Source organism: Tasmannia lanceolata, unplaced genomic scaffold (genome assembly GCF_043159265.1).
Source record: "Tasmannia lanceolata isolate RefF3 unplaced genomic scaffold, GAP_Taslan_0.1 ptg000013l, whole genome shotgun sequence".
Classification (NCBI taxonomy): Eukaryota; Viridiplantae; Streptophyta; class Magnoliopsida; order Canellales; family Winteraceae; genus Tasmannia; species Tasmannia lanceolata.
The window spans coordinates 24,784,669-24,856,757 of NW_027518690.1; the positions used below are offsets into that span (position 1 = coordinate 24,784,669).

The window sequence follows — 72,089 nt, forward strand, 5'->3', positions numbered from 1 at the left end:
TCTCCACTTTGCAGTTGTTTTCGTAGCATCGTCAACCTCCAATTTAACACGGTAGAAGAGGAAGAAGAGGAAGAAAAATAAAAAGATATGTGGAAGTATGAGAGAAGAAGAGGATTGATGCAGGCGCATCTTTTGGAGATTTGCAAATAATTTTGCCGAATTTCCAGTCTAATAGGAATAATAGGACACTTGGCTATCTTTGATACTTACGCTTCTAAAGATTTTATCTTTATCTTTTTGTTAACAACCAATTTAGAGATTTTAGGATCTATTTTAAGAATTTTACTTATGTTAGGAAATAGATAAAGAAGATTGATACTTATTAGTTCCTATATTTTAGTGATTGTAAGTGGGTGAGTTTATGATACTTTTTGAAAGAGGACACTTTGTAGTTGGGGGATATATGGATGATTGGCATGTGAAAGAGGGGAACCATTTTGGAATATACAATCTTTGTGGGCCTTCTGTTCTTCTTCTTGTGTTACGTGTTCGGAAAGTCGTACGTTGAAGTAGTTGATAGAAAAGTTGTCTTAGGATTTGTGTTTTTTCTTCCGCTCCACTAAGGATGACGAATAATTAGTAAAAAAGAGGGAATTGATTTAAATTACAAAATCAAGAAAAAAACGACAATATTGGATCAAGTGAGCAAACATTGGGTCAAATTGGCAAAAAAAAAGTTAAATCAGTAAAAGATCATGTCCAATAAGCAAGAATCAAGTCAAATCAAGAAAAACTGGGACAAATGACAAAACTCAAGTCAAATTGACAAAAAAATTGAGTCAAATCGATAAAATTAGGTCACATCAGTAATAAATCGAGTAAAAATATTTTGCCGGTCTGACTCATTTTTTGTCAATTTGATTTGATTTTTTGTCAATTTGATTTGATTTTTTGTCGATTTTAATTGATTTTTTATCGATTTGACTAATTTTTTTTGCCAATTTGACTTTTTCCGATTTGATTTGATTTTTTCAGTTTGACCCATATTTTGACGACAATTCATTTTTTGTAAATTAGATCTTTTTTTATGATTTAACCTGTTTTCGGTCTATTTGATATGATTTTTTGCCGATTTGATTTGATTTTTTTGTTGATTTAACTTGATTTTTGCCAATTTGACACATTTTTTATTTTCTAATTTTAAGTCAATTTTTCTCCAATTTTTTCGACAATTCTTCTTCTTCCTCTCTTCTTTTGTCCACATTAAATTGGCAGTAGGTGGTTGAAGAAATACAGTTGTAGGTAATTGTCATTTTCTCCAATTTTGTGGAAGTGTGAAACGTGAAAGGGAGAGGTTATGGGTAATTTTGTCATTTTAAAAAGGCAGTGATAAATTGACCCCCATATATCTTAAATCTACCCCTTTTAACGTAAAACGTTAGGGCATGTGAATAAAGTTTTCAGATGCGGTTAAACACCGTACAAAGTGTACATCTCACACGCCCTAACACTTTTTAGGCCGTTTCATATGCGTCGCGACATAGCTAAAATTGATTTGTCACCCACTTTTCTACCGCACGATAAAATAGGTGGTCAAGATTAAATTACCGTGACAACCTGTTAAAAAGGTATTCGGTAACCTTCTTCTCACTTTTCCTATTTTTACAGTAAAATTTGCAAATTGGTTTCCATTTTTGCCACATTCCTTCTTTTGGAGTTTCTTCCGTTTTGGGGATTTTCTTCAACCATGTCTACCCATCTCATCTCCACCTCCATTAAAATATCTTAGAGAAAAGCAAGATCACCCACATCAATTTTGAAGCCAAATCCATCCCTTTCCCACTTTTCTTGCTCTTCCCTCAACCAAATCCATCATTTTTCCATTCGAGAAATGGAAATCTCCTCCAAACTGTGATATTCTTTCGGATGGTAATAGACCTATGAAACATATCATCTACACCAATTTCTTCTTCTCCATTTCTTGAATTGTATACGTCTACAATACAGAACTGGGTCTCTGTGAAAATCTAATTGGTTTTGAATTATGGAGCTCATCAATGGTGGAGGCTGCAATACCCTCTAAATTCTTATCAGATCAAGCCCTTGAAACCTCTTCAAACTACACCGTTCTCTCAATCGAAGTTGCACATCCCAACGATGGAGTGAGATATGGGTGAGAAATTCAAGGAGAAGGAATGAAAATTGGCTTGGTTAAGAATGTTTGGGGAAAGAAGGGATCGAGTAGATGATAAAGAGCTTCTCTGCAACATCTTTTAGAGGAAGAAGCTAAACTACCAAAGTTAGAAACAATTTAACTGGGCTTCCGATAGTTTTGTCCTAAAAAAATAAGAAAATAGGTTACCGAATACCTTTTTAACGAGTTGTCATGGTAATTTAATCTTGACGGCCTATTTTATCTTGCGGTGGAAAAGTGGGCGACAAATCGATTTTAGCTAGGTCGCGACAAATGTGAAACGGCCTCAACGTTTTTTGTTAGAAGGGGTCGATTTAAAATATAGGGAAAATGACCTAAAAAAGTTCTTTTTGGACTATTGACGCTAAAGCAGTTGAGAGTTTTAAACGACCAAAAAGCAGTGCTTTTCACCGTTCATAAATTTTTGAGGACCCTTTTGCCGTTCTCCCCTTTCGAATAAATAAAGAAGTGAGTTTTCATTTTTTTTAACTTCTTTACTTTGAAAATTACAATTCTCTCTCCTTCTCTTCCCTCCCTCCGACGGATTGTAAAAGCCCCATCACCATTCTTGTTCCCTCCCTCCGACGGAAACCGAAATCGCACGCCGATGAACCCCCTTCGACGGAGAAGAAAAGGCCGTTTTCTAATGCCGGCGACCACGCCGTTATTTCCATGCCGTTGAATCCTTTACTTCGTCGTTTATTGACACTGTTGGATCCTTCGTCCGGCCATTTTTGCACGCCGGTGAACCCCCATCACGTCTTCTCATACTTGAAGGAAGTTGAAGTAGGTATTCTCATCTTCTCATAGTTTTTCTTTCTTTAAATATTTAAGAAACGCAAAACACATTTCTTCAATGGGTTTTAGAAATCTGAGAGATTGAAAACCCATTGCTTCTTTTCTATTGTCATCTTCCATTGGTTTTTAGTTTTGCAATTTGTTAGGATTTTGGCAAACCAATTTGAACTATTATTTAAGGTTTTGTTAGGTTTTTTCTAAACCAATTTCAACCCCTATTCTTTTAGGGTTTTGCTAAACCAATTTCCAGCACTTTTTTTAGGGTTTTGTTAGGGTTTTGCAAAAGCAATTTGGAGTTATTGTGGTTTTGAAATCCAATTTCGAGTACTATTCCTTTAGGGGTTTTGTCTGTGGAGATTGAGTTTAATTAGTGGTTTGTGGTGAGGAATTACTGGTTGAAATCTATTGTAGAAGTTGAAATTTGTTGAAATAGTGGTTGAATTTTATTTTATTAGTTGAAATACTGGTTGAATTGTTATTTAGGGGTTGACATTTGTTGAAATAGTGGTTGAAATATCTTTTACTGGTTGAAATAGGTTGAATTAGTGGTTGAATTCTTATTAGTGGTTGGCATTGGTTGGAATAGTGGTTGAATTTTGTTTTATTGGTTGAAATACTGGTTGAATTCTTATTTAGTGGTTGACATTTGTTTTAGTAGTTGAAATGGATTGAATTAGTGGTTGAAATAGTGGTTGGAACAGTGGTTGGAATGTGTTGAAATAGTAGTTGAAATCTGTTTTAAAAGTTGAAATGGTTTGAGTTAGTGGTTGAAGAGTATTGTAGTAGTTGAAATGTGTTGAAATATTGGTTGAAATCTGTTTTAGTGTTTGATATAGTGGTTGATATAGTTGTTGAAAGCTATTTTAGTTGTTGAAATTAGTGTGAAATGTGTTTTATTGGTTCAAATGGGATAAAATAGTGTTTGAAATCTGTAGTTATTGTTTGAAATGTGTTTGAAATTTTTGTCGAATTTTTTGTTGAACTTGGTTGAAATCTATTTTAGTGGTTGAAATGGGTTGAAATAGTGGTTGAACTATGTACTTATTGTGCGAAATTGGCTTCAATTTGGTTGAATTGTTGTTGAATTTGGTTGAAATCTGTTTTAGTTGTTGATAATATCTTTTTTAGTTATTGAAAGTGTCTATGATTCAAAGTTCCCACTGTTCAAAGTATGATTTGAATTAGTGCTTGAAATCTGTTTTATTGGCTGAAATTGGTTGAAATAGTAGTTGAACTCTGTACTTATTATCTGATAGTGGTTTAATTTTAGTAGTGGTTTAAAAATATATGTGGTTGAAATTTAATATTTATTTACATACTGCAATGGTTTCGTTTCTGCAGACAAGGGTGGAGTAAGTAAGCCTAGGCTGACATCATGGTGAGTGAATGTGACTTCTACCCGTATATTTATTCACTCATTACCATTGTTTTTTAAGTGTGTACGCTTTTACGATAATGCATTTATGTGTGCAGGCACCCTATATTTGGTCTAGATGTTGTCCTTCCCGTTTTCACGATTGCATGCAGTCCTTAATACTTAGGGAAGAGCATAAAGATTTAATAAATAGAAGCCCATTTGGACATCTAGTAAATCTAAAAGGGGTCGAACTACACAAAAAACTTATGACCATTTTGGTAGGTTCTTGGCAAAAAGAACGTAGGGCCTTTACAATATGTGGTGTGATAGTGCCGTTCGAAGTAAGGGATGTAGCACAGATTTTAGGGTTAAGTATGGTAGGGGAAAGAATCCAAATTGATTGGGGTAGCAAGGATCCTGTGCAAGGTTTGAGGTTTAGTGGTCAGTCAGCTACATTGGATGAGATTTTGGACGTAATCAATCCGGAGTTAGATAGGGAGGAGAAAGAATCGGTGGAGGCTACTATGAAGCATGTCTTCTTGCTACTGTTTAGCACTTTCTTATTCCCCCAGACAACGCATAAGGCCTCTTCTTGCCTCTTCCCCTTAATAGATATGGATACCATAGGAAATGTTACATGGGCATATGTCGTGTATGACTACTTGGTAAAGTCTTAGATGCATATACTGAGAAGGGAAAGGGCAACATACTCGGATGCTCGATTCTATTACAGGTGAATTTGACAAACTCTGCAAATTTCAAATATTTTGTAACTGATTTCTTATCTAATAAATAAGTATGTCATCGTTTCAGGTATGGTTATTTGAGCATACGGATCTGTGGGAACCTGCGCATCCCGATGCGAGTCCCCGTTTATTCAAGTGGAGCTGTAACATGGATACAGTGAGGAAGGAACATAGTAATTTGATTGACATTATCAGTGGGGGAGAGCTGAAAAAGAAGCAGGTGAGGTGCAAGTAATTTGTTTCTGTATTCACATATTGTGGTCATTCTGCTAAATGTAAAAACAAAATGGATTTCATGTGGTGAGGAGGCTAAAGCCTCTTCCAATAGAATTACGTCTACGAGAAGGCAGGGAAGCAGTATGCAGAGGCAAGGAAGCAGTATCCAGAGGCAAGGAAGTAGTATCTGGAGGCAATAAAGCAGTGGCTAGCTCCCTTGATGTGATGGTTGATGTCTCCTTTACAGAGACAGAGACGATGGCCAAATCTGAGCTCTATTGGTAATCAATTATCCTTTTTAGTGAATTTTCAGTTTATATACTCCATCCTAATCTAATATGCTATGGAATTCTCATTCAATTTTCTTCAGAAGAGAGGAAAGTTTGAATGAAAGGCATGTAGGAAAGAGAAGAAAGATGAGGGAGACTCCTCAGATACTGAGGAAGACGAAAAGGAGGGTGAGGTCCCAACTGTAGAGAAGGCTGTGTATTCCGATACGTATCAGCGAAGAACTATTCATGGCAATACTGATATGGGTCCAAATGGTTCATCCCCATGGCTGCTATGGCATGCCCGCACGGCATTCCCATCTGATCCCCATTAGTTATTGACTTCACTTCAAATTCTGTCCAACTACACGCATAAGGTGTATACCTACGGGCACTATCACATGTCGATGCGAACCACTCTTCTGCCTTAGTTGTCAAACGTGTATTCCATGAATGCCCCAACTTCTGACATGATTGAAAGAAGTCTGAAACCTTCCATCTAATGTGATCCATGAGTGATGGAATCGGTAACTCCCTTGCCTCCTTCAGTATGGCATTGAAGCATTCAGCAACATTAGTCGTTAGCACATTATATCTAGACCCTTAGAAATATATGCTGGCCCAATTTTCCTTCGGAACCTCTTCTATCCATTTGTATGCCTCTATATTCATCTCTTTGATTCTGTCCATCGCATATTTGAACACAGTCTCTTTGAAGGCGTAAGCAGCTCTCACAAACTATCTACGAAGAACTTGACTCTTAAAGGTTGAGTAAAAATTAGCACTCATATGACGAACGCAATAGCTATGGTATGAACCTGGTAATGCCTCAGCTACTGCTCTAGGCAACCCCTTCATCCGATCAGACGCAACCGTAATAATGTTTCTTTCTGCTGACATCATCGTATGACGGAATAGAAGTAGAAATCATAGCCAACTTTCATATGATTCACCCTCAACCACAGCAAATGCTAATGGAAATAATCCACCATTACCATCTATGCCAGTTGCGGCTAGGAGAATTCCTCTATACTTTCCTCGAAGATGTGTCCCATCGACAAGGACCAGGGGTCTAATGGTATTGAAGGCACGAATGCTAGGGGCAAATGAGAAGAATAGACAACCAAATTTATCATCCCCATTTGGCCATATGTCTCGAGATCGGCATACACGCATAATACTTCCGGGATTAGTTCTTACCATCTCATGAGTATATGCAGGAAGGATCGGATAAGATGCCTCAGCATTTCCACACTTAATTTCGTGGATAATGACCTTCGCCATGTGCCCTTTCCGGTAGGATATAGTTATGCCCCAACGATCCTTGATGAATTCTCTTATCAAACTAGGGTTGATGTCTCCTAGACGGGGGAATAAGCCTAAGCAGGTTTCAGCAGCCCAGGACGCTGTGATGAGGGGATGATCATTTCCTTTCAATGAATTTGAGCATGTATGATGTGGTATAAACCTTTTTACCTTAACATAATTCAAGTAGGTGGTCCCTGTCAGACGCCATGGGCACTTCGATCCTTGCATCTAAGGTCATACTTCTTGGGTGTTGACTAGATCGGGACATATACAAACCAGTGTTCAATTGCGTATTCTCTTACCATCTTCATAAAGACTCAAATTTAGGAAGAGTGCCCCGACCTTCAAATCCTCAACTCCCAAATTCCCCTCATTAAATTCATCATCTCCAACAACCATATCATCCACTACCATCAGATTCCTTGTCACAGTATTGCCTAACATATCACCCAGATTGGCAAATATGTCATCCCCTTCACCCACATTCTTATGTACATCATCTCCTTCACCCACATTCTCATCTACATCATCCTCTTCTACATCGAAGTCTTCATCATTGGCGTCTTCCGTGCTACAACCATCGTTGCCTTCCTGCACATCATTGACATGAACATCTCCTTCGAAATCCCTACTACAGCCCGCATCGCTCCTGAATTTACTACTCATAGTTAGGCTAGTACATAGGATGGATACTTCATAACAGAAATAAACAACTTCCCAATTAGAGAAATGGTTACTTTACATGGCGTTGGTCGTATGACCAGTCATGTCGTACTATGTTTCAGTCGGGTCCATGGCATTAAAATACCCATCTTCATAATCTTCATTCAAGTCTACTTCATATATGTGCCAGGTATGAGTTAGAACGAAAAAATGGATGTATGGCAACAATTCCACCCATTAGTGGAATAGTTTTGTACCTTTGGGTGGGATGTCGTTCGCCGCTTTCTGGGAGCAACGTTGGGGCTCAAAGCCGGTGACAATGGAAGAGAATATCATACAGTACGATTTCCATAACAATTAGGATCATCATATTCTCCATTAAATCTAGTTCGTACCTGTGCAACGGTGTATTAGAATAATAGAATTAAAACTTGAATAAGAGAAGTGTAAAAGACCCCTTAATTTGAATCACTTTTAGCTATGGATTGTATGTCCTTCTCTTTGGCCTTGATCATTTGCATCTCGTTCAGGTGGAATCGATGATGCATTCTATCCTTCTGCATTTCGAGTACAGAGCGGTAGAGGAACATTTATTGGGTGTTAACAATTCAATCCTGTAACTCTATACTCTTTCGTTATATACAAGCTCAAAGAATTGAAGCAGCTATTGTCAAAGAGCCTCATCATAAGCTGTAGGTCACTATCATTCCAAATTTCATATAAACGATCTGATATGGATCTACAACATATCAACATTTTAAAGATAACGAAACTTCGGCTGCCTTCGTCCCAATTCTTTGGTGTAATACCGACTGTAATTGTAAGAAATTTAATTTGCGATTCATAATTAAACACATCTTCGTTCCCCCAATATATTCGAATGACACGGCATCCTTCAAGTACCCATCAACATATAAGATAAAGGAAGCCTCTGCCCCCACCATTTGCGCAGTCCCTGCGGAATGAAAATCCACTTTAAACCACCACTTTAGAACTACGGAACAACTACTAACACACTAACCACTACTGATAGTGTTGCAACCACTATTGATACCATTTCAACCACTGATTACATAGCTTTCAACCACTGATTACACTATTCACAGTGTTGCAACAACTATTGATACCATTTCAACCACTGATTACACAGCTTCAACCACTATTTCATCAATCCTCAACCACTACTAGAGTAGATGCAATCAAATCTGATCACTCAATATGAAGTAGATGAAATCCAATCCTGAACAAAATTTGGACAACCCTGGACCAGTGTGGGAAGAGTTTGGACAACTCCTTATGCACACTAACCACTACTCACAGTGTTGCAACTACTATTAATACCATTTCAACCAGTAATTACACTGCTTCAACAACTATTCCAACAATCCTCAACCATTAGTAGAGTAGATGAAATCCAATCCAATCACTCTATATGAACTAGATGGAATCCAATCCAATGACCAAAGTTTGGACAACCATGGACAGTGTTACTGTAAGTTTGTACAACTACTTACACACATTAACCACTATTGGACAATAATTACACGGCTTCAACCACTATTTCAACAATCCTCAACCACTAGTAGAGTAGATGGATCCAATCCGATCACTCAATATGAACTAGATGCAGTCCAATGAACAAAATTTGGACAACCTTGGACGAGTGTGGGAAGAGTTTGGACAACTCCTTATGCACACTAACCACTACTCACAGTGTTGCAACCACTATTGATACCATTTCAGCCAGTAATTACACAGCTTCAACCATTATTCCAACAATCCTCAACCACTAGTAGATGAGATGAAATCCAATTCTATCACTCTATATGAACTAGATGGAATCCAATCCAATGAACAAAATTTGGACAACCCTGGACCAGTGTTACTATAAGTTTGAACAACTACTTACACGCATTAACCACTATTTGACAGTAATTACACAGCTTCAACCACTATTCCAATAATCCTCAACCACTAGTAGAGTAGATGAAATCCAATCCGATCAATCAATATGAACTAGATGCAGTCCAATAAACAAAATTTGGACAACCCTTGACCCGTGTGGGAAGAGTTTGGATAACTTCTTATGCACACTAACCACTACTCACAGTATTGCAACTATTATTGATACCATTTTAACCAGTAATTACACAGCTTCAACCACTATTCCAACAATCCTCAACCACTAGTAGAGTAGATGAAATCCAATCCAATCACTTTATATGAACTAGATGGAATCCAATCCAATGAACAAAATTTGGACAACCCTGGACCAGTGTTACTGTAAGTTTGAATAACTACTTATACACATTAACCACTATTGGAGTAATTACACAGCTTCAACCACTATTCCAACAATCCTCAACTACTAGTAGAGTAGATGGAATCCAATCCGATCACTTAATATGAACTAGATGGAATCCAACCTAATGAACAAAATTTGGACAACCTTGGACCAGTGTGGGAAGAGTTTGGACAACTCCTTATGCACACTAACTACTACTCAAAGTGTTGCAACCACTATTTATACAATTTCAACCAGTAATTACATAGCTTCAACCACTATTTCAACAATTCTAGATAAAATCCAATCCAACCACTCTATATGAACTAGATGGAATCCAATCCAATCCAATGAACAAAGTTTGGATAACCATGGACCAGTGTTACTGTAAATTTGAACAACTAATTACACACATTAACTACTATTGGACAGTAATTACACAGCTTCAACTTCTATTCCAACAATTCTTAACCACTAGTAGAGTAGATGGAATCCAATCCGATCGCTCAATATGAACTAGATGGAATGCAATCCAATGAACAAAATTTGGACAACCCTAGACCAGTGTGGGAAGAATTTGGACAACTCCTTATGCACACTAATTACACAGCTTTCAACCACTAATTACACTATTCACGGTGTTGCAACCACTATTGATACCATTTCAACCACTGATTACACAGCTTCAAACACTATTCCATCAATCCTCAACCACTAGTAGAGTAGATGAAATCCAATCTAATCACTCTATATGAACTAGATGGAAGCCAATCCAATGAACAAAATTTGGACAACCCTGGACTAGTGTTACTGTAAGTTTGAACAACTACTTACACACATTATCCACTATTGACCGTGTTGCAACCTCTATTAATACCCTCAACACACAGTTTCATCGTCACTATTCCAACAATCCTCAACCACTATTAAAGTAGCTCAAATCCAATCTAATGACACAATCCAATCTAATTCAATCCAACAATCCTCAACCACTATTAAAGTAACTGAAGTACATGGAAACCAATCCAATCAACAACATTGAACAACCCCGAACCAGTGTGGGAAGGGTTTGAACTATTTACACACATTAACCACTGTTGACAGTGTTGCAACCACTATATATACATTGTCTACCAGTAATTACACACTTATCAACCACTATTCCAACAATCCTCAAACACTATTAAAGGATGGAATCCAATCCAATGAGACAATATCTACTTCATGGAATCCAATCCAATGAACAACATTTGAACAACTTTAATAGTGTTTAAGGATTGACTTTAACACATGTTTGAGGATTGAGTATAACACAAATCAATAGGTTTTCATAAAACACTCTACAAAACTACATACACTCTACAAAACTACATACACTCAACAAACATGTTTACCTCAACCAGAAACACTCTACAAAGCACAAAATAAACAGGCTTACCTCAACCACAAACACTCTACAAAGCACAAAATAAACAGGTTCACCTCAACCACAACCACAAACAGATTTACCTACACAGATTTACCTACGTTGCAATCTCCAACTACAGCTCTAATGTAGGTAAAAGAAAAAAGTGTAGAGGTTGAAGAAGAAAGCTTTGGGTGGTAGGTGAAAGTGACGTCTGAGGAAGGCAAAAAAGGAATAAAATAAACCTTTTCTATTATCTGAAATGATGTCTGTCAGATGAACGGGTGGGAGGGGCAATTTTGTCCTAAAAAAACCGTGAACAGTGAAAAACACTTCACTTTGGTCGTTTTCAACTCTCGACTGCTTTTGGAATAATAGTCCAAAAAAGAGATTTTTAGGTCACTTTCCCTAAAATATATAGGGGTCGATTTATCGCTCACTTTGAAAATTTTAAATGAGAAAAGTGATTGAGGGTCGATTTAAAATATATGGGGGTTGATTTATCGCTCACCTTTGAAAGTTTTAAATGAGAAAAACTGACTGGGGTTGTTTTGGGATTCGGTGGAAGTTATATTCTAAAAGCAAGGACTAATCCATAAATATAAAATTCTTAAGGATGATTTAGCAATAATTTTGGCAGAAATCCTAAAAAAAAATAAGAATAAAATGCATATGAATAGGGCAAAATAATCTTTGGGACGCCACGCCCTTCTAAGTAAATACAGTAGAAACTGCTTGGTATTCGTAAATTCATACTCCTTTTTTAAGGTTTGGTATGTTGCCCTATTTTCATTTTTGAGAGGTTTGTGGACTGCTAGCAGCCGAGGCGGTGGCAATGGCTTTGGGAGGGAAGAGCCCCGGCATAAAGATTCTTTGGTTATGGACCATCGGAACAGCTGCAGGTACTCTCTCTCTCTCTCTCTCTAAAAAAAATCAAAACCCCTCATTCTATTTTAGTCCTTTCTTGTTTCCCACCAGTTCTAGTTACCTTTGTGGGGAGGACGCGAATGAGAGACATGGAAAAACTGCTCAACAACGAAGAACCATCATCCACCCCAACCGATTCATCCCCATCCCGAGTCGACACACTTCTCCGTGACGAGGAATCATAGGTAAGATTTCAGAAAATCATCTACTCTTTCTCTCACTCATACTTGTAAACCTCTTTTAAGCTGACGGGTTTTTCTGACATGCTAATTTAATCATTAGGGAGCATCCTATTGATCGTTGTAGTATTTTTAATTGTTATAATTTTACATGTGATCTTGTTTGGAATTACTGATTATTGCAGGGAATCACGATCCATTATGTGTTGTATGTATATGCTTTTTTTGTATGTCGCGAGAGGATATATTTGCAAATTGAAAATTTGAGAATCTCTTGGTTAGCTGCATTGTTTTTTTTTTTTTTTTTTCTTTTATCAATTGAAAGAAATGAGTTATTAAGAATAAAATGATTGCATTATCCAGCTGCGTCTAGTTTCTATCTGATGCAAATTGTATCACGTGCGTAGCTTGCTTCATATGCTATCATGGCTTTTTTTTTTTTTTTTGCATTTAATTTCAAAATTTCAGCAATAAATGAGAGAGAGAGAGAGAGAGAGAGAGAGAGAGAGAGAGAGAGAGAGAGAGAGAGTTTGGGATTTAGGGTTTAGTAGGACTAGATGTAATTTCCTAACAAGTTTTCGGCCAGTTTCAGCCATTTTTTATGACAGGTTTTGCCAATGGCAAAACATTGAAAATTTATCCTTGAAATAAAGCCTTCTGTTCAAACTCTAATATCTCTTTCACCTGCTCTTTGGATTTCGACATCTAGTCCAGTGGTTGCTGGCATAGTTTTAAAACTCGTCTGCGTCCATCCCTTTTACCTTTGCGGCGTTCTGAGTTGCGCCACATCCGGGTTCCTTGTTTTGCCCTACAGAGTCAATAAATACTCCTTTGACTCTCCCAGATTATAACCGCATCAACTAAGTACTCGACCGGTCGTGCCGAGTCAACCAGGATTTTGTTCATCCGCGTTCCCTGCCGCATCCTCGTTTTTAAACTCTAGTTATTGGCAGTCATTGGGTTTGGTTGGCCTTTTACCCCTCTCTCTCTAATGGCATAGAAGACGATTGCACATGGACGGAGGGGTGGTCTGATGTAGAAGCGGATGCGACAATCAATGATTAGCTCGGTGGGTACCCTTCTTGATGTGCTTTGATAGCACGAATGACACAGTCTTGATTGACGGAATTACCTTTATTGGGCAAGGAATGGAGAAGGTGAGTGGAATTCTGCAACATTCTAGAAATCTCTGTGTTAGAAGAGGCTATAATCGCTTACAACGTAATTAAGATGCAGGTTTATGTTGTTCGGTTCAAATCAGCACCCCATTCCTTGAGATAATAATTTAGGGCTACAGGTCAGACAGCTCAATGTCCAATCGACTCTCTTATGACCAAAATTTGGGCTCAAATCAATGAAATAGTAGATCCATGGATGTAAAGTTCAAACATACTCCAAATCGTTGTGCAACATTATGGATAATAGGGCACCCAAAGAAATCATAAAATTCTATTGAAATGTAGGAGATCGATATATCAGTAAACAAAATTTGATTAAGCTCTATCGAGTGTCGATTAGAGGCTAACATTCAATTGACATTGCTTTGCTCACAGCAAAGTGATGCAAGTGGTGCTACGCGGAAGCGGCAAAATTAATGAGATGGTCGAGTAGCGGGCTGATCGTGGGGACTATCAGTTAATGGTGGTAAATCCTTGTATTCAACAAGGGAAAGTGGGTTGGGGAGGAGGATGCGAAGCAAGAAATTTATTCATGCTTGCAGCTACAATCCAAGGCAAGAGATGAAAATAAACGAGAAAACACAAATATTTTTCATTCCATAATCCAAAACCGCTGGCTTCGTTTCATTCCATCCTTTGAAATATATAGAGGAAGTCTCCTCATACAATGGATAAAGGAAAATAGCAATTAAAGACCTAAAAGGAAATTACATAAAATTCAGCAATTAAAATAAAGAGAATAGAAACATTGACTTTCCTTCATGCTTGTGAGACAAAATTTATGGTATATGCTAGTTGTCGCAAATAGTAGGCATGTCCTTCTTTAGCATGTCGAAAGATCTTAAAAGGAATCAACATGTCTACTGATTACAACACATGCCATTTTTAATGATGTATGTACATCCAAGTTGTCTTCTCAAAAGAAACTTCCATCTTCAAGAACAATAGTTGTTGACACATGCAACAATGCCATTTTAGCATCTCTCCAGAATAGAAATACCCACTAAATAATGGTAATTGTAATCCTCCTTTTACCCGATCAATTAGCTGTCGTTTCTAAGAGGGCAAGGTCACTCCAGCTTCTCTTGGTATTTGCTATATTGAATGATAGTTATTACCTACACTCATATTAGAGGATAAAAATGGCATTCATGGGCAGCAGTGGACAAGCTTCAATTCTAGCAACTCTGGAGAAGAACTTTCAATGTAGGGAATAGTGAAATCAGCTAGCAACATCTTGGTCTTTGGAAACAGCTTGAAATTCCAAAAATTTTTGCTAAATGAGAACTTGCTTTTCTTCCACTCTTTAACCGATCCAAATGGAAAGTGGTTTGCATTTTCATTTAGTTTTTCTTTCCAGGCCTTGTTCTCCATGGCTCTTGAGTCGCGTTGATGTAATTCTAACGGACGGATAACCGATTTGGGGGTCGGGGGGGGGGGGATCATCGAGTTGTGGAATTTCGACGTCTCGATTGTGGATCCGATGTTTCTGACCGTTGATTTGCATGTGTTGGCGAGATGCTCCTGCATCATTCCTCCCTTCTTTGAAAGAACTCGACCTCGAGTCCTCATCAGCGAACCTCTTGTAGGCAAACTCCGCCGGGATAAAAAATAAAGATGATCCAGACTCGATTTTTGTTATGCCTCCCTTTACAATCGTCCTCCTTTACTCTTCCACATCTTTCATCATCTTCTTGACAATAGACATGATTTAAGAAAGACCTGTTCGCCAGAAAATCAGTACCAATGTATAGTGCATATGAGGTAAAAGGCTTGTGGTGCTTTCCAATCGGGTATACCTCATAGAATTGCTCTTGAGGTGTGCGGAAATCTGTGGGCAGCAAGTTTAGAGCTTCATGCCTTGTTATTTCATCCCCATTGTTAAGAAAACCATGACAAAAAATTTCATCTTGCCGTCCCATGGTGGCCTCCATAACATTTTCCTCTTTTACACAAGTAGAATCAACTTCCTGATCATCAAAGTCATCATTAACATCATCTAGCTCGATGCCATCATAGTCCGGTCCCAAAACGATGAGCTCTTCGTCCTCCTCTTCGATTTCAATTTGGAAAGGAGTGTCATACTCAATTTCCTCATCAATTTCATCTTCTTTCTCTTCCCTAGGTGGCAGTGGTGGAGACGGAGGTGGAGGTGGAGGTGGAGGTGATGGTTTAGCAATCCTTGGCCTTGATTTCAACTTATGGTGATATCCATACGGAAGAAATTGACGTGCCACCTCCTTCTTCAGTTCCTCCCGAGTCTGAATTGGAAGTTCGTCTAGCTCCTGTCGCCGGTAATCCAATGATTGCCACCAAGTCTTGACCCGGTCTCTAAATCTTGCCACAACGTTTGGCACTTGATCCCTTACTGGTACTCTCTTAGAATCAAACTCTTCTTCGACTTCATGAACCCAACTCACAATCTCCATAGCCTCCATTCCCCAATAAAGCTCGGGAATGTTAGCCTCAATGTCGACCATAGGATGACGATATAGGACTTTGCATCTCGATCCACTCATCCTCTTGAAAAATTTGTCTCCTTATAGAAGGTAGTTGGTGGTGTTGGGAAGACATCCGATCCCATCTCCAATTGATGCTATGGATCTTTTCCAACATGGCATACTATCTTTCCGTACCTCCAAAAGATGATCAAACAATCCACAATGAAAGTTCCTATCACAATTCGTATATCAATTGTACCAAATGATGAGAAATGGTGTACGATAGATAGCAGAGTGCTCTATAGGTATAGGAAAGGCACTTGGGCACTTAGAAACTGATGCAAATTCAATTGGAAGGATTGTTTAGGTAAAGGAAGGGGAATTTTTTGGGTGGTTAATGGAGGGTTTTGATTGTGGGTGTCGACAGAAAGAAAGGAGACTGCAGGGCGGGATTTTAAAGGGGCTTTGGGTGTAGAAGGGCTGACAGATAATTGGAAGGGTGTTGGGGCTGAGATTGGAGGGCTTGACCGCTTGACTTAAAGAGGCTTCGGGTGTAGAAGGGCAGTTAGAGAAATGGGAGGGGTGTTGGGGCTGAGATTAGATGGATGTATTTTAAAAGGGCTTTGGGCATAGAAGGGATGTTTGAGAATTGGAAGGGTGTTGGGGTTGTTCGGGTTGCTAAAGCTAGGATAAGGGAAATAAACCTCAACTTAAGAAAAGAACAGGTTATGGTGGCACAAACATAAACCACTAAACATGGTTTTCTATGGGTATTTTGGGGACTAGTTGTCGAGGGTTTCAAGGAGCTAAAAGGTCGACTAGATGGGCTGAAAAAAAAAAACAAAAAAAAAACAGGGTGTTGGGATCATTTGGGCCTACAAGCTAAGGAGGTTTGGGGACTGATTTATGATCAAAACAGACAGCTTGAACTGTCAAAAGTGGTGTGTGTAGTTGTTTTGAGAAGGTTTTTGTTTTTTTTTTGGGCTTTTCACAGGGGCTGGTTGGGATGAGAAGCATGGAAGAAAAGGGTGAGAGAAAGTGTAGAATTCTGCACGTTTCTGGGCAGCAACTAGGCGGCGTAAAAGACCAAGGTTGCCAGGGCGGGATTTGAAAACGGGATTCGATTCGGGATTCGAAAGCGGGATTCGAAGGTTCCAGGGATGGTTGGGAGCGGGATTCAATTTTTCGCCGGAGAGTCGCCGGGGATTCGCCGGAGATTCGTCAGAGAGCGATACAAAATTAATAAAAGATAAAATTTAAGGAAAAATACCTGAAAATCAAAATCTAAGCATTCAACTGTATACCATTAAATATAAACATGATTTTCCAAATACCGAAATTAATCAAATTATAACAGGTTTTCATTCAGGAGCCAGGAGGCTCAGGACTCCACCATTAAACAAAAAATTCAGTTTCCAAAAAGCGAAATATCAAAATTATTACAGAATTTTTCCAGTATTTTCAAATAAAAAGAAATAAAGTTAGGCTTTTCTCTTTCCCTTCGAATAAATATGATGAGTTCGTCCTCTTCCTTCTCCTCTTCCTTCTACATTTTCTGTAAAGGAAAAGTTTAAATAAATGAATTAATATTTATAAGACTAATATCTTCACTGGGAAATTGAAAGTGTTAAAGATTTTGTACCTCCCCTTGTACGTTCTCCATGACCCAGGAAACTAGTAATACGACCTTGAGTGTTGGATGGTCGTCCAATTTCAAGTTCCGAGCTACTGACCACTCTTGGAGTCCCAGATCCTGCAGCTTCGTCATTGTCGTCTAAATCACGAATAGTGAGTGAAGGACTTGAAGGTAATGACTGAGATGACGCACGAAATGTAGAAGGTCTAAGGAAATCATCATCAAGATCCTGCCATCGCATATCCTCAATTCTGATTGAGGAATCATCCATAACTGGGAGCTCTGGGTTGATGTCCCATTTTCTATTTGGTCCTTCTTTGTATGCAGCCGCATTATATCTAAATAATAGATTCCAAATTAAATAAATAATCTGACATAAGTAATGAAAAACAATTATTACATGCAAAAACGAAACAAACTTAAACCTGGATAGGAGTCGAAGATTTGAGTGGATGTACACAAGGGTAGACCTGGCAAAACCGACCCATGCCCGCGGGTTGACCCGGCCCACCCGCAAATTTGCGGGCACGGGTCTGGGTTTTAGTGACCCGCCAAAATTTGACCCGCGGGCAACCCAACCCGCAAAAACATGGGTTGGGCCGGGTCAACCCGCGGGTACCCGCGGGCACCCGCATTTAAAAGTAATTTTTAAGAATTTATTGGAGAATGTTATCAGCTCTTGGAAAATCATCAGATGTAAATGATTTTTGGAGTATAACCTATTTTGCCTATGGCCCATCTAATGGACGGTTTGGATCATCCGATGGTGTGGGCCATACCATACCTTTAAAAAAGTGAGAGTGCCCTCAGCAGTGTTGGTAACATTTCGTTTTTTTTTTTTTTAATGCTGTGCAAAGATGCGGACAGAGGGCGAAGGTTTCTAGCAAAAGAAAAAGTAAAAAAAACGTAATCATTACACAAAAGAAAAGTAAATAAGTGAGTTATAAAGTTTTTGATGAAAAATTACGGATAAATGGTTATGTAATTATAAAATAACGAGAAAAATACGACAAACATGTGTAGAGTTATTACAATTACGGGAAAAACTTGGGTGCGGTCAAATCACGTCAAATCAGGAGAATTTAAATCCCATATTATATTTGCTTATAATTGCGGGTGACCCGCGGGTTAACCCGGCCCACCCGCGGGCCGCGCGGGTCATCAAATTTCTGACCCGCAAAAATGCGGGTCACCAAAATTCTGACCCGTGTGACCCGCACCTGCACCACCCGCGGGTTGACCCGGCCCGACCCACCCGTTTGCCAGGTCTACACAAGGGTATCAGCACGATGTGAATTTAAGCGGTTACGCTTTACATTGTGAATGAAGCTCTACGTGCTCCATACTCTCTCTGCAGAAGATGTGCTGATAGGCTGTGAGAGAATTTTGATGGCCACTGACTGTAACTCTGGTACATGACTTCCATGAAAGTTCCACCATTTGGTCACACACACATTGGGATCTTTCGCATCCTCCCTGGCAAATTTACTGGAAAACCTTCCAACCCTTCCTATGAAATCATATAACTGACGTCTAATCGTACCACTCATCTCATCATTAGGGGAGAGATCCTTAATGGCTTCATATACAACATCCATGATTTCAGGGTCTTTATCTGAAAATAAAATTGAATAATCGATCAGTTGGTAACATAAATGAAGATAAATACAATTACATTATGAAAATTCACAATATGAGAAGCAATTACATACCTGGGGTGACTTGTTTACCATCGCCTGGTGCTGGAATATTGAGATATGCAGGGTCATAATATTTTGGAGTGAGTACATCAGCCAAGTCATGCATTCGAATATTCATCTTCCCCCATCGTCCCACCACAATACCATGAATATGCTTATACATGTCAGGCACCTCTTTCAAGTTATCTTTTATTTGTCCTAACATATTGTCCATGCCTTCGTACACTTCTGATATCAGACAACCTTCCTGGTCAGTGAACTTAATCATTTTATAGATGGGCTTCGTAATTAATAATGCCAATTTTATGTTCGTCCAAAATTCATCAGAGACTACACAAGTAGTTGTCATCTCGCCCCTCTCTATCATCACTTTGTCGGGGCAAGCATTCAACCAATCTTTCCAAGAATCTGTTAATACTGTCATCTGCAACGCCTCCCTTACATCGAGAAGTCTCTTAAGTGTAGTATAATGAGTTGCAAATCTAGTCTTCGCAACTTTCAGCAACTCAAACTTCGAATTGCTTCTAAATATAGCAAGAGCCTGCGAATGATTGGTAATATGTTTGACGACATCCTTGCAGGAACGGTAAGTCTCTCCAATCCAACCTAGGTGGTTATGCTTGGTCAAGTCTTTGAATATCAAATTTAATGTGTGAACCACACAAGGAGACCAAAATATATGGGGAAAAACTTTATTAACTTCTGTCCCAGCAAGCTTGCAATTGGCTGCATTATCTGTCAGCACTTGCACAACATTAAAAGGGCCTACTTCTTGAATGGCATCCAATAAAAACTTTGCAATGTTTTTCCCTGATTTCTCGACGGTAGAGAAGTCGTGCGCATAGAGAAACATTGAACCGAACATATTCGATGCCAGTACATTAATCAGGGCTTTGTTCTTCACGTTTGTCCATCCATCAGAGACAATAGAAAGCCCATGTTCAGGCCATTTTTCTCTTGTTACATTCTCTTTCTCATGGTCCAATAAAGTTGTTCTTGCTTTCTCATAAGAAGGCAACTTGTATCCAAGCACAAAATTGGCGGCAGTTATCATCTCTTGAAAATATAGAGATCGGAGGACGTTAAAGGGAATCCCATTGGCGGCCAAAAATCGCAGCATTTTATGGTCAACATCGTCTCTATCCTTTGCTCTAAAAGACTTGCCAATTGGTGATTCACCAACCTTACTTGAAGAAGTCGCAGCAGAGCTGTAAGACTTGGCAAGCATGTCTAACCGTGATTTCTTCAGTGGCAGTCTCCCTGGTAAATTCTATGCTCTTTGGACTTGGCTTTTGATGTGCTCTTGTAATTGTCTGTCTTTTGCAACTGCACTGCAATATGCTATTCCTTGACCTTGACCTCTTGGTGCTTTCACAAGGTGTGCGTGCACCCTTGTATAAGTCCTAGTGTAAACCTTCTTACAGTGCTTACATTTTCACTTTTTGGTTCCCCCATGTCCTTCGCCATCTTTCATTCCTTTGACTACGTGTGACCATAAAACTGTCGCTGACCTTGTGTTCGGACCCAACACTATGTCCTCGTCATAATCTTCTTCCACATATTCTTCATCATAGTTGTATTCTAGGTCCCCTTCAAAAACTATGTCATCATCACCTACACCTTGGCCTTGAAATTCTTGGTCGACAATCTCGTCCATCTTTCCTCAATTGCCTCTGACAAAATGAAATTGTAAAATATTTGAATAGTATGATAGATATTTTCTACTGTGAGTGTCTTACATGCATGCATGCAAGGGTATGCAGCGGTAGGGTCAGGGTTGGGTTTCCATGGGAATTCCCGAGGGTATTCACTATTTTGCAGGGGTAGGGTCAGGGTTGGGTTTCCCGTGGTGCAGTGTCGAATCCATTGGATTTATATTCAACAGACCGTCTTACTTGGGAATTCCCGAGGGTATTCACTATTTTGCAGGGGTAGGGTCAGGGTTGGGTTTCCCGTGGCGCAGTGTCGAATCCATTGGATTTATATCCAACAGACCGTCTTACGTGGGAATTCCCGAGGGTATTCACTATTTTGCAGGGGTAGGGTCAGGGTTGGGTTTCCCGTGACGCAGTGTCGAATCCATTGGATTTATATCCAACAGACCGTCTTACGTGGGAATTCCCGAGGGTATTCACTATTTTGCAGGGGTAGGGTCAGGGTTGGGTTTCCCGTGGCGCAGTGTCGAATCCATTGGATTTATATCCAACAGACCATCTTACGTGGGAATTCCCGAGGGTATTCACTATTTTGCAGGGGTAGGGTCAGGGTTGGGTTTCCCGTGGTGCAGTGTCGAATCCATTGGATTTATATTCAACAGACCGTCTTACTTGGGAATTCCCGAGGGTATTCACTATTTTGCAGGAGTAGGGTCAGGGTTGGGTTTCCCGTGGCGCAGTGTCGAATCCATTGGATTTATATCCAACAGACCGTCTTACGTGGGAATTCACTATTTTGCAGGAGTAGGGTCAGGGTTGGGTTTCCCGTGGCGCAGTGTCGAATCCATTGGATTTATATCCAACAGACCGTCTTACGTGGGAATTCCCGAGGGTATTCACTATTTTGCAGGGGTAGGGTCAGGATTGGGTTTCCCGTGACGCAGTGTCGAATCCATTGGATTTATATCCAACAGACCGTCTTACGTGGGAATTCCCGAGGGTATTCACTATTTTGCAGGGGTAGGGTCAGGGTTGGGTTTCCCGTGGCGCAGTGTCGAATCCATTGGATTTATATCCAACAGACCGTCTTACGTGGGAATTCCCGAGGGTATTCACTATTTTGCAGGGGCAGGGTCAGGGTTGGGTTTCCCGTGACGCAGTATCGAATCCATTGGATTTATATCCAATAAAGTTGACTACCATTACATAAGCCCTATTTGAGAATACAACATAGTAATCAACTAATTAACTATTACATAGATCTGTTACCCGTTCAACAAAATACATCATCAAAATACAAATAAATCACCCCCTTGCACCGCTCCTAGAAGCAGCATTTGACTCAGGAGCACCACTTGCCTCACTAGTCTCATACCATTCCCAAAAATAGTTGTTCACCTCTCCAGAGGTGGGGTTGTTTTGAACGACAACGATGGTTCGCCGATTCCAGTCTCTATCAATCGCATTCACTGTCCTCATCTTCAAGGATTGAGGGCGAATGGAGTCCGGTACCGAAACATCCATCATCGCTATGTGATGTTGGGCTCCAAAGTACTGTCGGAGGATCCGCAGAGGCAAGTAAAAGGAAGTGCTCTGGAACCCCATTATCCGAACGCACTTCTGACCAGAAGTCTCGAGGACTTCAGAGGAAATGGGAGCCCATGGGAGAGTCCACTCAATGTCCTTACTTTCGCGACCCTCAAGCCATATAGCCCAACTGTCGCGATCATCGAATGAAACCAACACCTCCCGAGTATTAAAACTCCTCGTCCAGGCTCGTCTTGGCAAAGGTGGTGGAGCCAAAATTCGTAATCTCTCCACTAGCCAAACCTAAATAAAAAAAAGTTAGAAATAATAACTATCCATAACTAAGTACAACATTCAAGCATTTTTAATAAATCATCCAATACTTACATAAAGAATGACGGAACTTCCCGAGAAGTCAGACTCAGATCTAGGAGATCGGCGAGCACTATCTAGGCTATCAAAAAGTTCTGCTAAGACAGTAGGAGCTAGATTTGCACCTTGGCGAACTTGATCAACCAAGTCTACAAAATATAATGGAATCAATTCTGATGACTCTAATCGGCCCGGAAAGAGAAACATTGGATAAGCACATAATGCTAATGCATTTTCACGGCAACGATGATACTCCATATCCAGTTCTCTACCCGGTGAAAAGACTTGTACTAGCTTATGCACGAAGATACTACTTGCCTGACGGTAATGACCTAGGGACTTTTGTGGCACGCCAATCAGACGGCCCAATGCCTTATCATAGCCTTCCTTAAAGGAAGGCTTGAACATGGGACCATCAGGAGAAATGCGGAGCATCATGCAAATATCTTCATGAGTCGGACAAAGCTCTTGCATTCCAAAATGAAACACATGCAAATCTAGATCCCAACAACTGATTGCGGCACGAATCAAACCCCAATCAACACAGATAGTGGCAATATTGCGTAAGCTGCATAGACCCACCGTGCCAAGATTAACTCTTTCCACTTGATGCAACCCATGGATCCATGCCAGTAAACCATTGTTGGAGACTTCAGCCATTCCGCTCGCCTCACTCGTAAAGGCCCCACGTAGGCTCATATGTAGTCTCCTACAGTCGTACTATTATCAAATGACAAATGATAAACAATATATCTTATTAGCTCAAAAGATAAGCTAATAAGATAGGCCCACTGTAAGTCAGAGACAAATTGAGTTTGTACTTTGTACAACTACAATGCTACAATCAGCTCATTCAATCTAAATAATATTCAATTTTGAACTCAAACTCAATTCTCAAATTCTAAAATTCCTAAATGTAATTTTGAATCAGTAAACACTTTTGGAATCAAAATTCACATCTCATCTAAGGAATATCAATTTGCAACACCTTTAGTGCCACTAACAAGATCATCCATCAGCCCCCTATTTAGCCAAGTATAGTTTTTTTCAAAAAGGACAGTGGGGCAACTTCTTAGGATGAGCCAAGTATAGTTCCAAAGTCCAAAGTCCAAACCAAATGAATGGTTTGGATCATCCTATCAAGTGGGCTCCACTGTACTTTTGAAAAATCACTCAGTCAGTCAGTTGTGCAATATTAAAACATGGTAGTGCTAGTAGCCAAAAGCCACTGCCAAACCCAAATGTATTTTGATGGGCCACTGCCAAAAGGACTACCGTATTTTGATGGGTCACGGCCAAAACCCAAACATGGTAGCCAACCCAAAAGCACTACTGTATTTTGATGCGGGCACTCCTCACTTTATTAAAAATTTAAAAGTATGGTATGGCCTGCACTACAGGATGATCCAAACCGTCCATTAGATGGGCCACGGCCTAAATAGGTTGGGCCCCAAAAATCATTTCCATAAAATTGATCCTAACCCTCCGATCTGAATGTTTGAGGGTTGATCCTAATCCTCTATAGATCGGAGGGTTAGGATCAACCTATGGAAATGATTTTTGGGGCAAAAACCTTTTTAGGCCGTGGCCCATCGGACGGTTTGGATCTATAGAGGGTTGATCCTAACCCTCTATAGATCGAACGGTTTGGATTATCCTATGGTGCGGGCCATGCCATACTTTTTAATAAAGTGAGGAGTGCCATTAAAAAAAACCGACAATTTCACAGAAACTGTGTGAGAATGGTTTCTCACATAAACCATTCCCACACAGAAATGAGAAAACCCATCCCTTTTTTAGTTTTTTCAAAAAAAATAGAAAAAATTATCAAATACATACCTTTTCGGCTTTTCTTCTTCTTCTTCTTCTTCTTTGCCGGCGGGAATCACGGGGCGGCAGTGAGAGAGGAGAAGGGGAGTGAGAGAGGGGCGGTAGTGAGGAGGAGAAGAGAAGAAGAAAAGTTGGTTTTTTCCTTTTTTTTTTAGGGTTTTGACTTTTATTAGCTTTTAAAATGAAATTACAAAAAAAAACCCACTCAAAATACCCCCCTTACTGTAAACAAATGGCCATAAATGTAATTTCCCGTCAAAAGTTGGGATTTGCGTTTCCCATTACTAAAAAAACGGATTTAATGTAATGGGAATCGCGGTTTTAACTTATGTGATTTCCGAATCCATACGAATAAAAACCACGGATTTTATTTTCATAAAACGCGTATTTACAACCAGAATCGCGATTCCGGTGGAAACAGAATCGCGATTCCCAATTTAGGATTCGCGAGTCCGATGGAATCGATTCGGGATTCCCCAGAATCGGGGAATCGAATCGAATCACGAGGATTGAAGAAGAGAAGGGGCTGGAAATTGAGTTTTGTGAAGGTGCTGGACAAGGGATTGAAGAAGAGAAGGGGCTGCTTAAAAGGGATAAATCGTACCTTGGAAACCTTGTGCAAGCAGTAACTCCAGGATCTACAAGGTTGAGAAACTTTGTAGGTTAGCTCTGATACCACTTTGATGCAAGTGGTGCCACGCGGAAGCGGCAAAATTAATGAGATGGGTGAGTAGGGGGCTGATCGTCTGGATGATCAGTTAATGGTGGTAAATCCTTGTATTCAACAGGGGAAAATGGGGTGGGGAAGAAGATGTGAAGCAAGAAATTCATTCATGCTTGCAGCTACAATCCAAGGCAAGAGATGAAAATAAACAAGAAAACACAAATATTTTTCATTCCATAATCCAAAATCCCTGGCTTCGTTTCATTCCATCCTTGAAATATATAGAGGAAGTCTCCGCATACAATGGATAAAGGAAAATAGCAATTAAAGACCTAAAAGGAAATTACATAAAATTCAGCAATTAAAATAAAGAGAATAAAAACGTTGACTTTCCTTCATGCTTGTGAGACAAAATTTATGGTATATGCTAGTTGTCGCAAATAGTAGGCATGTCCTTCTTTAGCATGTCGAAAGATCTTAAAAGGAAGCAACATGTCTACTGATTGCAACACATGCCATTTTTAATGACGTATGCACATCCAAGTTGTCTTCTTGAAAGAAACTTCCATCTTCATGAACAAAAGTTGTTGACACATGCAACAATGCCATTTTAGCATCTCTCCAGAATAGAAATACCCACTAAATAATGGTAATTGTAATCCTCCTTTTACCCGATCAATTAGCTGTCGTTTCTAAGAGGGCAAGGTCACTCCAGCTTCTCTTGGTATTTGCTATATTGAATGATAGTTATTACCTACACTCATGTTAGAGGATAAAAATGGCATTCATGGGCAGCAGTGGACGAGCATCAATTCTAGCAACTCTAGAGAAGAACTTTCAATGTAGGGAATAGTGAGATCAGCTAGCAACATCAAGGTCTTTGGAAACAGCTTGAAATTCTACGAAATTTTGCTACATGAGAACTTGCTTTTCTTCCACCCTTTAACCGATCCAAATGGAAAGTGGTTTCCATTTTCATTTAGTTTTTCTTTCCAGGCCTTGCTCTCCATGGCACTTGAGTCGCGTTGATGTAATTCTAACGGACGGATAATCGATTAGGAGGAGGATCATCGAGTTGTGCAATTTTGACGTTTCGATCGTGGATCTGATGTTTCTTACCGTTGATTTGCATGTGTTGGCGAGATGCTCCTGCATCACAAAGGTAAAAGAAAACTGAGAAATTAAAGAGAGAAGACAACGATATTTGCAGTACCTGCTTTCTAATTTCTCAACAGCACCCTACTACCAGCAGTAGGTTTTGGAACCCTACCCAACCAACTCCAATTTGATCTCTGATAAAAGAAGGTTGCCCTAATATCAAATCCTCGTTGGGTTTTATACCCTGTACTAATTAAAAGTGAAAGGACATGAATGCCCTCTCTTATTCAAGTGTAAAAATGGTATTCCTGGACAGAACTGTCATGTTCTCCTTTTTGTTTCAGCCGATCATCCACAAACTTCCTGTGCACCAACCGATTGGTGGGTCCTAAGTCTTTCGGACCTATGCAGCTGCTTCGGGTGGTCACTCCTCCGCAAGTAAGTTGATTCCAATTCGCTGGTCTCGTCGTTGAATCCGTCTAGCTCTGCATCAGACTCCCCCCGTTGACTTGAATTTGTCCTCAAGTTCGGATCCTCTCCATGGTAGGGAGTTTAGTGTTTCACATTGAATACATTGGTGATGTTCATCCCGTCGTGTAGCTCAATGTGGTATGCATTGTCATTCAACTTTTCCAACACTTGACATGGTCTGAACTTCTTGGGCTGAAGCTTGTGATATTCTTCGACGGGGTACCGTTCCTTTGGGAGATAAGCCTATACCAGATCTCCTTCTTCAAAGATTAGCTGTTTCCGATGCTTATCAGCTTGTTGTTTGTATTTTCTATTGGCATTCTCAATGTTTGCTCTAACTTGAGCATGAGTAGCTTGTAATTCCATGACCCGGTCTTCCACTTTCTTCAATCCTGTTTCTAAATTTGGTAAGGGCAGCAAGTCAAGAGGACCATTAGGATTCTTCCCATGGACAATTTGGAAAGGAGAGAGGCCAGTCGTTTGGTTTTGGATGCAGTTAAACTCAAATTCAATCTTAGGAATGACAAGGTCCCAATTGCCAAAGCTCCTCACTTGGGTTCTTAATATGTTCCCAAGTGTTCTATTGACGGCTTTGGTTTGTCCATCGTATTGAGGGTGATATGGGCTGCTAAATTGTAAACCAGTTCCCAATTTCTTCCAAAGTGCTCTCCAAAAATGCCTCGTGAACTTGGAGTCTCTATCCGACGTGATTGTTTTTGGTAGGCCGTGATACCGCACCACTTGGCTGAAATATAATTCCGATATTCGGCTAGCATCCATAGTGGTTTTACATGGAACGAAGTGCACCATTTTGCTAAACCTGTCCACAATGACCATGATGCTATCCCATCCTCTTGGTGTCCTTGGTAGGCCTAGCACGAAATCCATAGAAATATACACCCAAGGAGCTTTTGGAACCGGCAATGGAGTGTACAAGCCCCCGTTGCTGCTACTGCCCTTAGATGTTTGACAGATACGACATCTTTGGACAAATTTTTGCACACCCTTGTCAACATTGCGCCAATAAAAGCTCTCTTTTACTAGCCAGGCAGTTTTGTCCTTCCCAAAATGACCTCTATTGTGCAATTCTTGGATAATTTTCAGCCGCAAGGAAGTATCGGGGACGCACAAACAATTTCCCTTAAAAAGAAACCCATCCAACAACAGAAACTCAGTATTTTTGCCCTCCTCAACAGATTTGTAGATTGGTCCAAAGTATTCATCCTCTTTGACCTGCTCCTTTATCATTTCAAAGCCCAAAGCCTCAATTCTCATAGTATTTAACAGTAAGAAGCGAAGGCTAAGTGCATCAGCCACCTTATTCTGAATTCCTGACTTGTGCTTGATGCAAAATGTGAATTCTTGTAGATATGACACCCACTTTGCATGCTGAGAATTGAGTTTGTGCTGCCCCTGTAGGAATCTCAATGCCTCATTGTCAGAAAATAAGACAAACTCCCTATGGATGACGTAATGGCGCCAATGTTGCAAAGTTCTCACTATTGCATATAGCTCCAAGTCATAAGTCGAGTAATTTAGTTTGGCTCCGCTCAGCTTTTCTCCAAAGTACCCAATCAGCCTATGGGCTTGACTTAGTACAGCACCTATACCAATTTTGGAGGCGTCACAGTCCACTTCAAACACTTTGCTAAAATCTGGTAGAGCTAACACTGGTGCGCTTGATGTAGGCTGAAAAGAGAAATGGGAGAAGAAGAAAGAAGAAGAAGAAAAGAAGAATTAGTGTGAGAAAAAGAAGAAGTTAGGGAGGAGAAGAAGAAATTAGGGAGGAGAAAGCACTCAAAACTCAATTCAATTCAATTAATCATCAAAAGGTAAGCGTAAGAGTTGTAGCTTTGCCTATAAATAGGCAATTAATTAACCATAAAAGAAAGAAACTTGCTTATAAATAGGCAATTAATAAACCATAAAAGAAAGAAACTTGCTTAATTAAGAGTTTCTAAAAACTAAAACACCCTAAAGACTAAAATAACCTTAGAAGCACGAAGCGGGTGCAGGGGGGGGGGGGGGCGGAAGCGGGAGCGGGAGCGGGGGCGGGGAAGCGTGGGATCTAGAAGAGTCTAAGTTTGGGAGTGCCATGGGAGCGTGTATGTAATATTTTCTTTATATATCTTTCAAAATTCAAATACATCAAAAAATAATAGTTTCTAACCATTTTCATATGTATCTTTCAAAATTTAAGTACATCTAAAAGCTAATTTCTAACCATCTTCACGATCTTCATTTGTGTGCACTCATTCCTCGGGCCTTCTGAAGATGCACAAGCCTTTGTGCTTGCTCCAACGAAGTGCTTTAAAGAGTTGGAGGAGTTTGATATAAGGAAGTTGGTGATGGTGGGACTTATAGAGTAATAGAAGCAGGCTGGGAGCGTCGTTAGAGCGGTTCCCGTCTCTCTAGGGTCGCGCTCCCTAGAAGCTCCTTCCTAAGGAGCGCCGAATCGAGGTTCTGAGGTGGGAGCGGCACCCCGAGAGGAGGTTCCTGCTTCTAAGAAAATAACCCTAATAAATCTTATATGCCCTAAAATACCCCTAATAACACTAAAAATAGCAAAAAGATCCCTAAGGGGCACAAATAATAATAAAAAGATCTCTACGGGGCTCCCCAAGGGCGGCCCGGCCTAGAATAAACGCGCAATGGGCGTTGATCTCCATCACTTCCCCCCTGCTGAAAAGAACTCTCCTCCGGAGAGTGAAGAGAGTGGTACTGCTCCAGGATGTCAGGATCTAGACGGCAAAGCTCGTCCTCTGTAAGCTAAGTAGCGTCTGAAGGAGGACGATCACGCCACTGGACAAGGTAGCGCTGAAAACCACCATGGCGGGAGAAAACGATCTGATCGTCAAGTATAGCATCGATCTGGTCTGAAGGAAGTGGTGGCACTGGTGGAACCACTGGCACTAGTGCTGGAATAGAGGAGCTGGCAGTCCGACCTGTAGAAACATCTGTAGGCATAGAAGGAGGCTCAAAGTTACCTCGATATGGGATTAAATCTTCAATACTGAAAACAGGACTAATATTCATAGCAGCGGGTAATTCAATTAAATAAGCATTCGGGCCATATTTACGAAGAATACAAAAAGGTCCGATGGCTCTAGCATGCAACTTTTTAAAAGAATGGCGAGGGTAACGTTCGGGACGAACACGAACCATTACATAGTCGCCTTCATTAAATTCAAGGTTCCTACGATGTACATCAGCTGCTAGCTTATAGTCAACATTACTAGTATTAATCCTACGACGTATATCAACATGAAGGTCATGGATGTGCTAGGCAAAAGAATAGGCTAACTGAGAGGGACTGACATCAGGGGGTAAAGGTATAAGATCAACAGGATAGCGAGGGTTGACGCCATGAACACTTTCAAATATGCTCTTTCCAGTAGTCCTATTCATGGAACTATTGTACGCAAACTCAGCAGTGGGTAGCAACAAATCCCATGTACTAGGACGATCTCCAACCAAACATCGCAACAAATCACCTAAACTACGATTAACTACCTCTGTTTGACCATCAGTTTGTGGGTGAAATGCTGATGAAAATTTCAACTGGGTGCCAAAAAGTTTCCAAAGTGTCCGCCAAAAATAACTAACAAATTTAACATCTCGGTCCGACATAATAGAAACAGGGAGCCCATGAAGTTTGACAACTTCTTTAAAGAACAACTTAGCTACCTACACGGCATCAGCTGTCTTGCTACACGGAATGAAGTGTGCCATTCGCGAGAAACGATCCACCACAACCATTATAGAGTCATGCCCTCGAGCTCTCCGAGGTAGACCAAGGACAAAGTCCATGCTGATATCTTGTCATGGAGAGTGGGGAATAGGCAAAGGCGTTTACAATCCAGTATTTTGTTTCTTAGCCTTTCCTAATTGACATGTGCGACACTGTGACACGATTCGCGCTACGTCTTTCTTTAATGATGGCCAATAAAATCTATCCTCGACCAACGCGATCGTCTTATTACGGCCAAAGTGTCCTGCTAGGCTTCCAGCATGCATTTCCCAAACTAAGAAATCGCGAAGGGACGTGCGGGGAATGCATAGCCTAATACCTCGAAAGAGATAACCATCATTTATCAAGAAATCAACATGTTCTCGACGGTTACCATCATGGACATCTTAAAAGATGATGCCAAAATCAGGACACGTAGGATATTCGTCCTTCAGTCTATCAAAACCTATGACTTTGACACTCATGGGCTGTAAGACCATAACCTTACGACTTAAGGCATCAGCTACTTTATTGTCAATTCCTGCCCGATGATTGAGTACAAAAGTATACTCTTGGAGAAATTCTATCCACTTAGCGTGACGTTGACTTAATTTCTTCTTGGAATGAAGGTATTTCAACGCTTCGTGGTCAGAATATAAGACAAACTTCTGAGGTAAAAGATAATATCTCGAATAGGACAACGCCCGTATAACAGCATATAATTCTTTATCATATGTGGGATAACGCTGTTCAGCCTCATTAAGTTTCTCACTAAAATAGGCTACAGGGTGTCCTTGACTTAAAACACCTCCTATCCCTACTCATGACGCATCACATGATACCTCAAAGACTTTAGAAAAGTCAGGATGAACTAGGACAGGAGCTTCCATCATCTTATGCTTGATATTTTGAAAAGCTCGTGTAGCAGAAGGGATCAAACGGAACTCGCCTTTCTTCATGCAGTCCGTTATTGGCGCCATAAACGTACTAAATCTCTTAACAAATCTGCGATAAAAGGTGACCATTCCATGAAAACTTCGAACCTAAGAAAGTGTAGTAGGAACTGGCCAATCATTAATTGCTCGCACTTTTTCAGGGTCTGCAGAAACACCCTTTTCCGAGACGATAAAGCCTAGGAATATCACCTGGGTTTGCATAAACGAGCATTTCTTGAGATTAGCATAAAATTTAGATTCTCGAAGAATCTCAAGAACTTGCCTAAGGTGATCCAGATGTAATCCTTTTGATTGACTAAAGATTAAAATATCGTCAAAATATACCACCACGAATTTGCCTAAGAACGGACGTAATATCTGTGTCATTACACTCATGAATGTGCTCGGGGCATTAGATAAACCAAAGGGCATGACTAACCATTTGAATAATCCGTTTGGAGTCTTAAAAGCTGTTTTCCTCCTGGACGAATCCGAATTTGATGGTATCCACTACGTAAGTCGATCTTACTGTACCAAAGCGACCCGGCTAATAAATCAAGCATATCCTCAAGACGGGGAATGGGAAATCTATACTTGATTGTGATCTTATTTATGGCGCGACTATCCACGCACATTCTCCATGATCCGTCTTTCTTAGGTGTAAGTAATGCGGGTACAGCACAGAGACTAAGGCTGTCTCGGATCACACCACGCTCTAGTAATTCTTCCACTTGTCGATGTAACTCTGCTCGTTCAAGAGGATTCATGCGGTAGTGTGGAAGGTTGGGTAATTGAGATCCTGGAACCAGGTCAATCGCATGCTGAACATCCCTCATGGGTGGTAATTTTGCAGGGAGCTCATTAGGAATCACATCGTTAAATTCCTGTAATATCTGGTTGACCTCAGGTGGTAGGTCAACAGGTTGCTCAGAAGAGAGCTGAAGAGCTCCTTCATCCATTAAAGCCAACATGTGTCCTGTCTCTTGACTTGCTCCTTCAAATTCTTTACCGTTCAGAGTATGGAGACTCTTTTGTTTAGCTGGCTTTGATGGTGGAGTAGGCTTAGAATTCTTAATTTTCTCGACAGGTAGCGCGGATTTTAGCCTAATTGTTCTACCACGGTGCTTGAAGACATATGAATTTTCTCGCCCATGATGAAGTACGTCCATATCATAAAGCCATGGGCGGCTGAGTAAGATGTGGGCAACATCCATGGGTAGGACATCACACCTTATCTTGTCGGAATAATCTCCCATTCTAATGGGGATAAGACATCACTGGGAAACAGGAAGGGATGTCTTATCAAGCCAAGCGACCTTGTACGGTTGCGGGTGTGGTTCGTGAGTTTCATTTTAGAAACACCCGCTTGAGAGAGACTACATTCATGGAACTACTACCGTCGATTACAATTTTACACACTGTGCCTCCACAGTCGAGATAAGTGTGAAAAATGTTAGTGCGCTGACAATCATCTTTTGCTGCAGGCGTAGACAAAATGCAACGCACTACACCAATGCGTGTGCCATCCCGAGGGCGGCCCCGCCGAGAATAAACGCGCAATGGGCGTTGATCTCTATCGGCGCTAGTAAGACATGCTTTTACCTCTTCAAATGCTCTTTGGGCTTGTGGAGTCCACTCAAACTTACCCTTCTTCATGCAATCGGTAAGTGGTGCCATGATTACGCTGAACCCACGAATGAATCGTCAGTAGAAACTAGCCAACCCATGAAAGGAGCGAACATCGTGAACATTCTTTGGTTGTGGCCAGTCAACTACAGCTGTAATCTTGGACTCATCTGGCTTTATCCCCTCTGCGGATACCTCATACCCCAAGAAAATCAATTTTTCTGCCACTAGTACACATTTCTTAAAGTTTGCTTATAGTCTCTCCTTTCTTATTGTGTCTAAACCTCCCTAAGATGTTTCAAGTGTTCCTCTTCATCCTTGCTGTAAATTAGAATGTCATCGAAGTAAACTATCACTGACTGGTCTATGAATGGCCTAAACACCTGATTCATTACTCTCATGAAGGTACTAGGTGCATTGGAAAGGCCAAATGGCATCACCATCCACTCAAATAATCCCTCTCGTGTTTTGAAGGCTGTCTTCCATTCATCCCCTTTCTGTATTCGGATTTGATGATAGCCACTTTTCAAGTCGATCTTCGAAAATATTGTTGCCCTGCTAAGTTGGTCCAACATATCGTCAAGTCGAGGGATTGGAAACTGATACTTGATGGTTATCCGGTTGATAGCCTGACTATCAACACACATGCGCCAAGAACCATCCTTCTTGGGCACTAGCAAAGCTGGCACTGCACATGGACTGCTACTCTCTCTAATGTACCCCCTTTCAAGCAATTCTTCTCCCTGCCTTCGCAACTCTTCCTGTTCTTTTGGGGACATCCTGTAATGGGCCTTGTTAGGTAGGGTTGCCTCAGGCATCAAATCTCATAGGAGGTGAGAAGGCCAGGAGGCAATTCATCTGGAAATACGTCATGGTACTCTTCCACTAGCCTTTTCACATGTGGGGGCAAAGTTCTAATGTCGGGTTCCTCATGATCAATGGCCATAGGGCTGGTTATCAATTCAAAAATCAGATCTGTCCCAAGGAGCTCTTGTTCAAATTCTTGCCTTGATAGACAAGACACCCTCTTTTCTGGGTTGAGCTTACTGTTGTCCCCTTTTGACGGAACTAAGACTAGCGTTCTCTGGTCTTTGTTGAAGGTATACTTTCCGTCGTGAACGATCCCACTATCATATTGCCATGGCCTCCCAAGTAATATATGGCGTGCATCCATAGGGAAAAGATCACACCACACTTCAGCCTTATACTTGTCCCCAATGCTAAAAGAGACAAGACAACGCTTGGTAACCCAAACCTCATTGTCGTGGTTGAGCCATGCAAGCTTGTAGGGCCTTGGATGTGCTTCCACATTAAGGTCCAACCTTTGGGCAGCATCTTGTGATATCAAATTCTCACAACTCCCTGAATCAACGATTAATTTACAAACCTTGCCGTTGATAGAGCACTTGGAGTGAAAATATTGTGCCTAAGCCAATCTTCCTCGAATTTTGGAGTGAGGGGACAACCGGCGGGTGACGAGGCATTCCCCAAGTACATCCTCTGCTGAAATGTACTCACCTTCCTCTTCTTCTATAATCTGCCCCTCTTCCATAGGTGGCTGCTCTTCATACATTTCTTCACCCTGTTCATGTGCCAACAAGTGTTGCTGCAATTTTGGGCAAGAGTTAGAGCAGTATCCCATGGTTCCACACCTAAAACACTTGACATTTGGTGACCCTTGCTGAATTTTATGTTGGGAGGATTGAGCTGCTGTTTGTGACCTTGTGACTGGTCTATGGGGAGTAATTTGAGGTGTTGTGGTGCGTGGAGAGACTGTTGTAGGAGTGCATTGTAACCGAGGTCTCATCCCGCTACTACTACCATACGAAAACCTGCCTAGTATTCTCCTTTTCTGAATTTCTTCTAGAATTTGGGCCTTGGTTTGTGCTTTCTGCACAGTTGCATAGTGGTGCATCTGTAATTCATCGTGGATGGAAGGTTTCAGCCCACTTACATACCTGGCTACTAGCTGTTCTTGATTCTCCTGTAACTGATTTCGTGTTACCAATGTATAAAATTCTTCGGTGTATTGTGCAACTGTTTGGTTGCCTTGGGTCAGCTTGTGTAGCCTTTTGTACATCGTCTGCCGGTAATTGAAAGGAAGAAACTCTCTCCCCATTTCTCGCCTCATGTCTTCCCACTCTATGATAGGAAGTTCCCCGAGTTGGTTCTTTGGTACTTGAGGGCTGTACGAGTGGAACACCCTGGAAGCTGACCCATGTCAGTGTCATAGACCACTGAAAGGTATGGTGGTCTAAACCCTATCTTTTCCAAACCCTTTTAATATGAGAGTCATGTGTAACGCTCTTCTTTTCTTTTATTTTTTTTCCACTTCCCTCCTTTGTTACCTCCTATAGTACGTAAGTAGGTAAGTACAGAACAAGTAAATAACATACCTTCTGTAATTTTTGTGGCTTGTGGTTACAGGTCACTGGTGAGAGAAGAGGTCTCACCTCTCACCAATGAAAGAAGGCAACTAGCCTTATTCGATAACACCACAAAAAGAAAAGAAACTCACATGGTACGAAAACCACTTGCCTCCTTTTTCTATTGCTTATTGGGGAAGGAAATTTCTTTTTTTTTTGTCAAATCAATACTTGCCTTTTTCCCTTTTGCTTCTATCTGCTTTCAAAACAGTGACTTGCTCAAAATGGGAAAAGCTTATGAAGAAAAATTAAGCTTGCCTTTTCAATAAGTTACCTATAGGAAAATCAATCGTCTTTTTCTTCCTCTGAAAAACACGAAACAGATTGGGGTCTTGGGTGCTGGCTATGAGTTTTAAAGATAACGAAAGGTGGTGAGGGGGGGAGTAACGGATGATCAACACAGTAATTGTATCACGTAAAGGGTTGAAGCTGATCAGCACAAGGTTGGTTGATGGGTTGTTTTGGGTGTTAGTGTTAGTGCCCTCTAGTACATTTCGTATATCTTGTCACATTAAAATTAATAAAGGAAATTTTTCATGACATTTATTTGGTACTAACAGATTGAATATGTGTGATGTGCTTATTATCTGTCACATATTCTTCCTGAGGCAGCAAAGTGGAAATACCATGCTCAAGGATTCATAGATCCTAAGAAGCAGGGAGATATGGTATTCCGGTTCCTTGCAGACCTTAAAAGTTCCTGGTTGGGGTCGAGATTTGGACATCTCCTGTACACAACCAGCACCAATCTTTTCTACATGCACGTGTCGTAGAGTGGCTTATCTCAGTCACTTGGGTAGTGGACCCTAAGAAAGAAGAGTGGGTGCGACAATAGGGATTGAGCACTGAACAGGATCGCACTAGAATATCCTATTGACAGGAGTTAGTAAGGCTAGTCTACCAGACAAGACCCTTTACATGTTCTTAAACCCAAGGGGTCATATTGGTCTGTGGGCCCGGCCTTGATTCTTAGTCTATCTAACCGGGAGTCCTTTTAGAGATCATCAGAGCATTGTACTGAGCCTTGGACAAACCCACGAGGCTAATAGTGATACTCGACATGGAATTCTCTGCCCCATCTACGGGCATATCATCTACAGTTTCGGTTAGAGCACTAGGCCTATAAAATAGCTTGGCCAAGCGGATTTATGAATGTTTTATCAAATGCTTTATTAAAACACTTTAATGTTTTTGAAATCATTTTTGCAAATGCATTTGCGAGCCCTAGACTGCTTGACTAGAAGGTATACCGTGAGTGGGCCCGGGGGATAATAGATGTCCACCCCCCGTAGGACCAACTCAGTAGATGTGGAAAGATCTTTCAAAGGGCTACAACTTTCTAGTTTATGACTTTTCCAAATTCTTTCATCTGATAGTCCAAAAACAGGCTTGAAAATTGATCAACAGCTTTGTAGAGGGAATGCAGCTGCATGAGGGTGGGTCCCATATGCAAAAACGCCCAGCACAAGCAAACCACGTTTTTCCAAGGTCGGGAACATGCCAAATCCTTGTAGGAAACCTCCTTAGTTTCTCACTCTGTGTTGGTTTCCAATATTCAAAGTCTAGTTAACTAGTTTTCCCTATTTGAGTCAAATTGTGAGAGAAACTTTAGAAATTTTTAAAAGTAGGAAACCAACTCTATATAAACCATCATAGCATGTTTTTGGAGGCTAATAAATGTTGGAAAATTCGTGCCCCCTCCTTGGAATAACATCTAAGATTATCTCTCTCTTCTACTCAAGTGTTCTCTCTTTATCTCTTACTTTTCCCATTCTAGTTAAAATTATTTTGAGAAAACCTAAAGCTACGTCAAGAAAATTTAAATTCCCATTCAAAGGTACTGATATATATATATATATATATATATATATATATATATATATATATATATATATATATATATCAGTACATATGTTTGATGAAAAGTTCTTAACCTGCCTTTCGTGCAATTTGAAGGAATCCATTGGTTCAACTTGCGGGTCTGCGGTGATGAGATCAATCGTGGCCGTTCGAGGAGTAGATCGAGCAGAGGCTAATATTATGGTCAGTCACAAAGGTATTTTTATGTCTTATATTTTTATTTAAATCACAATAAGATCATCTAGATCCTAGGTTCCTAGGTTAACGGGCAAAATCGATGAGAAAATTTTTGTTCTATGTGATTTCTAGTTCCGCTGCGCATAACGATTTCGCCTGAGGGTGAAAACCCTTTCAACAAGTTCGATGATGAGCTTTGCCAAAGCACACATGTTTCTTTGGAGCTACACCTTAGAAACGATGCTCTATTTCCTTAACCGAGTCTCAATTGGCTCAGTGCCTAGGATCCATATTGGATATGGACAGGTAGGAAATCCTCATTGAATCGTTTTAGAGGATATGTGATTTTTCCAGCCCATGTGGAAAGGTTAGGTACTGAAGATTGGAGACGAGGACTGAATGGTGTGTCTTTATTGGATATCCCATGGGGATAAAAGATTATAAACACGGGTGGGCAAAGTTTTGCAAACTGCAATGGTGCATCATGGAAAGAAGTATTCTTCTTAAATGCATGCAATTGGGAAAAGGTTGTCATAGTTGAGCAAACCTAAAAGTCCAATATACAAGACATATAAGGATAGTGAGCAGAAAATCACTTAATCTATTCTAACACTCTTATATAGTTATAGGTAGATCAGGCTGCTTGATAGATGTGTCTATCTGAGCGAAGATTAAAGTATGGTCTATGACGGGGTCGAGATGGGATCACCTAAGCTACAAGGAGGCAATGTAGGACATTGATGCGGACAAGTAACTTTATACGACCGAGATGGACTCTATGTATTCCTACTGTGTCTGAACTTTAATAAATCGACCGAAGGGATTGAAACCCAATGGATATGAGTGGATCTATAGGAGGAAGAAGGACCAAGATTGGAAAGGTGGAGACCTATAGGGCTAGGCTAATAGCAAGATGGCTATAGTCAAATGGCTGGCATTGACTATAAGGGAGCCTTTGGCCTATAGCCAGGCTACAGTTCATTAGGATCTTGTTGATGATAATAACGCACTAGGATTACAAGATCTGGCAGGTGGATATCAAAACCGCCTTCTTAAATGGAAACATTTAGGAAGATACATATGCTCTAACTTAAGAGTTTTGAGGTTGCCAAAAAGAGTAATCCAAAGGTGTGCAAGTTGCTGAAATCTATGGATCGAAGCAGATGTCTCGTAGTTGGAATCTCTGTTTTGGTGAAGTGGTCAAAGAGTTTGGCCTCACAAAATATGGAGAAGGCTTGTGTTTGCAAGTACGTTAGTGGTAGTGCTGTGATATATATTTTAGTGTTGTGTATAGATAATATCTTGAACATTGAGTTAGTATAGCGATATTGTTTTGTACAAGATTGTCTAATCACTTTGCCATGAAGGATTTGGGAATTCTACATTCTGGGACCTTAAAGTGTTTAGTGATTAGAAACAGAATGTCAGGGATATCTAATAAGAGTTGGACGGGATACTAGCTAGGTTCAATATGACAGATTCCTAGAAAAGGGTTAATTTCCTTTTGGTATGGAAATAAGCTTTCTAAGATGATGTCTTTTGGGACATCTGAGGAGGAGCAGATGATTAGCACCAGTCCCATATATCTGCTGTGGGCCATGTTGTGTGCAAAGCCGGATGTTTGTCACTCTGTGACTGAGGTCAACAGATTTTATTTTGACCCATGTCTTGAGCATTGTAATATATTTTCTAGTTCATTAAGATGACTAAGGATGATGAGATCATCACTGGATCAATCGACAAAGATGTTAATCTGATTTCAAAGGCATGAAACAATTTCATATTACATTTAACTAATCAGTTGAAGAAGTTTTTCAAGCAAGACACCATTTAGGACCCCACGACTGAGGTAGCGTATATCGCCGTATGAGATATGGTGAGAGAGAGGGAGGCAGTATGGCTGCAGGAGTTCTAGTACGAACTCGAAGTTGTTCACTTTGTTGGTAGGCCCATTACGCTGTAAGAGTACAACAAATGGGCAAAGTGCTCAAGGAAAGGAACTAAGATCTCAACCGAAGTGAAAGCACATCCTTCAATGGTATCTAACGATACCTGAGATCACCAACAAGGGTGATGTAGCTATAAATCAGAGTGCTTCAGAGGTTAACGTGGTGCATCCCTTCACCAAGTCCTTAGTCAAATGGATGTTTGACAAGAATCTGAGGGAATGGGTCTGCAATATATACATGGCTGGCTTTGAGGCCAAGTGGGAGATTGTTAGAGTTAGTGCCCTAAAAGCCAGTACATTTCGTATATCTTGTCACATTAAAATTAATAAAAGAAATATTTCATGACATTTATTGGGTATTAAGAATATGTAATGTGCTTATTATCTGGCACATATTTTTCCTTAGGTAGCAAAGTAGGAATACCATGCTCAAGGATTCACAGATCCTAAGGAGCGGAGAGATATGACATTCCAGTTCCTTGCAGTCCTTAAAAGTTCCTGGTTGGGGTCGAGATTTGGACATCTCCTCCTATACACAACCAGTACCAGTACCAGTCTTGTCTGCATGCACGTGTTGTGGAGTGGCTTATCTCAGTCACTTGTTTGGTGGACCCTAAGCAAGAAGAGTGGGTGCGACAATAGGAACTGAGCACTGAACAGGGTCACACTAGAATAGCCTTCGGACGGGAGTTCATAAGGCTATTCCTCTCTACATGTCCTTAGACCTGAGGTGTCATATTTGTCTGTGGGCCCGGCCTTGATTTTTAGTCTATCTAATCGTGGTCCTTCTAGAGATTACCAGAAGGTAGTATTAGAGTCTTGGACAAACCCACGAGGCTAATAGTGATACCCGACATGGAATTCTCTACCCGAACTATGGGGATATCATCTACAGTTTCGGTCAGAGTACTAGGTCTAGAAAATAGCTTGGCCAAGCGGATTTGATGAATGGTTTATCAAATGTTTTATTAAAACACTCGTATGCTTTTAAAATGATTTTTGCGGGCCCTTGACTGCTTGACTGGAAGGTATACCGTGAGTGAGCCCAGGGGATAATAGATGTCTACCCTCCATAGGACCAACTCAGTAGATGTGAGAATGGAGAAAGGACTTGCACATATAAGATGTATTATGAGTACGATGATTTGACTGTCATCTTCAGGCTTGATGGAGGCCATTGATCAAATGCAATTGTAGTAGTTGACTACGGAGCAAAATCGCAGTGGCCTTTTATTGGGTTCTACAGGTTGACTGTCAGATCCCTGCAATGATCCCACTCATAACTCAAATGACCCATTTATATCCTTTGGATTATAGGTCCCGCATTTACTAGATTCCACGGACGGACTAGATTCGTCGCATTTGATGCGAGGGAAAAGATTTACGTAGTTCCTTTGGTATACATATCGTAGGACGCATTTGGAATACCCAAAGAGTTAATTGTTAACTTAGGGGTATTTTGGGAATTGTAGAATATTCCGGGGGTAGCTGTCGCACCGGGCATTTCAGGGAAGATTGAAAATCTGCAAGCTGGGGAACCCCAAATCCCTAAGGACTCTAGAGGTAAGGCATTGTAGGTTGATAATAGTTCAGACGACTCTAGGAGTAGGGGATCATGCTCGGAAGAGTTTAATGACCTTTTATCGGTAGGGGATGTTTTTGGGATTACATATAAGGAAGATTTGGGGGCAACCAAAAAAATGTTCCTTGCAATGATAAGGAAGAACAAAAGGTCAGGGCTAAAGAAACTTGAAACAAGCCTGGAGTAGATGATTAAAACAAGCCTGGAATAGATGTTTAAATAGGTCTGATTGAGAGTTGGGCGTGGGTGTCCCCCCAGGTAAAGTGTTTAAGGAGTATGTGCAGAATTGCTTTAGCTGGTGACTTTGGTTGCAACTATTGGAGCTTCGCCGTTCGTGAATAGGGAGTAATCCCCCCCACTCGGGGTTTGTTTTGCTTAGAATTTTTGTGATGCTGGTCTTCGTCTAAGATTTTCATCTTCAATAGCCAAAGCTTGAGAGACTCGTTCTTTCGCTTATGTTATCCAGTTTGATTGCGCCAAACCAGATGTCTCCCTTGAAACTCTTTGATGAGCCTTCGATTTTCAGAGAATTTGGTTACTGATTCAGAATCTCGTTGCACTGGTGGTTTTCTTAAACTCCGGTTTTGTATAATCTCAAAGAAGTACTTAGGAAAAATAGAATTGTGCAGTCCAAAAAGGTACATGTTAAAGGGTTGAAGAAAGGAATGAACAATGCATAAAGGAAAGGTTTACGTATACAATAGAACCATGTATAGGTACAGAGATAAGGGTATCATATTAGAGGAAAGGAATAGCTGAGTTTTGTAATATTTTTTGTTTGCTTCTGAATTGGCTTCGGGTATGCCCGTGCCAATTCACCTTAATATTTTGTAATTGCAGGATGGGACCCCTGGTCCCGATTGCTATTTGAATATTAATGAAACTTGTCATCTTTTAAAAAAAAATTAACTAACAAGTGTGTATTTAGCTTATTGACCTGTTTTACTAAAACAGTCATAACTCACTAACCACTTAGCCAAATTGAGTGTGTAAATACTCATTGGAATTATCTTTCAAAGGGCTACAACTTCCTAGTTTATGACTTTCCAGATTCTTTCATTTAATTGTCCAAAAACGGGTTTGAAAATTGATCAGTAGTTTTGTAGCGGGAATGCACCTGCATTAGGGTGGGCTCCACATGTAAAAAGCCCAGCCCAAGCAAACCACGTTTTCCAAAGTTGGGAACATGCCAAATCCTAGTAGGAAACCTCCTTAGGTTAACACTATGTATTGGTTTCCAATACTCAAAGTCTATTTAACTAGTTTTCCCAATTTGAGTTAAATTGTGAGAGAAACTTTAGGAATTTTTAAAAGTAGGAAACCAACTCTATATAAATGATCATAGCATGTTTTTGGAACTAATAAAGGCTGGAAAATCCGTGCTCCCTCCTTGGAATAACATCCAAGACTATTTCTCTCTTCTACTCATAAGTTTTCTCTCTTAATCTCTTAGGTTTTCAATTTTAGTTCAATTTTTTTGAGAAAACCTAAAGCTACATCAAGAAAATTTAAATTCCCATCTAAAGGTACTGATATAGATCAGTACATATGTTTCAAGAAAAGTTCTTCAACTTCCTTCACGCAATTTGCAGGAATCCATCGGTTCAACTTGTGGGTCTGCGACGATGAGATCGATCGTGGCCGGTCGAGGAGTAGATCGAGCAGAGGCTGATATTACAGTCAGTCACAAAGGTACTTTTATGTCATATTTTTATTTAAATCACCATAAGATCATTTAGACCCTAGGTTCCTGGGTTAACGGGTGAAATCTAAGAGAAATTTTTTGTTCTATACTATTTCTAGTTCCGTTGCGCATAGCGATTTCGCCTGAGGGTGAAAACCTTTCCAACATTGGGATCTCCGATAATTTAGGATGAATGAGAGGGTGCAGATATGTGAGGTATTTGCAGCTAAGAATAGCCGGGATCGGCTTTGAAAATGGTGAAATTGGTCTTATGTAAAAGTGGTCTTTTTCTTCCTCTGAAAACATGAAACAGATTGGGGTCTTGGGTGCTGGCTATGAGTTTTAAAGATAACGAAAGGTTGTGAGGGTGGGAGTAATGGGCTATCAACACAGTAAGTGTATCACGTAAAGGGCTGAAGCTGATCGGTGCAAGGTTGGTTGATGGGTTGTTTTGGGATCTCCTATAATTTAGGATGAATGTGAGGCTGCAGATATGCGGGGTATCTGTAGCTAAGAACAGCCAGGATTGGCTTTGAAAATGGTGAAATTGGGTGTCTGTAAAAGAGTCAAGAATGGGTACTGGTTATGGTGTTTTTGAAGTTGGGTTGTGGCTGATGTTACTAGCTGGGAATAAGTAATGAACGGGGCTGGGAAATAAGGGAAAAACTTAGTTTATATTGAAACTTTGGGAGGTATTGGATGGACTTGGTTGGGGCTAAACTTGGGCTGATAAAAGGTGGTGGTGGGCCTGTTGAAGCAGGGAGGGTGGGATGAGAGAGATGGGAGTCAGTTTAGGGTCTGTTGAGATGAGGGACTGGAAGGCGTCGGGTATGGGAGTTAGGGTTTGTAGTTTGGGCTAGATGAAGAAGATGGCGAAGAGAAGGAAAGAGAGAATAGAGAGAAAGAGAAGCAAGGGGAGAGAGAATAGGGAGAGGAAAAGAGAGCTTGGATCTTTTGCTCTGATACCAAACTTGATGTGGCCCAGAATAGGAGAAATAAGAGAAAGAGGGGTAAAGAGAAGAAGAATAGAAGTAGGGAAGGGGACGAGATTAGAAGAAAGAAGAGAGAAGACAAGAAATTGGAGGAGAAGAAGAATAAGACTAAGAAGAAGATTTATATAGATGGAAAGTAGTAGAAGAAGAAAGTGAGGAGAATCACATAGGTGGAAAATGGATTAAATTACCTTAGAACAGTCTTCTTGGGAAACGATATACAGGTGTAAAGATTTTTCTGAGTTAATTGAAAACCAAGAGCCGCATTGAACCATCTTATGCAATTAAGGTGGAGGAATCGGTCTTCAATGGACTTCTTGCGAATGGCAGTGGGAAGAGGAATGCGGCGAGACTTTGCAAGGAATCAGTCTTCAACGGGGGTGAAATCTCCCTCCTGTGGAATCGAAAAATTCTCCCCGGTGACTGGATTTGTAGATTTTGTGATTATCACAATTTTAGAAAAAGAATTGAATGCAGAAGGTGTATGAAAAAATCAACGAGAAACCGGAGCAGAACCAAGAAGGTCACACTACATGAAGGTACGCCAACTCTTTGGCCTGAGAACGGAAGTATAGAAGCTGCGGAAGATCGCGGAACGAAGATGATTGAAGGAGGTGGATGACAGAATCAAATTATTACGAACGTGCTTAATCGCTAGAGTAAAAAGGGCCGAATGGGATCTTAAGGAAGTGTGGATTGGGCTCGGTGGTTCTGGGGTATTCCGGAACTGCCAGAGCTGTTCATCATCAGCAAAAGGGAGATATTATTTGGTTTTCAGACGGAAGAGCAAGCCACACGAATTTTTGATAAAGGAGCAAATGTCTATGGTAAATACTTATTGTCGTTTTACCCATGGAATGCATCTTTCAAAACGGGTGCGAAAGCAATATGGATTCGCTTTTTTGGTATTCCTATGCACGTATGGGCATCATACACAGTTGATTCTTTAGGGAGTCTATTTGGGACGGTGATGGAAGTGCGAATGGATGCAGATGACCCTAAAAATCTTGAGTATGCGAGCCGAAAGTCTTCACATCGTAATGGGCATTCTTAAGATTTGTGGTGAAACTGAAAGTTGAGGATAGATACTATAACATTGGAGTCACCGGCGAGTTTGGAGAAAACATTAAACTTCTGGTGAACACGTTTAGGGAAGTGGCTGATACCTATCCATTTGATTGCCGTGGTGGAATGAAGTTGAAAAAGGAAAAATTCACAAACGGACAAAAAGTGGCAGTCCCGGCTTGCGGGGAAAAGCCGGCCAGAGAGGGCATCTGGGAAGACGAAACATACATCGTTAGATCAACCCAATCAAGAACATAACGGTCCAATTTTGCAAAACTTTGATTGGTTGGCTGAGCGGAAATGTAAAGGAAAAGATCCAATCGTATTCGAGGCCGATGAAGATCGCAATGAGTATGGGACCGTTAAATCAAATTGGGGCCTTGGGCGGGAGATTGTGTTACTTTCCAGAAAGGCTACGAGTGAAAGCGACGTGTCATGTCCATCCGTGCCTGTCGTGCATGCGGATAAGGATAAGCACAATTTGGATATTCTGCGGAATATTCATATGATGGTGGTGGTGACAGCTCGCGTAAGTTGGATAAGGTTTAAGCTTGGTTAATCCGCTGGTCTTTAACAGATGGCAGGGAAAAAAAAAAAAAGGAAACGCATGCGGTTCAACCGATGGCGTGGCTATGAACAAACGGCACGCAAGCGCCACACTTCCCAAGACTGAAAAGATGAGAAGTGGACAGATGGAACTAATGAGATCTTTTCATCTAAAAAGGAAATTCAAAAACCACCGGAGGATGTGGAAAGATGACGGCCACGCAAGACGTATCATCTCTGATATGAAATATCATGGATTCCTCAAGAAACACAAGGCAGTATTGATTCTATCCTGAAGGAAGCCATAAATCAGGTGATTACCAGAACAATCATGCCATCACCCGTAAAAGGATCGTGGCGGAACGAGGATTCACTTAGCAAGGATGAGATTGTTAATGAATTCTTAGCGCTGAAATGGTAGAAACAAGAAAAAAGTCTCTCCAACGACACCAATTCAACGCAGTTGCAGACATGCAACATTCTCGTTCTTTTTGAGTCGGGATCGAGGGATTTCGGTTCTAGAACCATGTTTTCAAATTTCGGTTTCGGAATGCATTTCGGTCCACACCGACACCAAAATTTGGGCCGAAATCCAACAAAATCAAGTTAAAGTATATTTTATCTCGTACAAAATTTCGGCCGAAATTACCCAAATTTCTGTAATTTTGGCTGAAATTTTGGGAAAATATTCAATAATTATCTAAAATCTAGATTTTTGGGTGAAATCCCAAAAATTTTGTACAAATTTTGGGAGGCAAAATTTCGGCTGAAATAAACTACTGTTTCGGATATTACCGATTTCGGTTTCAGTCTCAAACAAAACCCGAAATTTTGGATTTCGGTCGAAATTTAAAACCATGCCTGGAACTCACCTCACACCTATTGAAGATGGGTTCTCGGAGGTTATTGAACTCACGCAAGAATTGGAAACTCATCGGAACGTCTCGGATTTGGTATCGAAGGACGATACTTTGGAGAGGGACCTTAGAGGAAAGGTGGAATCATGTCTTAGGTGCAACATGGGGTTGATTCGGAAAAAAGCCGTTCAGGAGGATGAGTTTGAAAAAATGTTGGAAATGGGAAAAAATTTGGGGATTGAGTATAAAGAAGATATAACGAAGACGGAGAAAATGCTATTGAAAATTGAGGAAAGAGATAGGATCCCTACATCTGCTCTTAAAAAAACGGTAAAGGGGTCAAGGGAGCTGAAGGGGTTGCTCTGCTCTAGACTCGGGTAGGGGAAGGCTAGGTATCTTTTAACAATTTATGATGAAGATAATCTTTTGGAACATTAGGAGACTGGGATCAGACAGGAAGAAATTGGTGGTAAAAGATTTATGTCATCATCGGCAGACGGATGTTGTGGCTATCATTGAATCAAAGATGGAAGGCGTTTCTGACAGAACGATAGATGAGGTTTGGGGAAGATCAAACCAACAATGGGTAGCCAAGGATGCTAGGGGTTTTGCTGGGAGTATTGTAGCAATTTGGAAGGAAAATTTATTTTTGATGAAGGAATCCTCTGTCATGGAGCACACAATATCAATTCGATTCAATCACAGATCTTCAAACTCCCGATGGTTACTATTGTCTATGGCCCGCCGCTGTCCTAGGAAAGGAATTCGTTATGGCCGGATTTAAAAAGCATCAGAGATTAGTGGTTAGGCCCGTGGATTATTGGCGGTGATTTCAATTCCATTCAATTCCCACAAGAAAAAAGTCGATTCGGAAGATGTTTTATTTTTTTTTGAAATGGTGATTTTTTTTTTTGAAATGGAAGATTTACTACCAGTATGCGTAATTTCTCTGAGTTCATTCAAGAAGGTGAACTGATTGACTTACCATTGGAGGGGGCCAAATTCACCTAGACAAATAACCAGGGGTGCTTGGTTTTAAGCAGGTTGGATCGCTTCTTAATCTCTAAAGAGTGGGATGAACTCTTTACATTAATAAGTAAGCGCGCTTTGCCTAGACTGATTTTCGATCACAACCCGATCCTATTGGAATTATCCTAGAATTTCATAGGGCCATGACCGTTCAAGTTGGATATGGCTTGGTGTGAATCGCCCGAGTTTTGCTCGAAGATCAAAGACTGGTGGAATGAGGAATACTTTTACGGTAGAAAAGGGAATGTCTTCTACCTAAAGCTTAAGGCACTCAAGATGAAGATTAAAGAATGGGTAAAGTAGGAGAAGGTCTCCAAGGAGCTTAGAAAAACTGAGGTTCTTGATGGACTGTCTGCCATCGAGGCCAAAGAAGAGTGAAGGCTTAGTGGAGGATGATCACCAAAAGCGAATGGCATTGAAAGTCGAATACGAAGAGATAATTAGAAGAGATGAAATTAGTTGGTGCCAGAAATCCAGAGCTGAATGGCTCAAGGAAGGCGACAAGAACACCCGTTTCTTCCACAAGATGGTGAACGCGACTCGGAGGATGAATTGCATAAACAACCTTATGATTAACTGTTCTTTGATTGAAGATAGAGCTATTATCTCTGACACCATTGTCGATTACTATCAGCACCTATACTCAAGCGAGCATAACTGGCGGCCAAAGCTTGGTGGCTATGATTTGGCCGGCACTTCGAATTTATTGCCGACTCACGTGTCCTGCCGTGTTCGACACGACACGCGTGTCCACATGTGTCTATACTCCTTTGGACACTTTTACTTGTATTGCTGGAAGTGTTAGACTTAATGTGGGTGTGTGGACATGTTTTTGTACAGTGTCAAAGTGTGAGATTCTGTTTTTTTATTGAATATTGTGTTTACCTTATTTAGACTGCTCGTATCCTTATCGAAACTGGACACACGAATCCATATCCACAAATCATGATTACATATACTTTCTATTTTAGCCGTGTCCTCGTTTCTAAAGTTTGGGGGTTTGCTGTGTCTGGCGACACTCGTGTTCGTGTCCACAAATCATAGCTTGGTGGACTAGATTTCAAAATGATTAGTCAACAGAGGAGGGATTGGCTCGAGAAAGATTTCTCCTTGGAAGAAGTTGAAGAGGTACTGTCTTCTCTGAAAAAAAGATTAGACACCCGGTTCGGATGGTTTTCCCATGGCTTTCTACCATCGTTTCTGGGATACAATCAAAGTGTTATGAATGAATTCCACGAGGGGGGTGTCTTAAACAAGGAAAGGTAATACCACTTTCATTATGCTGATACCCAAAAAATGAGGGTGCGGGTTGAGCTGAAGGATTGCTGACCCATCAGCCTTGTTCATAGCTTGTAAAAACTACTATCCAAGATACTGGCTTGGAGGCTGTGTGGTAATTGGAGATGTAATTTCTAAATTTCAGGGTGCTTTTGTAAAAGAGTGCCAGATCCTGGGTGGAGTACTAATTGCAAACGAAATCCTAGACATAATGAAGCGCGAGGAGAGCTGTGGCATTCTTGCGCGCGTTGATCTTTATAATGCCTACGATCATGTAGATTGTAATGTCCTGGAGTATATCCTTGTCCGAATTGGCTTCGGTGTTAAATGGAGAGGTTGGATGAACAAGTGCTTATCCACGGCAACGTTTTCTATTATCATTAATGGATCACCTTTAGGTTTTTTGCTAGTTCCAAGGGATTACGACAAGGGGACCCCCTTTGTCCTTACCTCTTCATTGTGGTGGTTAAAGCACTCAGCTTGTTAATATCTAAAGCAGAACGGTGCAGGTACTTGCAAGGGCAAAAACCGAGTCGAAACTCAAATCTGATATCCTACCTCCAATTTGCCGATGACGCTGTGCTATTCTTATCTGATAGCAAAGAACAAGTAATAAATATGAGACGGCTTTTTAGATGGTTCGAGTTGTCATATGGCTTAAAAATCAATTTCTGAAAGAGTGTTGTTGCTGGTATCAATTTGGAGGAATCTTCTGTTCAAGGGTATGCTGAAATCCTTGGGTGCAAGAAGGCAAATCTTCCCATCAACTACCTCGGCCTACCACTCGGATTTAGGGTCCCTAAAGCTTCTCTGTGGGATCCGGTGGTGGAGAGACTTGAACGAAAACTGTCAACATGGAAAAAAGAGGGGAAGTGATATATCTGCCCCTTGTCATTACTTGGGACACCCACCTGCAGTATATGTTGACAATCAAATCCGTTGAATCCTTCCCATGTGAAGTACAACAGCCCCTTTGTAGTCATAATTCAACGAATTTGATTGCCAACGTATACTGCAGGTCGGTATCCCAAGTAATGAAAAGGGGTAGATATATCACTTCCCAAAAAGAAATATCCATTTTTCAGGGGAAGAATAACACTTATCAAGGCTGCCCTCTCAAATATGCCTGTCTATTTCATGTTGCTATATAAGGTACCGGTCAAGATTGCCAATACGTTGGCTGTCATAATTCAACGGATTTGATTGCCAACGTATACTGCAGGTGAGTGTCCCAAGTAATGAAAAAGGGGTGGATATATCACTTCCCAAAAAGAAATATCCATTTTTCAGGGGAAGAATAACACTCATCAAGGCTGCCCTCTCAAATATGCCCGTCTATTTCATGTCGCTATATAAGATACCGGTCAAGATTGCCAAGCGTATCGAGAAAATGCAGCGGGATTTCTTATGGGAAGGCAAAGAATGTGAAAAAAGATCCAAGCATCTGCTGAGATGGGACAAAGTCTGTAACTCGAAGAAAAGAGGGGGTCTTGGCATTGGCATGATCAAACTCAGAAAAGTAGGCACTGTGGCATCACATAATTGGCGACAAGTAGGGTAGGGACTGGGGGATTGGTCGTGCCATAATTTAGCGCCTGGCAAGGGTTCAGCTGTGTGGAAATCCATAAATTCCACGCGTGAAAAATTCCACCAACATTCGGTTCAAGGCCGGAAAAGGGGAAAATATTCGTTTCTGGATTGACCATTGGGTGAGAGATAAACCTCTGCGATTTATATTTGGACCTTTTCTGACTTGCCTCGCAGAGGTGAGGATTGCTGATTACCTGACTAGGGGTGCGAACTATGGACCAAATTTCTGGGACATTCGTCTTCGTCGGCACCTAAAGAGGAGGAAATCATGCATTTCAGTGGCTTTCTACAGCTTCTTTCCTCCCGGTACTTATCTCCAAATGTGGAGGATTGTTGGGTATGGACTCCTGACCCCGATGGTGGCTTCTCCGTCAGATCTTTTTCCTCTAAACTTAATGTGGGCAGCGGATATATCTCGCGTCGTGCACGTGTCTGACGTCAGATTGCCCCTCTCCGCGTTGCAGCTTTCGCATGGACCGCAGCCCATCGCGGTATTAACACTTGCAAGCGATTAATGAAACATGGATTTCATCTTGCATGCAGGTGTGTTTTATGCCTCCAGGATTGCGAAACTCTAGATCACCTTATTACTTCATTGCTCTTTCGCTTACTCAGTACGGATGGGCATTCTCAAAATTTTCGGGATCTGTTGGGTTCTTCAAAGGAAAATTCAGAGTCGTAATTGACTGAGGCGACGCCTTCTATGGATGTCTGGGTAAAGCATTGTGGCAGTTTGTCCCTTACGCTATCATCTGGCAGATCTAGATGGAAAGAAATAACTGAATTTTCAACGGTGCGCAAAGAACTCGACACCATGTTGTGCTCGACATTAAACTAAGATTTGATCGCTTGGGCGAAGGCTAAGGACAGCATGCCTTACTCGATGAGCGATATACTGAGATGTTGAATTGCGGTGTTAACGGAAAAGAAATCTCGCCTGTGCATATCTCCAAGATGGACCCCTCCTCCGGAAGGGTGGTTCAAACTGAATTTTGATGTGAGCTCTATGGGCAACTCTGGGAGGGCAGTTTTGGGTGGGGTAATCTGTAATGATGAGGGCAATGTTATTATGACTTACTCTGCCCCTGCTGGGGGGGGGGGGGGTGTGTGATGCTAATGAAGCCGAGGCATCTGCGTTACTGTTTGGATTGCTGTGGTACGCTAATCACAATTTGGGGCTTCTCATAGTTGAGGGGGACTCGGGGAATGCTATCGCGTGGGCCGTGAATCAGTGTGGTGGGCCATGGCTCCTCCATAATATCATTGATGAAATCCGGTATCTTGTACGCGTGATCCAGCCACAGCTGATGCATAAGCGTAGGTCCGCTAATAATATGGCGGATGGTCTAGCAAAGGTGGGGTGGGCCTTTCGGATGCAGTGGTGGAGGTCCATGCCACTTTGGAGGAAATCTTACAATATTCTTTGTAATCGAATTGGCTTTTGGGCCGATTTTGGGTGAGCTTTTGTAGCAAGGGGGACATCTTGTGCCTTTCTGTAATTGCTATCTTTATGGAATAAATTATTGTCAAAAAGGGCGGCCCAATGCTCGAGGCTGCCGCCATTGCAGGGTCTGGGGAGGGCTAGATTTACGCAACCTTACCCCTGCTTTGTAGAGAGGTTGTTTCCGTGACAATAATTAATTATGGAATAAATTATTGTTACCTCTTAGGAAAAAAAAGAAGAAAAAGGGTAGAAGAAGAGGAATATGGAATAATCTTGTTCTCAATTCATTAATTCATGATCAATCTCTAAAAACCCTAATACATGAGGGCCTTATATAGGCCAATGAAATAATTGAAATAACATGGAAAATAAAAGCCCAAAAAACTAAAACATGAAAATAAAAATACTAGAAATAAAATGACATCGAAATAAAAATCCTAAATCTTCTAATTGGTAAATATGCCACTTATTGGTCCTACCATACACATCACTTGTGCTTATCCACATAGTTCTTGTACTTTGGATGGCTCACTTCAAATTTCTGGTGCACATGTTCATTTATCTCTCCGATGTGTCTCCCCATCTCTTTTGCATAATCACTAACCTTTCCCACAGTCAGCAGTGACACCAGATCAAGGGGACTGTTGGGGTTCCTCTCATAACACACTTTCAATGGACTCTTCCCTGTAGATCTATTGCTTGAAGAGTTTTAAGCACACTCTGAGTGAGGTAGCCCTAGATGCCACCATCTTTTCTAACTATCAAAAGTGCTTCCCAAATGATTTCCAAGGCTAAGATTTACCACCTTTATCCGTCCATCCATTTGGAGTTGATATGCCCTGCTATATTGTAGTTGTGCGCCCATTCTTCTCGACAAAGTTCTCCAAAAGTGATTGAAACACCTGGTCCCAATCTGATGTGATCGTCTTTGGTACCCGATGTAACTGCACGTCCTCCTTAAAATATAGGTTGGCGACATGTGAAACATCAACTGTCTTTGTACATGCAAGAAAATGCATCTTGGAGAATCGAACAATAGATAACAAAGATAGAGTCTCTATCTTGTTGTGTTTGTGGAAGACCTAAGATGAAGTCCATGGCTCCGCGCTAGCAAAGAAATGTACAACCCAGTAAATTGGCTTTGACCCTTCTCTACATGGCATATGTCGCCATTCTGCAAGTTGAGTAATGCCCCTACACATCATTGCTCAATAATGCTTCTCTTTGACCAAAAACACAAAATCAGGAAGGTTGGCATCTTCCCTGTGTTTTTTCTTTTTATGTTGTTGATTTTTGGTTTTCTTTTCCTTCTCTTTTGCTTTGGTGTAGCTTGACCACCTTGGCCATGGAGTTTTTCCGGTACTTTTAATTATCATCATCATTCGAAAAAAGAAGAAGCTTCTCTTCAACCTAGGCAATGGCCTTGTACTTACCAAAGTGTAATGCTAGGCCTCCTCCATGTATGCTCTCCCTCTCTCTCTCTCTCTCTCTCTCTCTCTATATATATATATATATATATATATATATATATATATATATATATATAAGAACAAGTCAGAATGCATAACCTACTTTGCAGAGATACCCATCCTGCACCTGATGGTCATCAACTGCTCCATGTTGGCACTGCATCCAGATCGTATAAAAATCCATGTCCTCTACTTATAGCTTTAGCACAATGTCAAAACCCGATAACTTTGGAAGACATAGAGCTCAATATCACAACTCTGTTGATCAAAGCATCAACAACTTTGTTTCAACTCCCGTCTTATGTCTATTTATATGCTTCGGTGCCTCATGATATGAAAATAAAAGGGAAGTGATATTTACGCCCCTTTTCATCACCAGGGACACCCAGCGCCAGTGTACGTGGCAATCAAGGCCACTGGATTCTTCTGAGGTCCCAAATTATCTCCTGAAGAGGTAAAATAGTGGAATAGAACTCAAAGTAACAAGAAAAAATACCTAGACCTTATGGTGGAAGAAAATCAAAGAAAGTAATCTGATCTATGCGTAATATTTCCCTGGCCAAATGATCCGCTTCACCGTTAGTGTACCACCGCACATGTCTAGCAACAATCTTAACCATCCTCAGCAAATAAAAAACCTCCTCCAAATAATTAGCAAACCTCCAAGGAAAACTATTCCCATTCATTTGAGAAGCAAAGTTTTCTTGCTTCTTTTGATCTCTGTCCAAATGCATGTTTGTTGTATGTGATTTATAGAATGGAGTTTTGCTTAAATTAGCTTTTGCCTTAGTCATTCATTGCAAAAAAGGAATATCTTTTTGGCTGTTGGGGTAATGTTTAGCTTACATCCTTGTTTTCTGAAGCAGCAAAATTGCACTTACCTCTCACAAATCTCTCTCTCTCTCTCTCTCTCTCTCTCTCTCTCTCTCTCTCTCTCAAGTATTTCCTTTTCCAATAAACAGAATTAAGTTGATGTTCTTGCAAACTCAATATTTGAGGGTGTAACACAGTTATAGAAATTTACCTTGGGGAAGGAACAAACTGTTCCTTTTCTAATCTGGAGATGCTGACGTCGATCTGTGGCTGGGCTCGGTTGATGTTTTTCTGTTACGTGCCTAATTGGTCGTAACGGAAATAAACAAAGAGAAAATAGAAAGAGAAGGGAAGGGAGGTTGATTCGAGGCAACCGGACCTCCTAGTGGTTCAAATCGAGAGGAACCATGACTCTCCTACAAAGTTTCCTTTGCTGTAGAATTCTTTTCTTATTCATTCCATTGAAATACAAACTTAAATAGAAGCATAAAGGTAGTTTTACATCACTACCCCACTAACCCACTTACATAACACATAGGAAATAACTAACATCCACAACCTTAAACCCATAACCACATAATTAATAACCACAATCTAACTAACCCCACTAACATGCACATATCATTTTCTTACTCTAGGAGTCTCCTGCTGACATATTTTAAAGAAGGTTTAAAAATTTCTTAACCAACTGATTTTAGCAATAACATTTGCTTAACCTTAGAAAGTTGAACCTTAATTCGTTTTTCTCAGAATACAGTTCTTATTCTTTGTTTCTTTCTATTTATCAGAGGCTCTTATTTCTTTCCGATTGAAAGTTTGAGAGCTTTCTTAGTTTATGAAGCTGTTTGACTGATCCTCTGTTTCAAATCTCTTTTTGCAGGTTTATGGTCCTGAGGCTACAATGACTGGAATTTGCAAGCAAGCAATTGGCTGTCATGTCTGTTACATGAGTTTTCTTCATTCTGTCTTGTTCTTCTTGGCTTCTATGGTTCCAGTTATTTGTTTTTTTTTTTCCTTTTTGCGTCAAGAAATTAGTTGAACTTGATACTGCTGTTCCTTTAATGAAGGCTGAGTTGCTGTAAGAACTGAAACATTTCTCTTCCGTGTTTTTTTTTTTTTGTTGAAAAGTATCAATTTTATTAAACGTACCAATGCTCTCCTTTGCCGTGATGGGTTGGAACGTTCTGTAAACCTTATAGGTAGAGGTTTCGAGGATTGGTGCGGGCAATTAAAAAACAATGTTATTAAACTTGCAAAAAAAGGGGCTACAATTCTTGGGACAAGATGTCACGCCAATAATAACAGCGGCTATGCAAAGCCCTTCCTCAATTTTTTGTACTAATCTAACCCTCAGACTAGGGTCTAATAGACATACATAATTACAAGTAAAATTTATCCCTCTATTCCAAACCACGGACTGATGCGGACCCGACCATTTGCACAGCTTAGCGAGGGAGAGGAATTCCTCAAGGATCTGCTTTGCTATTTTCAAAAAATTGTTTTCAAAACTTGTCAATGAGAGATTTCTGCTCGAGGACCTTACAAGAAGAGTATTTGGTGATAGATACCCTAGGACCCAAGGAACTTGTACCCTATTGTTAGTCATCTCTTGTCAAAATGTGATTGTCTCTTTTGCCTTGGCATTCTTATGCTTCGCATCCTCTGCAAGACACCCCATTTTTTCCAAAACCAGACTAATGATAATTTGGCGTGATGATGATTCCAATGATGAATCCATGTTTAAGGGTAATGCGTATCCCTGTGATAATGAATCTTCAGCATGAGAGTTTCTCAATTCAAAATCTTTGCTTGATCTCAAATATTATCCAAACTCAGCACAAATTTGACTCAAACCAGTTTGCAATTCTAGCCCTGAGCTTGCATACCTGAGATTTCCGATATTGAGCTAAAAAACTAGCAAAATAGTAGAAACCTCGCCAGTTCTGAGCCCAGTCAACATTTGTTCTAAATTTCATACAATTTATTGTGTTTGAAAATAATTTCTTGCATATCCAAAATGTACAAAATTTCAGAAGTTTGATGGAATTTGTTTTGTATGAAATTTGTATCCGTATACCCCCAAAGTATATGAAATCTGTATACGAAATCCCAATCGTACGAAAACTAGATCTGTAATCACTTTTTGAAATTTGTATGGGAATTTCCCCCTTATTTGTGCTTATAAATAGGTCCTACTTTTATTCATTCAAGGACTTTTGAAAATTTTAAGATTTCTTTTTTTATTTTCACTCAATTTCTTTTCAAAATTCGGAGAATTCTTTCTCTTTTAAAAGAAAGGAGAGGAGGATCTCGCTCGAACCGATTGGAATCCAACCGGAAAATTCACCGGAGAGATTTCATTGGGAGATCAAGGTTCTAAATGCCTTGTCTGATCCCCTCATTCAAATTCTCCGTCGAATTGGTCAAGAAGATTGATTGAGGAATTTGAGCGTCGCCAAAAGTTCGTCGGAATTCTCGCTGGAGCACACCGCAAACTCACCGAATTCTCTTCAAAATAGGTTTTTCAAATTGATTTTGATTTATTTTCTATACCTATTTTGAGTTAAGCAAGATAGAGGGAGAACCTAGGGAATTAGAGATTATAACCATAATTCTCAAGGTTTTCTCCGAAATCTAGTAAATCTAGCTTTGGATTTTCATATTTTAGCTAAATCTTAGTTTGAAATTTAGTTACAATGAGATCTAGAGGTGGATCTTGAGAGTTAGGTCATAATTTCGAAGTTCCTCAAAGATTACTCAATGTAACTTTAAATTTAGGTAATCTAGTAGAACTTAGGTTTTAATAATCGCTAATAATCATATTAGATCATGGATCTCGAAATTTCTAGAGAATTACACAAATTCTCAGAATCTCTAGAATTTCCTATGAATACATTTTTAATTTTCGTATTATTCAATTACGTAAGAAAAATTATGAAAATTAAAGATTTGTACGAAAAATTCAGTTTTCTGGAAAATATTTCAAATTCAAAATTGCATGAAATTTTGTACGAAATGATGTTCTATTATGTACGAAATTAAAGAATAGAATTGATTCTTTACGAAATTTCAGAACAGAGGGATATTTAAGTAGATTCTTTCAAAATTTGTAGATCTGATTCATAAGACCAGGGTTCCCTGGGTGTGAGTGGGTCCTAACAACTTCCACTTGCGTAACCTAGCACTACCTAATGCTTTGGTTAGATCTAAGCCTTCTCCAGAGTCAATTAAGGGACCTAGGCCCATCCCTAGGTGGTGACTCTACGATCCTTATCAGATTTGGTTTTGATGAGGATCTTAATTTGATTTTCTAAAAGGTTTGCACAAAACTTTGGGATTTCAAATTATTTAAAAAACAAGATACTAAAAGAAATAAATCTGTGAAACTTTTTGGGTGCTACAACTCCTAACATATTATCCATCACTCCCTTAAGACATAATATGAGTTGAGGGAGTAGTCTTTAGCTTTGGAGATCCTTCGGTACCGACCTTTAATAGGTCGTCAATCGAACGTGGTGAGACTCGTCAAAGTGAAATTTGGAGGCACGAAGTGCATCCTTGGCGTATCCGAGCTTCTAAGAGATTCCATAATAATTTAGGCGAGTCTGTCTGTCGGGAGAAGTCGTTATTAAGCTCGGTACTGCACTTATTCTCTATTTCGACCGCCTTTGGTCGAATGATGGCTTTTCGTAAAATGATGGTTGTCACGCGCGAAAGGAAGTTTCATTTCAAATTATTTTTCAGTATTTATGGCACAATAATGGGCAGTTTTATCGAAGACCAACAAGAGATTGCCATGTGTGGCCTGTTTCCAAAGCGGACGAGACGTTTCCCGCTGATATCCTTTCACTTTCTATAAAACCCTTTTTAAAAGAGCATTTTTTCACTTCTTTACATTTTACTCTCACCGGTCATTTCTTCCTCCTCCGGTATATTTTTCCCTTTTCCGGTTACTGGCTCATTACCTCCATCGGTTGTTCTTCATTTTCTCTGTTTGAGCAAATCTTTATTTTGACGGTGAACTCTAGCCGGCAAACTAGGAAACTAAGAGTTTTATGGCGCTGTGGTGATTCTGAAGCTTTTCTTGCTGGCGAGTTTCCTAGTTTTGAGGAACAAAGAGTTTTTTCATCAACCTCACTTTAAGGCTTTTTCATGCCGATTTGAAGGCATTTCCAATCGGCCAATGCTTTCTGGGGTCTTTTCAATATCCGACGAGAGCTCTTCCTCTCTCTCTGGTGAGTTTTTCTTTATTTTCCATGTCGTTTTTCTCTTTACCGGTTTCCTCCGTCATGTCGGAGACAAGTGATTCCTAAAATCCAGCGGAGAGTGACGTACATATTTGGGAACCAGATTCTCCCCTTGAAGTTAGAACAGAAGACGGAGTTAGAGACGAGACGAGTGGGAGTGAGCCCAAAGTTAGGATGAAGCGAACCAGAAGAGGGCTTGTAAGAACAAGAGGACGTATGAGCATTCTGAGGCTACCGAGAGTGCGACTCCACCTAAGGATTCGCCAACCTACGGTATGGTCAGTGACTAGTTGGAAAGACTTAGAACCCAAGAGCAAACTTTGGCCGAGGAAACAAGTCAACAACCGAGTTATTCGAACCATTTATGGGGGCTAGCGAACCGTTCCGTCCGACCGAAGTTACGTCTTCGGTGTGCACCTTGACACCGGACGACCTTTTCGAAAATTTGGACCAGGTATAAGATTCCCCCGGAGTGCAGACTCCGACTTCCTACACCCACCGAGCGAGCTTGTGAGAGCATGGTGGAGGGTGAGACAACCTCTTATCTCGAGACTTTCGGCGGCTGGATTTGATTTCCCCTCCTACCAATTTTTCCTGCTGCCCTAGAGTTTTGCGGGGTGACTCCGACCCAGCTATTCCCAAATAGTTGGAAAAATCTTTTGGCCTAAGTTGCGAAAAGTAAGCTTAAGAAAGTCGACATTCTTCACCGATGTTTTACCCTGAACGAGAACGAGAGCTGGTTGAACTTAACCCATCGTCGGGGAGTTCGGATAGGAGACAAGACCTCTTCTTCCATTAAGAAGTGGAAAAATGAATTTTTCTTCATTAAACCCCCGAAATTTATAAAGTGGGGATTTCCCTTCGACTAAAGAAATTTAGATCTTTAACTCTCTCTTAAACCAAAACATGCTTTAAATAACATTGAATGAATATTGCATATTACCTTTTTTTATTGAATCCTCCAAAATCTCTTTCCCTTACTTGAATTATGCACCTACTCATGTAGGGCCACACATATGGGTCGACCACTAAAGTGGCCGAACCACATGGGTAATCCCTTTGTCGGCCTCCTCCATACATGCCCGAAATCCAATGGGCTTTGTGGGCTTTTAATTCTTTGAACTAGGTGTAAACACCCCATTTTGACTGAACTCCATTAACCATGTTTGATTGAAAATCCTATCAAATAGGTGAATTAGAGTCCCAAATTTATCCATAGAGTAGATTAGGGTCTCAAGTAGATCCTTTAAAATTTTGTCGAAATCTGTCGAGGTTTGCTTAGCAAACGAGCGAGGTGGGTAGTGTAGTGTAAAATAGTGTAGCAGAAGGGGGTGATTTATCCAGTTTAGGGGTAGTCCAGTTGGTGTATATCGTAGCAGAGGGTTGTCCCTGGGTAACTTAAAGGGACACGAATTTATTAGTTATGTTTTACTAATCATTTTCTTGTGGACCACCCAACTCATTCAGTGGCAAGTTAAAATACACATGGGAGGGCTGTCCAGTCAACAAAAGGGGTTTACAAATTTCACACAACACCTATAAAAGGAAGAGTCTCTTCATTTTCGTGAGAATTAGAGTTACTAGATATTTTTAGAGTGAGAGAGTGAGATTTCTAGTGAGAGAAAATAGATCTAGAGTTTTTCCTCAAAACCCTAACCATTCTCCGGCAAAATTATCTTCTCCGGTTAGTTTTTCGGTTAATTTCTTGCTGGAATAGTTGTTATTCACCGCAATCTGTTCATTACTTCCTTCATATTCGTGCTATTTCTATAATTTTTTTTCATAACAATTGTTGAAACCTTATTTTCACCTTCTTTTTCCTAATTCCAAATCCTAAATCTTGTGGCTTCTTCTTCTTCGTTTGTTCTCCATTCTCCGAACCTTTTCCGGCAATATTTTCCTGCCGATCACCTGCAAAACTCGGATTTTAAGCAAATTTTGGTGTTCAAGAGAAATCTGCAGGTTCTAAGACTTAGACTCAAGGAAATAAACAAGAAACTTGTGAAGGAAAGGAGTTTAGAAGTGTCGATCTAAGAAAGAGGAAATCAGGTATGGCTTCTCTTTAATTTTATTATTTAGAGCTGCATTGTGATGTTTGACATGATTCAAGATTTTGTTGTCTGTTATTGCATGTCCTAAAATTCCGTGGAATTTCTCATTAATTAAAATTGATGAATATGGATGTTACTTCATTTTATAACTTGCTGATCTATCTCGAGTGTTTTATTTTGAACTTCTTAAATGTAAGATCTGTGAACATTGTAGTATGTAATTTTAGGACAAAGAAGAGATCTCATTTTTTTAGGGGTTGACATCTGCCTTGTTATTACGAATTTCAAAAATATTTGTTTTCATAATTTCCTTAATCAAAGTTCTGATGGTAAAATGATTTGCTTTCAAAATATCCATAGCTATTAGTTTTGTGTCATCTGGAAATGTTTTTCAAGGTTATTCTCATGAGATATAATTCTATTCAGCAGAAGGATTATTTTAGTGATAGATATATCATTTCCTGGGGAGCCCAGGTTCAATTTGTGTGCTAATCTCAAATAATTAGAATGGCTTGGGGTCCCTGTATTAGTCAAATATGTATTGAGGTTGTTATGTTGGAAAATTTTATTTGAAGCTAATCATGATGGAAAAGACAACAAGAATTGGTGTCAACCTGATTGTATTTGTCTTAAGGTTGTGTATGTTTTGTGCTTGAGCATGGTCAGTTAAGGTTTGATTTCAAGTTCATTTCTGCACAGGATTTGAAAGGATTAGGCCACGATAGTAGAATATACCTTAGTCTTTAATTATGAGTTGATAAGTATGTAGTCAGGGTAAATGAGTAAGTGACTATTAGTCAAAATTGATTTGGTATATCTCATGTCTGTTATACTGTGTTTCTATTCATGGTAAATTCTTTAAGTGTATGCTTCAAGCTAATTATATAGTGAATCTTGAATCCCTGTGACTTGAGCAAGCCTTGTTTAGTACAGAGCAGTCACTTGAGGAGTCACACCCTTTTGAGAGAGTTGAGTTATTAAGTATTATTCCTTTAAGGTCCAAGTTTCCTCTTTGTTAGTGTGGTCATGTATACGTTTGAGGAAAAATATTGTTTCTGAAAGGTTTAACTTACTTTTTTGAACAGCTCAATATTGTTTTCAACTTGGAATGTAATTATAGTCAGAGTGACTGTCTTTCTTTGCTCATATTAGTTGTATATCATCGAAGATTTTTATGGGAAATAAGTAGTGTTTGAACCGTTTTTTAAACTGTATTTTTTTTATCATTCTCACTCAGGTTTCCTTGATGTTATCAATTTTTTTAGGGAAAATTTACAATCCATAGTCCATAGAACTTGATTGTTAACTCAGGTTCTCATATGTCTCATATTTTTCGGGCGTCTGTAGTTGAATCCATCGAATAATTTTTTTAGAGCATCATTAGTTTGAAGTCATGTAAACTAATAATGTTTCAGGTTTGTATTATCTTGTTTAGACTACCAACTAAATGGATTCTGAGTTGGTCTTATTTCATTATGGTCTAGTAGTTTATTTTGGCTTTGGCATTTTGTTCACAAACTAGTAGCATCATTTTCTCTTTATCCTTGTGCATAGCCTATGCAAAATTTTTTTTTTATACACATCCGGTATTGTTTTGTTGATCTCCTTTGCATACTTGGTGCAACCAACACACATCTCAGCCTCCCCACACATTTGATTGTACCAGCCCTCTTTTCACTTTGATATGAGCAGCCCTTTAACTTTGATATTTGCAGCCACCACCTCACCCTTTTGATAATGGCAGCCCTCACACTATTTTGATAATGGCAGCCCTCTTTTCCTCTTGATAATGGAAACCCTCATACTATTTTGATAATGGCAGCCCTCTTTTCCTCTTGATAATGGCAATCCTCACACTATTATGATAATGACAACCCTCTTCACTTTGATAATGACAGTTCTATAATAACTTTGGTTTTGGCAGCCATATCTTGGTGATATACAGCCCTAATTCTGTTTTCATCATATCACAAACATTTTTTATTGTCCCTACAGTCCATCATCATATGTTAAGAACTGAAATTTGTGCTACTCTGTGATGATGAAATGATAATATTGTTTTTTTGCTCCATGTATATTGAGCTTGTTGATTGAAACTGAAGCTGTCTGAAAGAAAATTAGTGAATTAATGTCTGCATTGTTCTATTGGGTGTGAGAAACTTAGTATCTGCGTGTATTTTATGCCCCAAAAACTGGGCAGCAGTTAGGTGTTCTAATATATAATTTTGTACCCCAAACTAGGCAACATCTTAGTGAGATATGTGTATTCTTGTGATAAAAAATAGGGTAGCAATAGTGTTTTATATGTATATTTTTATGCCCTGAAATGGGGCAACAACTTAGTGTTTCCATTGTGCCCAAAAACGGCAGTAACATAGTTTATATGCGTGTATATTGTGTATGTGTGTCCTTGTGAGTGTGTGTATCTGTGTGTGTATCTGTGAGTGTGTGCCTATGTGTGCCTGTACGTACGTGTATAAGTGTGTGTATATATGTGCGTGCATGTCTGTGTATGTGTATGTAAGTGTGTATGTGTGTGCATGTCTGTGCATGCGTCTATATGTGTGATTATGTGTTTGTGAGTATGTGTGTCTGTGTGTGTATTTGTGAGTGTGTATGTTGTGTACATGTGTAGGTGTGTGTGTGTTGTGTACGTGTGTGTGAGTATATGTCTGTATGAGTGTGAGTATGTGTTTGTGAGTAGGTGTGAGTATGTATATGTATATGTATTTGTGTGTAGATGCGTGAGTAATAAAATCTGCTTTTGTTCACGTTGATTTCATTGTGTTGGGGTTTATTTGATACCTTTTTGGATTTTATGAAGAGGCAAGAACGATACGAGGGTGTATATGAATATTTTGGACATTCTCACAAGTCCTAGGCTCAGACATATGGATATCTTGTTCATTTTTTTTACTAGAGTTTGTACTGCTTCAATTAAAATATCCGAATGCTTAGCAGATTATAAACATGGTTTAATCCTTGTATTGGAATAGCCACTCGTATTCCATGCATTATATACTCTTTAGACTTTGATATATCGTTGGTGATTCTATGAATACTGATACAACAGGTTAGTGAACAAATGTGATTCATTTGTTTCTTTGCATTTGTTTATAAATATTCAATAGCAGGTTTCTTTACCATACCAAATTAATTGATTTCCAGTGACTTATGAGATCATTTAGTTGTCAGTTGCTAAAAAAATATACTAAACCTTAGTTCATTTTATTTGATAGATGCTAATAATGTTTTTTTAGATGGTCAAGTTACTTGGATAATTTGATTCAGTTTCATTTTTCAAGGGTGAAAGGATAACATTGACAAGTTTTAATGATGTAAGTTACCTATATATTTAAGCCTTGATAATTGGTAGTTGAGGAGGGCCTCTGTTTGGAGTTTTCAAATTGGCCTGAATATGGGAACTTTGTTTAGCTATCCATGTCTGTATTTGTAGAACCCTACATTGAATGTGTTGCTATGTTTATCAATTATTTCAGATACATTTGATATTGGACAATAGGATAATGCACATATGTATGCATTGCTTAAGCTTGCTAGAGATTGAAATCATAGATTTCTGTAATATATATGGTCTTATCAATTGTTTGGTAAAAATATTCTTTTAAGCAGGTTCAGCTCCTATTTATCTTCAGTAATATATATGGTCTTATCAATTGTTTGGTAAAAATATTCTTTTTAGCAGGTTCAACTCCTATTTATCTTAAAGCGAACCTGGCTATGATAGAATATTAACCTTATTTCTTCTTGTTTTAGGATTTTCTAAGTCAAGGGATACTTTTCTTTGGGTCATATATTTTGTATTATTTGGATTAATTTTTTTTTTATGATTATTCCTATTAGTTTAGAAAGTTATATTACTCAAATCTTTGCAAGGGCGATGAAGGCGTTAGCCCAAGCCCATCTTTAGGGGACTTGCTCGGTCCAAGTAGCACCCTCTTTATTTAGCAAACTACCTTAGTCTTTTGGACACCATTAGATATTAGAACCCTTTATCATTCCAAGGGTGATGAAGGAGTTAGCCCAAGCCCATCTTTTAGAGGGACTTACTTGATCATGGTAATACCCTTTTCTTTCTTCTTCTTTGTATAGTCTTCTTAGCCTTTAGGGTACCCTTGAACATTAGGCCCTTATTTCATTGCTAGGGCGATGAAGGTGATAGCCCAAGCCCATCTTTAGGGAACTTGCTCGGTCCTAGTAGCACCTCCCTCTTTATTTAGAAGACTTTCCTAGTCTTTTATACATGACCCTTAGATGGTAGTACCTTCTATTCATTGCAAGGGCAATGAAAGAGTTATCTTGAGTCCCATTAGGAGACATGCTTTGTCTCATTAGGCATTTCTCCTTTGGAGATAAGCCTTTTCATTTAGAGGCTACCCTTAGGGAGTATACCTTGGTTTTAATATAGAATTAACCTATGGAGGCATGCCTTGCCTCATTTATAAAACCCTCTCTAACTTGTACCCTTACTAGTTGGAGACCAACTTGGTCTAGTAGTTGCCTTATCCTTATCATTGCCCAGGGATACTTGGAGCTCTTCTTTTGTGTCTACGAGACTTGTTCCAGTCTCACTTGCACCTTCTTTAGAGAGTTTTTGACTCATTTGCTCCCATACTTTGGTAGTGTTATTAGCAAGTTTTTGACTTATTTACCCCCGCTTTCGTAGCGTTATTAAAGAGTCTTTGACTTATTTGCACCCCTTCTTTAGTATTGTTTAGTTTAGGAGTCTATCTCATAGACTATTAGTTTGTGCTCTAGTTTAAAAGTTTATCCTTTGGCTTAGAGGTTTGTTTACTAGTTTTGGAGTCACCCCCCTTAGTGTAGGAGTTTATCCTTTAGTGTTGTTGTCACTCCTCATTTTTTTAGAGACTATATTAGTCTTATTAGTGCTTACCTGCTTGGGATCTTTTCTTTTTTACCTTGGGACACTGGTTTACTCATTTTGGGATCATTTCACTTTTAGTGAGTTTACATGTTTAGGGGTTTCCCCTTTTAGCCGTAGGGTTTGGCCCTAATGTGCTATTTTGTTTGGTTGAAAAATATTCTTAAATCCAAAAACATTAGAAATTTGAAACTAAAAAATATTTGAAAACCAAAAAACTTCAAAACTATCTAAAATGTTGAAAATTTTTAAGAGTGTAGTTAGGAAGTTTGTTTCCGAACTATGTTGGCTTGATCTTCTCCCACGAGGTACGTTGGCAGCTTTTGACATTTATCCCAAGTCCAGCTAAACTTTGTAAATAGAACTTTGTAAACCTTTAAAAATAAATCATATAAACCATTTTAAAACCTTATTTTTGAAAAGATCTTCCTCTAGAGTTAGGATTTTGTTCTAGATGTGTTGAGTGTTTTGTGTTTGTGTTAGAGTTAGGAGTCTGTCCTAGCTAGGAGTTTGTCTTCGCCTCTGTCCAGTCAGTTGGCGATCCACATTGCCAACTGATGACTAGAATATGGTACGTTAGATAGCCCATCATTTTTCCTAGGGTACAGTTTAGTACACATAGGATGTAGGGCCCACCTGCATTAGCTTAGGGTCAACTTGCATTAGTTAGAACATATAGGGAGTCTTAAAATCCACAACTCACTTTAACTTAACTAATCTCATACAAGAAGCTTTATCAACATGTCAAGTAGAGTCTAGGATAGCAGTCCTAGATGTGTTAGGCATCATATTTTAGAATAGGCGTGCAAGAACTACATGGCCTTTATTCCTAAAGAGGCGGGGATACATAGACGGTTTGGATGAACATCAGACTATCCAAAGATTTGGGCCCGAAAAACAATTAGAGGCTTCGGGTTTATTATCCTAGAGTCATAGGGATTTGTAGTCCGGTACTCGTTTGTATGTTTGATTGTTTTCTCTCTTTTGATATATATCTTGTGTGATTTTGGTTGTGTGACTTGTTGCTTGTTATGATTTCATGTATAGGGATATGTTAGTGTGCTTTCCTCTGACATGTTGAGTGATTACTCTCTTTAGGTGATTCATATGCTTAGCTGTAGCATTTACATGCCTATTTTATCTCGTTTACTGCTTATTCCATGCTTAGCTGTAGTTCTTTACTGATTTTATTTATTATCTCCTGATCACATGATTAGCTGTAGCTCTTTACTAATTTCAGTTTATTATCTTCTTATCACATGCCTAGCAGTAGCTCTTTATTATTGCTGATTATTACTTTTGTTATCATCTACTAACATTTACTCACTGTGCAGGTTTGTCTCTTTAGCTATAGCCATACATGTGTTCGCTTTCTTCTTTCTTAGATGTGATTAGTTAGGATTAGATGGAATGTATAGAGACTGGTAGCAGGGTTATCTATTATCGGATAAACTCTAGTCTTTTCCGCCTCTTTTAGAGACTGTGGATTCTAGTGTTCATTCTAATGACAGATGATACTGTTTCCAACTCTTTTAGGTATGGATGTTAGATGTGATGTATAGAGATTGGTAGCAGAATTACCTGTTATTGGATGGGCTCTAGCTTTCTTCGCCTCTTTGAGAGACGACGGATTCTAGTGTTCTTTCCAATGTCAGATGGTTCTGATATTAATTCTCTTTAGGATTTGGATATTTTTTTATTTTTCTTTCCCCATCCCCGGGTCATGCATGTTTAGGTAGACATTTTCTCGGGGATATTCATTCTCATTTCACATGATTTTCACCCAAAACTCTTAAAAGTTAATAAAATATGGTGTAAGAGACCGAGTGTACTCGGGCGAGTTGGATGCCTAACACCTTGAGTTGGATGCCTAACACCTTCCTAACTCGTAATCAGGCACGGACCCTCTCTTCACTGGTTATCTGTTGCAAACAGAGCATTTGTTTTTGGTTCCATGGCCTATCCATGGATGGCGACTCTATCATTTTTAGGTACGTCTTGGTTTCGAGCCTTGGCTCCTGATCAAGAGGTTTCTCATTTATCGCCATAGGGCGTTTCGTTTCGAGAGTTCCTTGGTAGAGCTCTCCTTCATGTGGAGATCCAAAGGACTGACGGGGGACTCGTTCCTCGCCGCCTCCTCCGGATCGTATGTGCAATTGGGCTGGATAATGTGGGTGGGCCTACACCGTGTTGGTTACATGATGGGTCCCCACCATATGGCCAAAATTCAATGGTGGACCCCTATGGAAATCAATTTCATTTGGTGGGCCCAAATGAGACCAAAATGGATAGTTTGAAACTAAGTATGGGTGTTTCTACTAAAAACAATGTGTGGGCCCCATACGATCAATAGTGATAAAAGTTGTCCCACCAAATTAGCCCAACCCTCTCTTTTGAATCATTTACCAAAAATTCTTATCAGTGCTTTACAACAATTTGATAGAAATAACGAAACTACCCCCAAAATGGAAAAACCTTGAAAAATATAGAAAAATGCAGAAAAAACCTTAGGAAACTCTAAAAAAAGAAAGTGGGTAAGTATACTTAAAACACTTGATGATATCTAATACAACCTTTTGGTATACCCTGGAAATGACCATACAACCCCTAGGGTGAAAATATTGAAAATGGAGAAAAACTTTGGGAATTCTAAAAATAGTAGGTATGTGAAATTGCTTGGAAAATTAGATGACATCCATTGAAGCCTTTTGGGATACCCTGGAATGAGGAGGAGAAACTACCCCCAAATGAGGAGGAGACCTAGATTATACGGGGAGACTGGCCTTGGACTCGAGAAACTTAACTCTATTATTTGTTCATTGAAGCCTAGCAAAATGGGGGTGTATACAATCGTGTACTCTTAAGGTTAGTGAGATCCATTCTTCGTCATATGATGCTCAGTCTAGTTATTCTAATGTTGAGCCTCCCCTTTAGATGACTTCATTTAAATTGGATGGGACAAATTATCCCCGTGTTAGATGGCTATCTATAATTTTTTATTTGGCCGTTGGAAAATACGTTTTCTTGAGCGCTCCCCTAGTACTGACACGACATATGATGACTAGCGTGAGGATGATTCTATGGTCCACTCCTTTCTATGGGGTTGTATGGAACCCCATATGGCTACTTCCATTATGTATCTTCAGTCCTCGAAAGAAACTTTGGAGCTGGCGGTTACAATTTATTTATGAGTAGATAATCTGACTCGTATTTGTGATCGTTTGTCAGATTGGTTTAGTCTTCAGCGATGAGATAAGCCGGTAGGGACCCACTATAACCTTGCACTCTATCAGGAGCTCAATTTATTGTTTCCCTTTACTGTTGATCCTGAGGTTCTTCAAAAAGTCAGGAAGAGATGCTAGTTGTTCGGTTTCTTGATTCTTTGGGGCCTGACAATCTCTAGCTTCGTTAGCAGCTTGTTAGTTCTGGTTTGCTTCCTACCCTGGCAGATGCATTCTCCCGTGTACAGCGTATGCGACTAATTCAGCATGGTGAACCTATGGTGAATGGGTTTACTCATGTGACATATGTTGTGACTGATCGTGGTCGTGGTGGTGGTTCTTTTGGGCACAGCCACGATGGTGGTGGTCGTGGTTGTGGCCGTAGCCATCGTGGTTGCCAAGAGTCAAGGGGGCAGGGATGGTGGAGGTCATGGATGTGGATCCCGTTACTGCACTCATTGTCATGTGGATAGACATACAGTTGATTATTGTTATGATTTACATCCCGAGCTTCGTCCCTACAGACCTGTGAATGCTTCTGCTGTTGCTTCTGATGGTATTTCTTCCTTAGCTACTCCATCTATGACTCCTGACACCTTGCTCGTCCCTTGTGCGGAATATGAGGAGCTTCTACATATCCGGGACAAGGGAAAACAACCACGTGCCATGTTTGCACATAAAGGTGGCCCCTCATGTTTTCTCTCTGGTAGTTCTTCGGGTTCCTGGCTCATTGATTCAGAAGCATCCCACCATATGACTAGTAATCCTAAGATCCACTTTCTTCCAGTTATATTCTTCTATGGGTCCTTGTACTATTACCTTGGCTGATTGGATTACATCCCATGTTTCTAGCATGGGTGTAGTCTCCATCTCGACAGGTCCTCAATTGTCTTTTGTTCTATATGTCTCGTCTTTTCCTGTTAACTTGTTATTTGTTTGCCAATCTAAATTGTTCTGTTTCCTTTTTCTTCTTGTTGTGTTTTTCAGGACATGAAGAATGGGACGAGGAATGCCTTGGGTTGTGAAATTGATGGCCTTTATTATCTTGACCAAGCTAGTGCTGGTGTCACTCTTCGTACTTCTGTGGATGCTTATTAGTGGCATTGTCGTTTGGGACACCCACCTACGGATATGCTTAGGAAGTCTTCTTTTGTTTCAGATCCTGTTCCATTTTTTCATTGCAAGTCGAGTGAGTTGTGAAAACACTATCATATGTCCTTCCCTTCTCGATTTTGTAGTAGAGTGTCTCGTCTGTTTGAGCTTATACATTCTAATGTTTGGGGTCTAGCTAGAACTACTTCATTACATGGATAGAGATATTTTATCACATTTGTCAATGATTATTCGAGGGCCACGTGGTTGTTTTTACTTAAAGATAGATCTCAAGTGTTTAATTCATTTCATAATTTTTATTTTGAGATAGCTAACCAGTTTAAATGTTCTATTAATTGATTGCGTACTGATAATGCAAAAGAATATTTTTCGGTGGATAATGGCTTTCATGATTTTCTTTCCTCTTGCGGTATCATTCTTCAGTCTTCATGTGCACAAAGGTCACAACAGAATGGTGTTGCAGAAAGAAAAATTCGTTATTTGCTGGATATGACTCGTCCACTTATGTTTCAGGTGAAACTTCCTAAGATACGTTGGGGTGATGTAGCCCTCACGGCAAGCTTCCTAAGTGTCCATCTTCCTTTCAGTTTTGCAAGCCCAAGGGCTCATCCTCTTACCTTGTTTTGATAATTAACAAACCCAAATTGATTAGTTCATTATGGACTAATAGTTTGCCTTGAGTGTTTTGCTATGGATAGGAAAGTCACAGGTCAATCCAGGCTAGCACACACACAAAGATGGCCTATGCTTGAAGATGAACCAACAAATGGACAAAGGAGTTAGAACATACTTGGACAAACCATGCCTTGGAGGTACCAAGGAGAAGCTCATCATCATCATCTCAAAGCATCAAGCTAGAAAAGAAAAGATCAAGAAAGGCCAAAGCTTGAGGACTAAGAACCAATGCAAAGGACCAAGGAACTTGTACCACAACTGGAGAAGTCAAAGCAAAGCTCAACCTTAAAGATCCCGAAGCTCAAGAGAAGAGTTCAAGAGAGTGGCAAAAAGGGTAGAATGTATTCCTATCTCTCTTGCATTTTCTCTTATCAAGGCACATTATTTAATCCCCTAAAACTAGTGAAAAATAATATTTTCCAAAGAGACTAACACACCCTAATTGGACTTAACTGGACTATGATTGACCCTAGTGGTGTCCACACTTTGTTAGACCCATAGGAAAATCAATTCATGTATAGAACCCAAGACCATGGCCCAAGTCCCTGAATTTTTAACTGTTAAAATGGATTTTCAAATAGGGCCGGTCGACTGGGGTTACACGGTCGACTGCGGTAAGGTAGCTGGAAGTCCAACACCTACTGGAACATAGCGGGCCGGTCGACCGCGGATGCGTTTTTGGAAGTCTAGAAACAATCTAACATGGTCGAGCCGGTCGACCGCCATAAGGCCGGTCGACCGCGGACAGGAACCTGGACAAAAATAAAAATGTTCAGGTTGCTCTCGGAGGTCGACCGCGACACACCTGGTCGACCTTGGCACTTTTGGAATTCAAAATAAAAAGGAGAGCCCGATGACGGCGGGCGACCACGGCACCCCGGTCGACCGCGACGGTCTGAAAAAAGAGCCGTTGGAGCTCAAATGGCCAGTTCTTTTCTAGCCTGTTTTTTACAGTTTTGCCCCCAAACGGTCATATTGAGTTGAAGGGCTATTTATACGCATCATATGGGTCTAAACAAAATGATGAAAATTGTCCAACTCCAACAAACCTTAGAAAATCATTTGTGAATCATTTTTGGGTAAAAACTCTCACCAAACTCATTGTGCCTTGATTTTAAAAAAATCCACTTGAGATTGGTTTAGGCTTTCATTTGCAAATTATTCTTGAGAGAAATTGTGTGAGCTACAAAGTGTATTCAAGCCTACATAGAGGCTAATTACTTCTTCTTCTTCTTCTTCTTCTTTGTTCGATCGGTGGCAAGGGCATCCGGTGTTAATTCCCTTGGGAGAAGGGCTTAGTTCTCGGCCGTGTAGGAGAGACGTTGTGGGCTTAGTTCTTAGCCATGTAGGAAAGACATTATAAAGGTCGCAAGGGCATCCTCATTTAATTCTCTTGGGTTGTAAAAGCCTCGAAGCTGGGCGTCGTGGTGGTCTCAATAGTGAAAATTCTCAAGTGCGACCTTGAGAAGAGTGGAGTAGGCCGTTGGCCGAACCACTATAAATCTTTGTGTCACTTGTGTTGGTATTTCTCTATGTCTCACTCCCTCTCTCACTCTCTTATTTATGCATTACTTTACATATTTAGAATTGAGTGAGTTAGCATTGCCATTTAACTTGATTACCTTTTACATTGCTAATCAGGCCACTAAATCTCCTAATTAAGTTTGTTGTTTAACAAGGTTTTTTAAGCTTATATAAATTTGTGACATTCGATTAAGCTTAAATATTTAAACTTAATAAACAAGGGATAAAACTAAGGTGATTTTAGTAAAAGTTTTAAAAGGCAAATTTTTTTATAAACATCCTATTCACCCCCTAGGTTGCCAAACCGGGTTACACATCATATTTCAATTAGTATTAAAGCTAGGGCTCTTGATTAAGACCCTAACCGATTAAGAGTTAAAAGATCAAATTTGTGGCAACTAAAATGGGATCTAGACTACCTAGTTTGGATGGTTCGGATTATGGAT

At 40.1% G+C, this 72,089-nt stretch overlaps 1 long non-coding RNA gene across 1 annotated transcript; it reads left to right on the plus strand.

Moving 5' to 3' along the window:
• Window positions 1–11,900: 11,900 nt before the first annotated feature.
• LOC143889970 (uncharacterized) lies at window positions 11,901–55,057 on the plus strand. The gene is made up of 3 exons (XR_013255068.1): window positions 11,901–12,082; window positions 12,159–12,292; window positions 54,790–55,057. It is a non-coding gene; the product is annotated as an uncharacterized LOC143889970 (long non-coding RNA).
• The last annotated feature ends 17,032 nt before the right edge of the window (window positions 55,058–72,089 follow it).